General features: G+C 39.1%; 2 protein-coding genes across 3 annotated transcripts; one reads left to right on the forward strand and one right to left on the reverse strand.

Moving 5' to 3' along the window:
* The first annotated feature begins 9,441 nt into the window (after positions 1-9,441).
* Positions 9,442-19,108, forward strand: ARG1 (arginase 1). Its single transcript, XM_053459254.1, has 8 exons — positions 9,442-9,594; positions 12,367-12,439; positions 13,031-13,205; positions 15,417-15,576; positions 16,180-16,274; positions 17,147-17,251; positions 17,707-17,843; positions 18,675-19,108. The coding sequence occupies exons 1-8, from the start codon at positions 9,535-9,537 to the stop codon at positions 18,851-18,853; spliced, it is 984 nt and encodes a 327-aa protein (XP_053315229.1). The 5' UTR covers positions 9,442-9,534; the 3' UTR covers positions 18,854-19,108.
* A 4,820-nt stretch (positions 19,109-23,928) lies between these two features.
* MED23 (mediator complex subunit 23) lies at positions 23,929-57,788 on the reverse strand. 2 transcript variants are annotated; one of them, XM_053459256.1, is made up of 30 exons: positions 57,582-57,788; positions 56,344-56,375; positions 56,156-56,243; positions 55,815-55,939; positions 55,280-55,391; positions 50,897-50,995; positions 50,600-50,701; positions 49,920-49,989; positions 49,465-49,577; positions 47,775-47,870; positions 47,220-47,237; positions 42,383-42,583; positions 41,902-42,045; positions 40,858-41,003; positions 40,284-40,529; positions 39,613-39,755; positions 38,975-39,149; positions 38,108-38,271; positions 32,656-32,780; positions 31,904-32,109; positions 30,607-30,787; positions 29,636-29,806; positions 28,530-28,746; positions 28,021-28,257; positions 27,683-27,848; positions 27,289-27,361; positions 26,803-27,017; positions 26,554-26,674; positions 24,981-25,112; positions 23,929-24,621 (listed from the first exon to the last, which is right to left on the reverse strand). In XM_053459256.1, the coding sequence occupies exons 1-30, from the start codon at positions 57,618-57,620 to the stop codon at positions 24,448-24,450; spliced, it is 4,131 nt and encodes a 1,376-aa protein (XP_053315231.1). In that variant the 5' UTR covers positions 57,621-57,788; the 3' UTR covers positions 23,929-24,447. The 2 variants fall into 2 exon arrangements, with proteins under 2 accessions (XP_053315231.1, XP_053315232.1); XM_053459257.1 differs by lacking the exon at positions 47,220-47,237.
* Between the last annotated feature and the right edge of the window lie 876 nt (positions 57,789-58,664).

The raw sequence follows: 58,664 nt of genomic DNA on the forward strand, positions 1-58,664 counted from the left end.
TGTGAGGTAGTCTAGCAGGGGTGTGAACACTTGCCTTAAGCCAAAATAGCTTATAGATGACAGGTCATTTCAATATAGCCAGCAGGATGCACGAAATGTTCTGCTCAATTTTTTTTCTTGCCTTTATTGCATGTGTTTGCATTGGGTATTTACATATATTTCTTATCTTAAATTGCAGATTTTCTGCTTATTTTTTTTCCAATAGTGTTTTTCTTAATGTACTGATTTAAAAAAAATATATTTCTTAAGATGACTGCATAGCATAATTTGTTTTGCATGTATGACCAATTCTATGGAACGCTAATGATTTGTCAGAATGTAGATTAGAGGTGATCCCAATGGTGAGGCCAGAAGTAGCTCTAGAAATTACATCTAAAAAAAGCAAAGGATCAGGCAGCAGGCAGTTAAATTATGAAACCAAGGTCAGGGCAGGTGGCAAACACACCAGAAAACAGAGACATCAATCCGATAATAGATGCCAAACCTTCATGAAGAACACAAACAACTAAGATGTCCACTAGCGTTGGGTTTTAACAGAAAAAGCTTGGTGCCCAAACTAGATTCATCACCTGGGTACACTTTTGGCTAATGTGCAATTGCTACATGTCATGGTGGCATGGTTGTGCAGCATATCGTGCAGCATATCGTGTCTTGTCAAAATGATGGAGGCTCTCCTGATAGTAATAAAAAGGCAAGGACAAAACTAAGGGGGCAAACTGTACTTTACTATCATATTAAGTGTTTCCCATTGCTAGTTATTATTCCAGTCCAGCATAGCCTAAAACTTGGGAAGTTTAAAGCATAAAATGCTTAGCCTTTAATTTCCTTGTTTCTAATAAACATTTCAGGGAAAAATGATGAATCAGAAAGGGACACAGTTGGTAAAATTTGGTTTACAGGAGGTATAGCTGGTCCACAGTGCCCCAAAAATCATCCACTTTAGACACATTTTGAGACATGGTTAGAATTTAAATACAAAAGATATGTTGTTAAAGCTAATAATACAATTTTAACAATCTGTTCACTAAGAAAAGTCAATTAACAGTACAATATATATTGGCCCCAAACAAGGTCGAGCCCTCATGTACCACAAACTACCATAGACTGCATTAATTGATTTGGTATAATATCACATCAATTAATGTAATCAATCAAATAATCACTGGTTTCCAGGGCCTAGGTAGCCACCTGCTTAGCCTATATTACAGAGCTGGGTCTGGTAGAAACAAAAATTGTTAAACTCATTTCAATCTTCAGTGTCTGGCTTTCGTGTCTAGAACATAATAATTTCCAGGGTTTACCTGGTGGACTCTTCCTAGCCGTTCATTTTACATAATTTTAAACGGTTATGTAGCTGGCGACACAATGAAAGGGATTTAAACTAGAGTATCCTATAAATGTCTGTTCAAATACGAGCATTTATGTTGCTAATTTTATTGGTTATTCTTATCAAGGTGCGATTGGGAGAAAAACAAGAATTCAGCACTTTTATCATTCCATTAATACTTCCAATAAATGCTTTACTTAAAAAAGGAAAATTCCACTCTGTGGGTGTATAAGTGTCTGTCCAATGGTAACGCGTCTGTGTGTGTGACACGCAAACATCTGCTTTCGTACTAGCACCTGACGAAACATAGTGAACTTTGTAACGTGCTAATCATTCAGTAGTTTTATTTGTCCGCACAGAAAATGTGGAAATGTTTTTACATAATTTAAAATAGATTGTTACAGCTTCAATCATTTAATAATTATGATATAACTGATCATAATTTAATATATTATCCAGAGCTGTTTAAAAAGATTAGATATTTCATGAAAATATGTCTTGTGCACCAAACATGTTTTAGATAAATTCTTTGTGGTGGTTTGATATATTTTTTATTTGTTTCAGTCAAAAGAAGCACATGAGTTAATCTAACAAAGAATTAATTTTATATCCCATGATAGGTCCCTTCACAATAGATTACCCAGGACTGCCTGGGGTGCCTAGACAAGGGAGACACAATAGACTTTATAGCACAAGCCCCGAATGTGTAGAAGTCAGAAGGATCTATGTCTACAATGGAATTCTAAATGTGTAATAAAGATGCACATTGACAAAGAGGTGTCTTGCATGGGGTGCTAGTTTTGGGAAACAATTTTCTGTTGATGATTGATATTTTCCCAAAACAAAATTAAATATACAGTTTTGCATATATTTGTTAACTTTCCTCAATATCCCAAATTCTGACATCACAGTACAGTTGTATAACATTGTTAATTGGGACACACTGCTTAGTTTTTAGATGTGGCTGGAGTTTAGTTGCTTTTAGCGAGACTCTTGAGAACCTTTATCAATTAACCCCGGTAGTGACCTCAAACATCAACTTTTTAAACTTAAAATACTAAATGTCACATGTCTGAATGTGAATGTCCAAAAACTGATTGCAAAATATGTGTACGTGTTTTAGAAAGATTTGATAAGGGCACCAAAAAGGGAGAACAAAATGAGCCGGACATGGTAAACAGATTACATTATCAGCTGCAGAAAAATATTTTAGATTGTATCTTTCCTGAATGTACACTTCTGTATATAAATAGTATTACTTGTCACATTTTTGTACCACATAGAAGGGATGGTTTTGTTTATGTATATGCTTATATATGGGCTTGTGCTATCCTATATAGGTGACCCCTGCCAACTTATGATCATTCTGACCAAATGGGGCAGTCAACCAACAGGGCTGCTGTCTCTGGGCCAGCCACTGCTGAGACTAGTTGGCCAAGGTTGGCTGTCCAGAAACATATTATTAAGTTGTATATTATGCGCATATTAATCATTATTATGTTAGAAGCATTTAAGAATTGCAATTAAGTCAGCAGTGGTAGGCGTTGCACAACATCCTAACAATATCAACTAGAGTTATAAATCCATTTTAACATAGCAAGCCTTAGTTGTAAATAGTCATAATTTGGTTGTTCCAGTCCCACTTAGTAATAGAGGTTGAAGGTAGGTGGTGGGGTTGAGGGGGTATATTTTTATTTTATATCTTTTTTTGTATATATGTTTTTGTTTAGGGGAGGTAAATTGACTCGCCTAATTTGCAACTCACAAGCAACTCACATCAATGGATCTACATTCTTACTATTTTTAGGTCGCATCCACTCACCTGCCCTGCAGGCAAGTGAATGGGAATGGACAGTGACTTTTTGCAAGTGCTTACATGAGGTAGCTCAGTGAATTTGTAAGTTAGATTTTTGTCTGACTTGTTTGAGTTTGCCATTGCATTTTTTTTCCAACTCGCAAGTACTTGCAGTGTAGTGAATAGACCCCACTGTGTATAGAAAAAGCAGAAAATGTGTTAATATCTGTAAGTAAAATGCATCATTGTTCAAAGAATGCCTTTGTTTGTTTAGTATAAAAAGAAACAAAACATTTTTTTTAAATCATATGCACACTCACACTAATACATTATATATATATATATATATACACACACACACAAAAGTACTTATTAGTGCAGTAGTATATCTAAATCTGTATAAAACATACTGTGCTCAGATCCATCTTAACAGATATTTATTTAGAAACAAAACACAACAACATACACATAAGTTCACAGTCCATCTAACAACGCAGCATAACCCAAAACTAACCCGGCTCCCTCATGTTCATCTCAAAGTTATGAAACAGCTTCACTGTTCTGCATACTCTGCCATGGTCAGCAAAGCAGAAAAAAAGATGTATGTAAAGAATGTCCTGTGCTGCCATGTGAGGTCACTAAAGATGTACCTGTTTAGTGAGGTCTAAGTTTAACTGTTCTGTGAGGTCACTAAAGTTTTACCTATTCATTTACAAATTAGCATATCAAACCATATACTGTAACCAGCCAACTGACGCAGACACAGTTGCTACCTGTATTGTCAAACTTTCTTTCTTTTTTTTTGCTATTTAAGATTATTTCTCTCCTCATGCATACAGCCCAGTGGGAGTAAACAACTTTTTAGGGAAAAACACAACCCAGTGTCCCTCCAGATAGTCCAGTCAGTGACACCAATTCTTCTGCAATCTCCGCCCAAGGCTGTGCCTTAAGAATGTTTACATATTTATATTACATGTTCAATAAAAACAGTAACCAACAGTGATATGTTCATGTGAAGTGAGGTTAAATTTGGCATAGAACCTGGACATGACTAACCCAAAGAGATGTGAATACCAGTCTGTCACACTACATGCTGTTGTATTTGTCCTATTTATTAATAAATTTGAAGGTTGTGATTCCAATATCAAAGGCCTGATCTTTGAAGTAGGGTGACCACATTTTATTTCTGCCATTCAGGGACACACTATGGATCGCATGGGATTAATATTTGCCCCTGCTGCAGATATATTTCAGCACAGCGATCAAGCTAGAGGCCTTGCTGAAAACTTATTCTTAAGTGACTGCTTGGCGCCCCTCTCTCTCCACCGCATCAAAAAAAAAAGACTGATTTTCAATTCCGGGACATGTGGTCACCCTGCTTTGAAGCTGACAGCTATCGTATTTGGAGTGTAGATGAAGCTACTTTTTCTTGTGTTTGTGTGTGCACATTGTGGTCTTACTTCAAAGGCGTGCTTTGTTTTGTATGACTTTAGTGCTCCATAGTGTATCTGACACCAAGAAGCTGCACAATCCTAACCCTAACAATCTGCTAGCCAAGGGCCCCATACCATACATAAGAATTCTGCCCATTCTTGTTAATTCAGGCCGGAGTTCCAGCTCTTCCTTCTCCTCTGTGTGAAATTATTAAAATTATTTGTTGGCAAAGATTCCTATAATTTGTAGAAATTATGCTTTTTATGGCACGGTGTTTTTCATGCATTAAACATTTCTGATAAAATTACTGTTGCTTGTGGGGCAACATTTATAAGCCTTGCAGTCAGGGCCGGCCGAAGACTTAACGCCGCCTGGGGCGAAGTTTAAAATGCCGCCCCCCTCCCCCGGTACTTACCTTTAAACAGTCCTGCGGCGAGTCTCCCTGCTCTGCCACGGTGCCGGCTTGTAATGCTGAGCGCCGGAAATTTACGTCACTTCCGGCGCTTTGCATTACAAGCCGGCACCGAGACCGAACAGGGAGACTCGCCGCAGAGGAGAGAGAGAGAGAGGGGCGCCGAGCGGGTAAGCGAAAACCACTCGGTGCCCCTCTCTCTCTCCTCCGCTTCAAAAAAAAAAAAAAAAAAAAAGCGCTTGGGGCTGCAAAGTGCCGCCCCTTCTAAAGTGCCGCCCCTTCTAAAGTGCCGCCTAGGGCAATTGCCCCAGTAGGCTCCATTGTAGGGCCGGCCCTGCTTGCAGTAGCGCACTGTGGAACATTTTCCATTTTCTCAATTTGCAATACTTGTTCTGTTTTTTCAGACATAAACAAATCTAAATTACAATGTTGTTGTCTCGAACAGCAAGGTTGGAGACGCACAGGATCAAAGAATAACAAGCGGAGGTCAGGATACTGGAGAAACAACGTAAACGAGGAAACAAGCCGAGGTCCAATACGAAAGGACTGCAGAGGATAACAAGCACTAAGGAAGCACTATAAACATAGGCGACCATCAGAAGGCAAGGATCATTTGAGACTGGAAGGTTTAAATAGGAACAGGAAGAGGGGCGTGGAATTCAGTTTGGCGCCCAAATTAGTGAAACATCACTTACTGTGTCAAGATCTTGTGTGTAGTGTAATCTCCCATTAAAAAGTCCAGTAGTTTCGGGGGTGACCACTAGAAGGCCCATGCGCACAGAATCTTCTGTTGCAGGACCTTACTGCAGCAAGGAGGAAGGTCTCCCTCTCCTGCATGGTGTCCTGGTAGAGGTCGCTGAGAGGTGGAGGGAGCTCTGCTGGAGCGGTTGCTAGGTGGAGGCATTCACATGGAATACTAATGAATGTGACCAAACTTAGACCAAAATAAGAGCAATTCTAAACTTTCAAGATTAAAATAACGAAAACCTAACCAAGGTTCTTACCAACTTAGTATGGCACTCTTCTATTAGTTATTTGTATCTTAAAATGGTCTTTGATATTAAAACACAGAATTTACAAGTATCACTAAAGGCTAACCAATAACTAGGTGGATCAGACAGCCACAGGTTCCAGTACAATTTACAAATCATTTAGAATGCAAACTACAATTCAACCAAAAATCCACGTTTCAATGCAATTTACTCTTCAAACCAAAATTCAGAATGCACATTACAATACACATATTACAATTGTAAATACAATTGGGGGAATGGAGCTAGGGATAGATAGCGTGTATATTGCACTAACAATTTAAGAAAGAAGGGGAAAACCTGGAATTTTTGATACAATCTGCAAATTGAAGACAATTATAATATAACTTTGAAGCTTTACCTGATAATGAATGGTCTTGGCGGTTAATCACCTTGCACCCCTCCTACTAGAAATATACATTAAAAATGTTATTGCTCCTAATCCAAAATCCAAAAATTAGAAAAAATTGTATATAATGTAAGGAGACATTTTACTCCCTTATACTATTAAAAAAATCTATGAATGTGAGTATTATTCAACTCATGGTATGTTGTAGAATATAAATAGGGTTTTTTATCAGTGTGACATAGTTTGTATAAAATATAATTGCACATATTAGTTATAATAATTGACAAACTATACAAAAAATTGTATTAAGAGAAATCCATTTCTGTCCTCGGAACAACAGTATATAAATTGTGTGAGTACGCTAAACATGGAAAATTGGAATCATTGTTCAACAATGATATGCTAAAAATGTCAAAAAAGCTCCATTCAGTTACGGGGGTAACCCCTCTGTCACAAAGGGGTTAAATTTCAAACACAATTCTAAATGCAAAACACTCCTTTTCCAAAAGAAAATCTGCCTCAATATGCTATAAAATGAGCAAATCCAACTCCACTCTGAGTCATTAGAGAGCATTACATTTGAGTTAATTTGTGCATCTAAATGCAGTCATTGTGTCATGAATATCTGTTGTAGAAGTCGACAAATCCGTGGTCGTCAAATGTAGTAGTATTTCTATATCTGTTTAAATCATTCTGCGCTGCGGTCCACATTTTTTAACAGCTATTTATCTAGAAACAAAACACAAAATACAAATAAGTTCACAGCCCAATTATGCAAAACTAATAACAATTTTTATACTGGATTCCTCTGAGGCTTGTTAGAGTAGATTCTCTGCAAGAGTTGAAAAGCTGTATATATGCCCACAACACTATTTTTGCTATAATGTATGTGTGATATCTAATTTACTGACCTTAGCATTACTATTTATTAATCATAAATCAAAATCAACTATAGATGAGAAATAGCATACACATTAAAGTCTTCTCTAAAAAGGACTGGATTTTTTATTTACACGATTGGCCCTATGTTTACTTCTCTGTGAGATGTTAATTTTTTCCTTCATCATAACTAATATTCCTTAGGCGACAATCATCACTATATGATACCACAGGTCTTCATGTTTTACCTTTTTGTGTGCTGTAGGGCCACATTGATCACCAGTCTTAATCTGCTGGGGTTGAACACAGGGAATGTACCCCCCCATCCCCCGCCTTCTATATCCCCCTCTGAAGAAGGACACTAATATATATATATATATATATATATATATATATATATATATATATATATATGGAAATACTACCTATTTAACTGCATTTTTAGCTGAAATAAAATATTTCATCTATTGTTTTCACGTTTTATGCCTTGTTTTTAGTTTAAATGTTTTTTTCTCTTTTGCTTCTCAGTGTTTTTGTCTTCATTATTCTGGCCTCTCAGGTGAACTTCCATAAAAGGGCAGAGCCTCTGGGCACACTCTTCCCCATTCCTCCAGTCGGGGGTGAGAATGTAACCGGAAGTATTTTGCGAAAATAGATAGGTCAGAATAATGAAGACAGATTCGCTGAGAATTCCACTATTTTAACCCTTTTAATGCGAGAATCAAGAAGATATAGCGCTAATTTTAGGACTTGCTCATAATAGACTTTATATTAATATTATTTTTACTTATTACCATTTTTTTATTTTTGTAACTATTTTTTATCTTATTTATTTAATTCTCATTGTGATTAGAAAGCTGGGTTCCATTGACTTGCATGGTTGAATGCAGTACCTGTATTCAACCTGCAAGGGAAGCCAGAGCTCTCAGGAGGAGTGGCAAAATCTCTCGCAGTGGCGGTTGTGAACGTTCTCCGGAACGGTCACAGTGTGTCCTGGGGTGGGTGTTCGGTGTCGCTGAATACCTCATTATATATTATTGCACTTGTTTGCACTTGCACATAAATCATCTTTAATTAAAACTAGTTGTTTGTTACAAGATTTTTTTCCTTTTTTGTTTGGGGGAGCGCCAGAGGAGTAGTCTGCACAGGGCACCTGAACACCTATGGATGGCCCTGATTGAAAGAACTAATTAAATTCAGACAAAATTCTGAGCTTTTCGCTTTGTTTTTGTTTGTTTGTTGGGGGGTCCCTCCTTGTTTTCAGAGATTTGTACGAATTGACGAAATTTGCAAATTTTTCTAAAATTTAAACTCATGAATCAAAATGCGCAAGTCTACTGATTACACAACATACGGCTAAATAAAGTGTTGGAATCCTCAATATTTATAGCTGAGGTAGGTGCTTTTACGTAGTTTTTCTCAAACATGAAATTTTTAAAAGTGTGTTTGTAGGTAGGCAAGCTCTACCACAAATACCCACACCTGTGCTTAGTTTAACAAACTGTATTAAGATACTGTTGCAATAATTGGCTATAAGATTTAATTAATACTTCTTTGATGTAAGTTCTTACCCTCCAGTTGCGGTTTGTTGACAAAATGCATACCTACCATGTGATATTTCTTTAGTAAATACTGCCCAGAAATGAACTTTGAGACTTTAAACCCTAAATTACATACAGAAATGGTACAATGATGACATTATTACAGTAATTAGTTTGAATGGTTCTTGACAATGGGAGGTGTTTCCTAAATAACTTTCTGTTTACCGCCTTTCATTAAAATATATCCATAGATGATACAATTTGTATACAATTGATACAATTTGTTATTTGACCTTTTAATACATACCAAGAATCCACGTATTAGTCATGATGTTATCTAATCAAGTTAAGAATAGCATTGCTACTATTCAGGGGAATAAAAAATCCATAATTCCAATACTAAATAATACAATGTTAATATATATATATATAGAAAAAGCCACCAAAAATAAGCAAACGTATGTGCATGAAATCTATTTTAATTATAAAATTAGATATGAATTGAAATCGGAAAAACAAAAATAAAAAAAGATTTGGTTTGTTTCAGCAGTTTTTTCTTTTTTAAGTTTTTTTTAAAATTGTTGTTAACTGTGTCAACATGAACAAACAAAGGTCTGAGGCAGCTGATGCTTTTCAGAAAACTTGCTCAATTCCAGTCTATGGGAGGGGATGTGACACCTCTTTGTCTCATCTTAGCTCACAGTATCACAGTATTTAAAGAGCAACTGAGCAGTAAAAGACTTGCGTTTAAGAGGAACCTGTCACAATGAGTGCAAAGACTAAAAAATCAGTGGGAGTCATTGGAGCGCCCTTCTCAAAGGGACAGGTGAGAATTATCTTGTGCTTATATCTGTTAGCATTTGCACTTTTTCACTTTTAGTAGTTATAATCTAAACTTATTTTCTTTGGCCATGTTAGCCCCTTGGAAAAATATATTTTAAATAATCAAAGTCAATAAGAGAATATTATTATCAAAACATTTGTGTTTGTAACACCATATATACTTTAGAAATTGATGCACTCATAATTTAATAACTGAACTGGTTGATTACTATATTGATATATATGAATTAGGAATAATATATGAATTCGGAATAACATATCAAGTAACATCAAATTAGCATAATCAAGGCATACATAACATCAGCTTTTTTTTCTTTTCATTTTTTTCATTTTTTTTGTACACTGTCATTGAGACACACACACACGTGTTATAGCACATCCACCAGTGATATAAGAGTACGAACGCTTAACTTTTTCCAGATTCAATGGGTTACCTCTGGGCTTACTTTAGTCACTTTACATCTTATCATATTTTGTCACATGCTTGCATTTTAGTAGGATATATTTCTTATGGTTTACTGTATTTGTCTAGTGTTATATTTGTTTTGTTGGAGGGGGTTGTGGAATTTTGCATATTTTTTTTCTCCTTTCAACATGTGAGGCTTAAAGGAAAGTGCTGTAATTTCAATAATGCTTTTTCATTAAGTAGCTCAGAGCCCCAGGCCATGAGCCTCTGACCCACTTAATGGCTCAAACACTACGGCTTGTCAGTGACCATTCATGGACATACCAAAGCATCATGAATAAACTGAAAAGGTGATTTTGTTAATTAAGGAATACAAGCAAACAATGTGGGGAAAAAACCTGCTGTTTTTCTAGATATTCTTGAAACTCTTCTTCTGAATAGAATGCAAAACATTTCCAACACATAACAACTGAATGGTAACATTTTCAGAGGAAAATAACCCTTGGGGGAATTTTATTTGACCCTAGCTTTTAAGAGCATTTTAAACTTCTAGACAAATTGTTTGATCACACATACTGAAGGTGACTTTCACATTCTGTTTGACCAGCACTACCTATTGTTTGGTCACAGCTATACCTCTGTTTAAAGCTCTCTTGAATGCAGGTGACTTATTCAAAATATCTGTACCATGCCTGGCAAGTAATGGTTTTCAAAAGCACTGTTATTAGAACCATTTAAATGTCTTCATGAAGATGCTTGCGTTCAGCTGTAAAATTCTCTCCAGAGCTTACTTACCTAGTGGAATGTGTTGTTAAAATATTTTCAATTAACTATTGTAAATGTATTTAAAAACCCCAATGTGAAGCAATGTTAATGTTGGGAAAGTTTCCTGCTTTCAACATTAAATTTAAAGATGAGTCATAATGAGTTACTGTCTCGTCAAAGAAGTCTATTAGTGCCAGTGTACACAGAACCTGTGGTACTTGCATAAAACATATTATTCATATTGTTTTACAATTGCACAGTTGTAAATAATTTTTAGTCACAGAGGCTAAAAACACAATACATACGGTAATTTTGCAACTTCCTTCTTAGGCTGGCAGTGAGATTATAGATGTCGTGTGTGTACCGTGAGCCTGGACAGAAGCAGAGTAGGTTCCTAATTGCAGGGATAAAACAGAGAATTTCAGGTGAAGTTCCTGAAGGGCTAAGGCAAAGTCAAGTCACAAATCAGAAGTCGAAGCAGGCTGCAAGGATCACAGTTCACTAGATAACCAAAGGGTCTGGTATATGGGAAGTCCAAATAGCTAGAAGCACCTAGGTATAGAGAGGAGTACCAGCTGATACCTGAGCAACTAGAATAGGGAAGTAAGGGTTTAAATATGTTTGAATTTGATGCCTCTTTGTGTTGCCATGATGGCGGACATGTCATCATGGCAACCCTGGACTGCATCTCTCTCATTAAAGGCATCAGCCAAGATGGAGGAGGATGCATTGTCATGGCAACCCTGCACACTTCTGTGTTTGTGAGCAGGGGAGCAGAGTAAGTGCCGCCATTCTGGGCACGGCGGTTATGACAATAGTGCAGTATTCACCGAAAGATAGGCGGTAAAATAAAACACAGAAGTATTGAATGCAACTGCAGTTAATAACCATTCAGTCTATCTAGTACAGGCATGTCCAAACTTTTTTCGAAGAGTGCCAGATTTGATGAAGTGAACATGTGCGAGGGCCGACCATTTTGCCTGACATTCTTTGAACCACTAAAATTAAATGCAAATTAACTATTTTATGCAAAGTTTATTGAAAACGGCATACTTTTCATTTTGTGACTTGGATGACAAATCTAAACAGGTGTTAAATCACTCTGCCTTTAATATCAAAAAACAGATCTATATTTGGGCAACTTATCTGTGGGGCCTTATCAGTCCGGAACGCGGGCCGCAATTGGTCCTCGGGCAGGACTTTGGACATGCCTGATCTAGTGTGACCGTTTTTTTTCAGTTGTAAAAATGTAAAAAATGTTTTTGGTCCTTGGTCTTATGTTCCGGATATTTTTCTTCTGCCTATCTGATACATTGTAAAATTCTCTCACATGCATGAAATGGCTGGGCAGTTCTTTTGTTTGGATAGCAGAGCTAAATAACTTAATAACTGTAATCTTAATAAAAATAACAGAAGCATGTATGATTTTTTTTTCCAGTGCTGCATTAAATTATTATTATTATTTCATGTTTCTTTCACAGTTTTTTAAAACAAGCTTTTCGGTCAGTTTTTCATTGATTTGATGTATGTATTCAGTAGGTGTGAAACATGTATACTATGTCTGGTTTACCTTTTCTTCCACAGCCAAGGGGTGGTGTAGAACACGGACCGCGACACTTAAAAGCAGCTGGATTAATTGAGAAACTAGAAAATCTAGGTAAGAATTCTCACACAGGGACTCGGTAGATGATGATACGATGATAGGCAGACGTTACTGACAAGCTTTTTAGAGATAATTACACAGTTATCAGGGGAAATGATGTGTACATTGTCCTAGCCTTCAGCCTTCATCAATTTCCCTAGATTACATACTATAGATGTGCAAATCTAGTTTGCTCCGTACTGTGCAAGTTCTTGCAAATATGTTCACACATACATGAATCAGCAAATTAACTTGTTCATTTCAAGAATAACTAGTATGTTTATCCATCTACCATTCATCTAACGCCAACCATGTATCTAAATATGTTGGGAATTGCAATGGTCATTTAAAAACGTCAGAAGAGCTTGTTTGACTTATTCTTATTATTTATTGTTTTATATAGCACCATCAAATTCTCTATTATATAACACCACAGATACAATGCTCACACCAACAGCATTTATTGCTACATTAAATATTTCTGCATATCTCCTGACTTGGGGCTTGTGTTATAAATAAGGGGTTTAGCTCTTTTAGCATTGCATCTGTGTGGGTTTATGTATTTGGTGTATAATGATTCACTGTGTATTTTAATTTTCTGCGTAGATTTCGATGTTAAAGATTATGGTGATCTGCAGTTCTCAGATGTTCCAAACGATGACCCATATCAAAATGTTAAAAACCCTCGCACTGTTGGGCAAGCCACAGAAAAACTTGCGAATGCAGTAGCAGAAGTAAAGAAGAGTGGCAGGGTATGTCTAGTCCTCGGTGGAGATCACAGGTAAGAAAGAACTGATGGAGGTACTTTAACTATTATGAAGCAGTTTCAATAAAAAATAATGTAGATCTATGGCCAACTCTGTTATAAGTCAAGAATACTCTTATTTCTCATTTCATTAAATTTATTTAAAAAGTGTCACTAGATTCTGTAGCACTGTTGTAATAGGGAAACAGTGAAAACCAACTGGCAGCATTAAAATTGACAAAAAAACAATTTGAGAATAACATAAGCACACATGAATAAATACTGGTAAAGAAGGGGAAGGCAAAGTTTATACCCTACTGGAAGGTTTTGGAAAATGAAACGGTAGGAGAGAGACTGTTAGGGCGAGTGTAATTTGGATGTAGCAAGTATGATGTGGGTAAGTCAATGGCATGGAAATCTTCAAGATGAGGAGGACAGATGGTTTCTTCAGGGTACAGGTTAAGGGTTTTTAGAAGACAGCTGTTAGGTGGCTTTACAGTTTAGTGAGCATTTACATTTATAGTAGGTAGGAGAGAGACTGAAAAAACGAGGTAGGGAATTAACTTGGATAAAGGTGACTTGGAACTCCTTCACAAACGTTACCTAACACTGACCTACTAACCAACAGGTGGTATTTAAATTTACACTTAAAGTAACTGTAAGGTATAGTAGATAACAATATAATGGGGAAAGAGTTTTCTGTAGCACAGATAGTGGTGCAGCTTCTCCCTGTAGCTGTGGTTCCAGTTCAGTGTCCTACTCCTGCAACTCCCTTGCAGATGATAGACCTGAAAGCTGCACTGACATGTGTAGTAGAAATAAGGGGAATGACACAGATCATATATATTTATAGGCTATCATTTTCCTAACCTATAATACAGAATAAAGAGAACACAGGCAGGTTAGAAACATGAAGGGATTAAAGTATTAATTGGAAAGAGAGTAAAGAATGTAGGGATTTTTGGGAACACTAATGGGTTAGGGTGATCTCTGGGTATGGTGTATAATGGATGGTTGGTCAGAACTATTTTTCAGTCTGTGTTCAATGCTTCTTAATTGAAAGGGGCCCATTAATTGTTATCTAACACTTGACAGTAAAGTTGGAGGTATTTGTGAATATCTATCACATTGACACCTTGAAAAAAGATTCAAGAGGCATATTTGGGAGACACATTAGAATCCTCAAATTATCATCTTAACCAGATATTTTGTTACATAATTATCTGTTTCTTAGCAATTGATAATTTCAAGTCCGTCAAATACAGGAAGGAACATTACGTAGTATTACCTGAGATATTAACTTATTATTTTCATTTTTTTCTTCCAAAAAATAATCTCCCAAACTACCCAATATCCCCTTCAGGTTCCATTCTGATATGAATGGTTTCATCTTAGAATAAATTGTTGAAATCCCATTACATAACTCTTGGACACTTCAGAAGAAAAACAAATCACAGAATATTGCTTTTGGCTTTATTATACGGAGATAAAAAAAATACTTCCGAAGAGCAGGTTTTTTTTTTTTACTGATCGAAAATAATATACTTTATGAGCTTCCATGCCATAAAGGCATAAAATAGTAACTCCTAGTTCACCATGATATTGCTAGAGACTAACTTGATATTTCTGCTTTGGTCTAAAAGCAGTCAAAATGGAACCCTGGTTGTTTAATGTAAAAAAGCCCATGAACCACAGTACTCTGTTTCTTTATTCAATTATTGTATTTGTTCAATGCATCCTCTGTCACAAGCTAGTCATACATGTGTAAAACCAAGAATGAAACAATAAGTGGAATTCAGTTACTTCTGTAAATAGTGTTAATGTTGAGTGTTGACCAAACCAGGCATTAGAAACCAATCTCATTAGATTTCTTGGTGTGGCTCAAATCAGGTCACCTTGGATAGTAGTAAATTAACCATATGTCTGGACTGTTTTCACCAGTCCAAAGGACATTATTTAATAAGAAGGCAAACAAATGAGTGAAACAAAAATAAATTGAATGTATATCAGTTAGAATGTCAATAACTGAAATTGGGGTCTGGTGAGAAAGGCTAGAGAGTCATAGTAAGGTAACTGCAAACAAACCTGTTGTTTGGTCAAAAAGTAGTTTTTGTTAAATAAAAAAACATCTAAGAGGATTCATGTGCTTTTTCTTTTTTTTCTTCTTGAAATTGATGATTTTTCTTTAATCCATGTGTTGTGAAATACTCTGTGTTTACATAAATGTTGCTTGTTGTACTGAAACAGCTTGGCAGTTGGAACAATTGCAGGTCACGCAAAGATTCACCCTGATCTTTGTGTAGTTTGGGTAGATGCCCATGCAGATATCAACACTCCACTTACATCACCCAGTGGCAACCTACATGGACAACCGGTCTCTTTCCTGATAAAGGAACTTGGCAACCAGGTAAAAGATCTTGAAAATGTGTAGGGTTTTATTCACATTTGCAGTGCGAGTTGTCAGGAGAGTTCCAACTCTCTATTTAGTATTCATTATAAAGGGCCAAATTCTGCAGATTTTCCCAACCACAAGGCCTGCATAATTCAATGGATGAGGATACTGATACACTGATTTAATACTATACATTATACATTATACATGGCCATTCAAGCTCTTTCTTCAGAAGTTCACTGGGGTGGTCCTTTATAAGGTATAGAAAGGCCAAAGAGTTCCAACATGTTCCTCAGTAAATAAACTCTCTAGTATTAACCATTGTTGTTAACCAAGAATTCCTGCTCAATAGGCAGAGTTTCTGATCAGCTACATGCACACCACATCCATTGTGGTGATGCACTAACCTCATTTATCCTGAGTCCATTATTTCTGCTCCATCCTTGTTACATGCCTCTTGTTCCTCACCTGATTAGAAACAATCCATCAATGTGTGCTGATTAGAAACATATAGTTACATAGTGGAGCAATGGGTATCTTATGTCAGCTGTGGAAATGTATGACACTTATACATATAATTGTTGAGCGGCACATATCCATCCCCCTCTCTATCCCCAGATGCCAGATGTTCCAGGATTCTCTTGGGTGAAGCCATGTCTATCTGCAAAGGACATAGTATATATTGGACTGAGAGATGTAGACCCCGGTGAACAGTAAGTTTCTTTTTTAATTCCATAAATATTGCTAGGTTTTATTGTACGACCCTTATTACAATTAACTAGCCCTCTGCATATGTGGATGGAGATTCTTTTTTTGGGCTCATTTAATAAATATAATATATAGATATAGATATATATATCTATATCTATATCTATATATATATATAGATATAGATATCTATATATATATATATATATAAATATATATATATAATCTCTGAACTAGGAACCGGACCCTGGATTTTCTGAGAAAATCAGCAGTCTTGAGTAGTTAACTATTTGTTAGCCCAGAGATGCTTAACAATCCTCAAAATGGGTATGGTTTTGGTTCCTCGCTGCTGAAATGCAGTTTCAGTTTTTGTCTTTACTGAAAAATTAAACAGCACAAAGACTACTAAAATATTCTAAAATATGCAGTGTAAGGTAATGCCATGACCTCTCTACCTGGAGACACATTTAGAGAAGCATTCTCCATTACAGCAACACATTCACTGTAGCCATTGTCATCTACTGTACAATTCTCATATGCTTTTATGCTTAAAGTGTAAATTGCTGTAGTATTGCTGAGGTAAGAACATTCAACTATGTTGTGCTGTTGTGTGTTCATGTAAATTGTGGATCAGTATTTCATCTATTAGATGAATTATCTCTGATCACACATGGTGGTCGTGGTCAGCGATAATATTGTTAATTGACTGATTCTTTATGAGGTACTAAACATATTGGATAATGGCATCAGTGACTTGTTTGAAGACAAATTAAGTAGAAGATCTTTCTTTACATTATTTTTTTATTAAATAATTTTAATTTAATAATAGCTTTAATTGTGTTTTAATATTAATAGTGTTTAATATGTGTCTGTCTAGTTATATATTGAAGAATCTTGGAATAAAATACTACTCAATGAGCGAGGTGGATAAACTTACAATTGGCAAAGTGATGGAAGAAACGATTCAATATTTAGTTGGAAAGTAAGTAAATTAATGTGAATGAATTCTATAAATGTCTAAATTAATAAAGTCTTCCACATCTAACCAAGCACTTGGGAATAACTATGAGCCATACCCATGGGCATAGGAACTCCTAAAAATATGGGGGGGGGGTAGCATTTTCCCCATCAGATACCACTTTCCTCACTATCCCCTACCCCACTTTCTCCCCATCTCTTTTTTTTGCAAACTCGTACAATAATATATAACTTGAAACACTGGTAAAAATAATGTACGTTTAATACATTAAATATAGGTAAAAAAACCAGCTAATCTTTGTAACAAAAACGTTTCCTTGGCCTTGACGCCATGTCTGAAAAAAGCAAGTGTAACCGGTTGACACAGAAAATTTAGGTAGAGCTCTATATACAGATCCATCTATATACTAAATATGTTTCCACATGTTTAATATTGTGTTTTGTTGTACTTGATAAAAGGGAGAAGAGACCCATCCATTTAAGCTTTGACATTGACGGTCTAGACCCATGTGTGGCACCAGCCACTGGAACACCTGTCACTGGTGGGTTAACTTACAGAGAAGGCATGTGCATCACAGAAGAATTGTACAAAACAGGTAACAGTGGAAGCTGCTGAGGTGATATGAAAGGATATATGAAGCTTTTAGTTCTTCAAGACACATGGAAGTGAATACATGCCAGTACCTAAAAATTCTACATAAACATGTCTATGGTACCAGACATAAATGTGGTCAACTTCTTTGGGATATGATTGGATTTAGTCTTAGCAAAAATCAGTGGTGTTTGACCACCATAATGTATAGTTAATTTGGTGTGATGATGTTTAGTATGTAAGCAGTAGTCTTCTCTAGTCTTCTCTTTAAATTAGTGAACATGCATCACTTTGGCTATAGCCAATATACCTAAACCTTATTATACAACTTACAAAATGTTTACAAAGCCAATCGGTAAAATAGGTAAAATGAATCAATATAGTGCAATATAGTAAAAATTTAAGGTAAAACACATATGAAGAATAGCATTCTGGATTGCATACACATAATGTAAAGAAAAAATATTCTGAATAAGACTGTCTGAGTAGGAGCTTTGCCTTGAGAACTTGGTCTACTAACTCAATCTGCACATTCTTTGAGACCCAATAACCGAATAGGATTCGCTAATCCTTATATATATATATATATATATATATATATATATATATATATATATATATATATATATATATATATATATATATATATATATATATATATATATATATATATATATATATATATATATATATATATATATATATATATATATATATATATATATATGGGCAAGTAGACTAGTGGAGATGTACAACCCTGTATATTTTTATTGCCTTAAAATAAAAGCAATTACCATTAGGTTGCATACAATAAATACATATTTGGATGTTTTAGGATTGCTGTCAGCTGTGGATATGATGGAAGTTAACCCAGCTCGTGCAAACACAGAGAGTGATGTTCAGTTAACAGTTGATACTGCAATCAACATGGTCTTGTCCAGTTTTGGAAATGCACGGGAAGGAGTTTTTTCATCAAGGAGGTGTCCTCAAATTTCTACAACACAACAGATCTAATACTTCTTAATCTTTTTTGTCTTAATGAACTTGGAAAATGGCAGAGTAAAATATTTTCACATATAGATTCACCTTTCATATTATTGAAAATACCATGATTTCTTATAAAGATTTTATTACTTACCAAATTATCACTTCTAAGTTTAAATAAGTGATGCAATATATTGTAAGAAAATCCTACGGTATGGTTCATATTATATAAAAAGTTATTACAATAAAGATATTACTCACAGCCAACAATTAGCCTGCACCAAATGGGTTTTCTTTATTATTCTTGCAGAAATATTAAAATGTAAACATGAAATCTTGCATAAATTGACAACAAAATTAAAGTCTCGCATCCACCACATAGAGGATGGTAAATCAATTTATGCTAGGAATTTTAGGGATTGTACCTGTTAAGCTTCAGTATCATAAACAAAAAAAAAAAAAAAAAAAAAAAATTATATATATATATATGGTGAGTCATAAAATTTTTCCTTTTAGTTGTGGAGTTCTGCCCCTACATTCCATTACACAGGTTGTGTTCATTTTTTTACACTTAAAGTACATATCAGGAGACAGAAAATATCATAGGACACCACGGCATGATGAAAAATTAGAAGCATGGGTCACACCCTACTGCTTTAAAAAAATCCAAAAGTCTGTATACTACAGGCTCATTCCATATTTTAGTGGCACTATAGAGAACAGAAGAATGAAAGTAAAATGACTAGAGAGCAGAAGGTAAAAGGGAAAGGAAGGTGTTACGGCCTGCAGTGGTTCAATCCAACAGAGATTTGATTTCTTTAGATAAATAATTGTGTCATGCTGCCATAGAAACAGCTGTAAATGCTCTAGATCAGTGGTTCTCAACTCATGGGTCACGACCCTGACTTCAGTGGGCCAAGGAGGGTCTTCCTTCTGCAGCCCTCAGACAGCCTTTCCACTCCCTCATCTTTTCTGAGGTAAGTATATATATTTTTTTGTGTACTAATTATGTATTTATATTTATATATATATATATATATTATACTTTTTATTATTTTCAAAGATAAAAATACATATAACAGTAATAAGTTATATAAATACATTAAACACTGTATAGTAATTATTTCCTCCCTCCCAGCCCACAAAAAAACAACAACAAAAAAACCTAATGTTTACATTTTATAATCTCTATAGACTACTTCTGACCATTCTTTGATATTCGGGGGTGTCGGGGAAATCCAGCTCCTAATAATCATAAGACGACCACAGAACAGTAATCTATGAAGACTTTTGCTTTGAGCCTTTGTTAAATTTATTTCAGAGTCTTCCTCCAATATCCCAAGCAAAGGACAATACAACCCCTGTCCCCCCTACCACAGCCCCTATGCACCATCTCAGCCCATTACCCCACCACAGCCCCAGTTACCCTGACACCACAACCCCCTTCTCCCCACCACAGCCCCTTTCCCCCCCACTGCAGCTCTTATGCACCATCACCACAGCCTATATCCTACAATACTGCTCATATCCCCTCACCATAAATCTTATCCCCCATTAGAGCCCATCTACCCCACCACTGCCCTCACTACTTCCCCTATCCCCTCACTGTCACTGGAGACTTCCCATTACATTCAGGAATTTGAACGCTACGGAGAATACACCATCATCTCTGGTGGAGTAAATTGGATATCCTTCAGTGGAACCTTACAGGATTTTATCTAAGTTTGCTGAAGTACACCAAAAGCAGCGCCCCTCAGTCAACATGGCCTCAAAACGTAAATATGATACATATTACCGTATTTGCTCGATTATAAGACGACCCTGATTATAAGACGACCCCCCAAAATCTGAATATTAACTTAGGAAAAAAGAAAAAGCCTGAATATAAGACGACCCCAAAGGAAAAAAGTTTTACCAGTAAATGTTAATTCATGTAAACTATTTTTTTAATAAAAGCTATGATTGAGAAAAATATTTTTTTTGTTTTTATTTCCTTGTATTTTCCAACCTGCCCCCCAGTTACGCACATCTGCCCCCAGGCTTGCCACACCAATATGGCACTGTGGCCCATGATATGCCTTTTAACCCTCTATATGCCACTGTGCCCCATGGTATGCCTTTTGACCCCCTATGTGCCACTCTGCCTCCAGAGATGCCTTATACCCCTATATCCCATTCTGGCATTTAAGGGGTTAAAATGCATATTATGGGGCAGAGTGTCATATAGGGAGGTATAAGGCATTCCAGGAGGCAGAGTGGCATTAAGGGAGTTAAAAGGCATTGTATAGAGCACTCTGCCTCCAGAAATGCCTTATACCCCTATATGCCACTCTGGCATTTAGGGGGTTAAAAGGCATATTATGGGGCAGAGTGGCATATAGGGAGGTATAAGGCATTTCAGGAGGCAGAGTGCTCTATTAAATGCCCCCTTAACGCCACTCCAGAAATGCCCTATACCCCCATTTAACTAACACACACACACACACCCTATACCCCCATTTAACTCTCTCTCTCTCTCTCTCTCTCTCTCTCTCTCTCATACCGGTGCTTCCAGCCGGGGCAGCAGGTTGACGTCGCCTTCAGCTGCAACCGGAAGGAGGTGGAGTTGGCAGCGGGGGTTTGTATGCGTCCGTCGCGTATGCTTTCCCCGGATGTCAAAGATCAGAATTCTGATCTCCGACAATCGGGAAAGGTCTACGCGACGGACGCAGACAACCCCCGCTGCTAGCCACACCTCCTTCCAGCTGCAGCGGACGTTGTGTACGCGGATCGCGTAGACGTCAAACCGCTGCCCCGGCAATACATCAGAAAGCACCGGTAAGTGTGTGTATGATGGGGGGGGGGTGAGACAGGAGGATCCAGGTCCCCTGCAGCGGTGCGGGGGATCTGGATCTTAGTCTCCTAATCAGACCTCTATTTGAGGTCTGATTAGAAGACGACCCCGATTAGAAGACGAGGGGTATTTTTCAGAGCATTTGCTCTGAAAAAAACCTTGTCTTATAATCGAGCAAATACGGTATATTAAATTTGGCTTTTCATATATTGAAGATAGACATGATGGACAATAACCACAGTGTGTTTTGTGTAGCAGAAAAGCTAAATCGCCATTTAGACACAAAACACCTGGCCTTTGCAGAAAAACCTGCTGAGGGCATCACAAAAGTGCCTGGCATCTTCTTGTTCAAAGCAAGAGCAGGCACTCCGAGCATCTTACCACGTAGCCCATCGTATTGCAAAATGCAAGAAAGCCCACACTATTGCAGAAGACCTTATCTTACCTGCCACCATTAATATGGCCAGAGAGGCCCTGGATCAATCTGCTGCAGATAAATTGAAGACAATTCCACTATGCAATGACACGATACGCAGGCAGATTCAAGAAATGTCAGGTGACATAAAACAGACCACAGCTGGCATCAACACAAACAAATACTATTCATTACAATTGGATGAATCCACTGATGTTGTGAACCATGCCATTTTACTGGTTTATGTGAGGCATGTATGGGAAGGAGACTTTCAGGAGCAGTTTCGCTGCAGTAGAGAGCTTACCACCACTACTACTGCAAAGGGCATTTTCAGTACTTTGGATTCATACTTGGGTTCGGTGTGACTGATATGGGATATGTGTGTCGGAATCACAACCGATGGTGCAGCCTGCATGACTGGAAAACACTCAGGAGTGGTGACGAGAATTCTTGAAAAGGCACCAAATGTGTTTTGGAACCATTGTTTTTTGCACAGGGAGGCATTGGCAGCCAAGGATATGGTGGCAGTGCTTCACGAAACTTTGAAAGATGCTGTCAAAGTGGTGAACTACATTAAACGGAGTGCCAAGCATGCCAGGTGTTTTCAGAAACTGTGCATAGACCTGGGCAGTGAACATGTACAGGTGCTGGATCACGCGGAGGTGCGCTGGCTTTCCAGGGGCAAAGTTCTCTCACGTTTATACAAACTGAGAACGGAAATTGTAGCCTTCCTCTCAGAGTGCAGCTCGACTCTTGCCGATCTGGTTAACAGTGACATGTGGCTTGCCCAAGTTGCTTATCTTGCAGCTGTGTTTGAGCAGCTTAACGCATTAAATGTGTCTATGCAAGGGAAGGGACACAATATTTTTGCACAGACTGAAAAAATCGAGGCGTTCAAAAAGAAAATGGCATTGTGGACAAGACCTGTTTCCAAAGAGAGATTTGATATGTTCCCCAATGCTAGTCACGAGCTTACACGCCTGGATTCCACAGGCAGAGATGAACTGAAGAACACTATAGTAGCACATCTCACAAAGATGCAGGAACATTTTAAAGACTACTTCCCAGAGCAGCACAGAGATGACGGCTGGATACGCGATCCCTTTGGAATTGATTTGGAAAGCGTCATGTTGCCAAGCAACGAAGAGAGTCAGCTCGGAAATTAAATTATTTTTGGGTCACAACTTAATGACCAAAGACAAATGTGGGTCCTGAGGATACACGGGTTGAGAACCACTGTTCTAGCACCTTTTTCTCATGGTATACCTTTTAGGAGTCACCTTGTTTATATATCATTGCTGTGAAAGCTCCGATTCCCTTACATTGGGGTGATCCAACCAGCCCCCACAATTCGTGAGTGGATCCGAAGGATGGAGCAGAAAAGAGTCCTTGAGGAGCTCATATACTTTGCAACCGATAGGTCTGAGAAACACCATAGCATGTGGTTCCACTGGATACAAGTCTTTGTACCAGGAAATTGAAAAGGTCATGTGAAGAAGAAGAAAAAAGTCAGAAGGGCACCAATTTGTCAGTAAGAGTCTGGACATGAGTGGATGGCACTCCAAAAAGGAATCATGAGGGCAGGACCACCAAAGGTGCAATAGAGAACATGGCGACGCTCCACGCCTCCAACATTAATCTGTCACGTTAGGGTTATATAGAGCTGTATCCCGTCCAACCCCTCCGCGGCCACCTCGGGAAATAGGTCCAGCCCCGTACCTGGAGTAAAGATGATTATATTGTAAAGAGAAAAATGTCAATGGACAACAGGAGTTGTTTTCATCATTGTGAAATTAATCCCATGAGGGTTAAGGGAACTAAAGAATTTTCAAACTAAATTAGACGCACACATATCTATTGCAAATTTTAAATCTCACATTTTTGTTTTTATTAAAAAAAAAAAAGATATCTTATCCGTTTTAAAGGCCTTCTAAAACAATCAAATGAAAAAAATAGGAAAATATGTACACATTTCTGAATAATCTTCTCAGAGAATGCAGAAAAGACGCAAAGATTACATATAAAACCCCGCTGCACAACATGTGTTGTAATTTAGGGTACATGTACAGGTTGTTTGGTTTTTTTGTAGACAAATTTCCAGTTTGGCGGGTTTTTTTTACTTGGACTAATTCTTTTTCAGGAAGCATTCTACATTTTTTTGTAAAGCATAATTTAGGGCTGTATAATAACACGGCAGCGATGTAGAAGAGAACGTTTAGTTAACATGCCAAAAATCTTTGGGGTAGGTTTAGATACATTTTTGAAAAGCGTATTTCATGTTTGCAGTCCATTTGTTGTGAGGTTAATTGTAACATTCCCCTTTTTCAGTCTCTGCAGCAGTTTACTGGAAATCATCATAAGCCAGTTGACAGGCTTTTACTGAGTTACTGGTAAGGTAACATTGACAGGCACCTGACTGGCCTGTGGGGCTGGGGAACCACTGTTAACAGGAGGTGGAGGAGCAGCAACCGGCTCTTGCTTGCTGATGTGGGTTATGAATCGCAGGCGTAGCTGTAAAGCAGGCCTCAGGTTACAAATGATTTTCTCTACCTGAAATGCAAATAAATACGTATTACAACTTGATAAAGTACCACAAGTAAAGAACATTGTGTTATGCAGTATGCAACACAACTGGTGCATTGAAAACATCTTCCAACAAAGACATTTATTGGTTATGAAATGACATTCCAAGTCCTCAGTAAAAAATAGTAATTAAGAACTAAGAATGAAATTCATCATTCCAAGGAACTGGTGGCTGCAGAGAAACCTGGAATACAGCATTATCTGTTTTTTTTTATCATTATTTTTTTTTTTTAGTCCGCAAAATCCAGAAAGAGCCAGCAGCTAACAAGGCCAGAACCTTACAAAAGCTTGAGTGTTACAGGTGATAAAAATAATTGTTCACTTGCCTGGTCTTTCACACTGTCTCCAGTAAACATATACTTCATGTGATACAGGAAGTCACAGATGGGGTCCATGAAGTTTAAATGGGTACTGCACTGATCCACGTTTAAAAGCATTTCATAAAATGCCACACCAATCTAAAATACACACACACACAGCATCGACAGTAAATAAAAAACCCAGGGTTTTCGTTAGAATTTAAATTGTAAATCAGTAAAATGCTTCAGCCATACTCATTGCTAACAAGAACATAGGTATGTCATCTATAGTACTACTGAAGAGCTTTAAATGCGGCACTGTCATAGGTATAACCATTTCCCGCAAGTCGCCTGGAGTACCAGCAGCTCAGCCACGACAAGGTAGGCCACACATACTCAGAGCAGGACCGCTGCAGTGCGTCAAATCGGGTGTCCTCTTCTCACTAGCATCCCTCACTACAGAATTCCAAACCGCCCCTAAGACCACCATCATCACAAACAATGTACACTAGGGGCTTTAATAAATGGGTTTTCATTGCTGAGCAGCTAGTGTACCTACCAAGGCAAAGATCACTATGCTCACTATAAAGCTATTATTACCTACCAGAATGCAAACTATAAAGTTTGGTGAAGGAGGGATAATGGTGTGGGCTGCTGTTCATTTTAAGCCCCTTAGTTCCACTGAAGGATATTGACAAAGCCATTATAGACAACTGTATGCATCCAACTTTGTGGCCCCAGGTTGGTGAAGGCCCTTTCCTGTTTCTGTATGACTTGTGTGCAAAGGAAAGTGCACGTAGACATTGCTTGACAAGTTTGGTGTGGAGGAACTCAAGTGGGCTGCACAGAGGCCTGACATTAACCCCACTGGGGCCTTGAGATCAGTTGGAATGCTGATTGAGAGCCAGGCCTTCTTGTCCAACATAATCTCCTGACCTGACAAAACATATTTTGCTTAAATGGGCACAAGTTCCCACAGGCACACCGAAAATCTTGTAGAAAGTCTTCCCAGAAAAGTGGTTGCAAAGAAGGCACAGCCACATAAATGCCTGTGGTCGAGTGTGATGGAGTCCACATACTTTTGGTCATATAGCATAGCTATACAGGGTTAATGGGAGGTTGGTAGAAGGAAATTATCCAGGGTCCATGATTCTTTATGGTTTATCCATAAAACAGTCTATAATTAAAAGGGGTTGAATTCTGTTCTGTTGGATGGATCTTGTCTGAGTTATAATACAAAAAAGCTTGGTGAATATCAGCTTTATTCTTACTGAGGTTAGCATTCTGGATAAGTTAAGTCGCAACTGATGTCTAGTATTGGCAGAGCTGTTCACCATTTTGCTGATTTTAAAACAAACCTGCTAAACTTTCCATATGTATCACAATATACAGAAATATATGTGTCTGGCTTCTGACACATATATAAAACATATATTAGTGACAAGTTTTTCTCAAATCAATCCAAGTAAGGTCTGGCACACTCAACATGCATAAATCATACACTATATCGCAACACACAAATAGAAAGAATCACTTGCTCTCCCTTTAAAATGTATTTGTTTTGTTTTTTTAACAATTCATAATTGATGAATTTGTTTACCTCTATCATGCACCTGGTCCGTTCTTGCTGGAACCTTTGAAGGAAAGGTCCTACCAGATGGTATACATAAAGCAACTGGTACTCTGTTTTTACAATTGGTATAAGGACCTCAGGAAGGAACCTATAAAGTGAACAATATCATATTGTTGAAAAATATCTCCAGAAGCAAAGATTTGTCTTAATAAAACTGTTTACACTTAGCATCAATTCAAATTATAATAAAGAAAATTAGAGGAGTAAAAAACTTACTTTGGAATGAGGGACAACTGGCCGATGCTTGAATGGTGCCAGACAGCATGTGCCAAAGCCAGAGTGTAGCTGCAGTTCATCTCAGAGTACGCTTTATGACAAGCTGTAAAATCAAAGAGTTGGAAGGGGTAGCCAACCCATTCAGTCTCTGATGTTAGGCTCGGACTGTTGAGAACACTAACAATCCGATCATGCAGAACTATCCAATATGGTTCCTGGAAAACATTAAAATAATAAAAAAACTTTTAAATATGTTTTTTAAGTATAAACAAGTAGAAGTAGAATAAAGTTAAAGAAAATGACAATACCATTTGGGAGTATTCCCCTGATAAAATGGCAACTGAGCATATGCCAAATAAATATTATGAGAGAAAAACAGGTAAAATAGAGATAAAGTGAGCATACACGACATTTTTTTTTTTTTTTTTTTTTTAAGGTTAATCCATCTTTCTACTAGCCTATGCCAATTAAATTGGTCTAACTCACAGGTAAAGCTGTAATGATTAGTCCAATAGCATTCATCCATGCAGTGATATTCTCCCTTGGCACCAGCGGCTGACTGTAAAAAATAAAATAAAAAGTATAATGATATTAGGATGTGTACAATATGGCTGTGGCATCGACAAATTACGTAACAACACGACAACAACAAGTAACACGAACATGCAAGCCAATATCTCATTGATCAGACTATACTACAAAGCCAGCTGTCAATACACACAAAAAGGTTGAGTAGTTTAGCGCTGCGCAGTTGTACTTTTGTGGTGCTCTTTATTTTCCACATTTCTAGTTGCTTCCACTAAACTCAAGCTTCTTCTTGACCCCGCCATAGAGAGGTGAGTCTGTTAAGAGGGCACACATTAAACAGACACATACTTACCTTTTTAGCACCACATTTAGCAGCGCATTTCCAACTTCTTTACCCGGCACAGTTAACGCCATCAGTTCAACACAGGTGACATGTAGCGCATGAGCGGCTGGATTAGGAAATTCATTGAACCTCCAGTCACAGTTTGGAAACGGCCCAGGGGATTTTCCAGCCATCGGTAAAAAAATGAGTTAAGGGACTACTTAATAGCAACAAATAGTTTTTAATGCAATGGCTATAATATTATACTAGCCCTTATACATCCATGTTTCCTATATGATTATATAAGCTTTAACTACTGATCATCGCCAAGAAAAACACTAAACACCAATGCAACAGGCAAAGGATATTGTCAACCAGTCGGCCAATCAGCTTGCAATAATAAGTGTCATCGGGGATCCAAGGGTTATCTTCTCGGGCATTCATCCCACACTTCAGGTATGTCTCACTCAAGCACCATCCTTGAGGCCTGTTGTCTTTCAGAGATCCAATTATTGAGTGCACAAGCTTGCGTTTCAAATATGTCCGATCCCGAAGTTGCATCTCATAGTAGTGGAGTGTGTTGTACAGATAGGTGACGGGACGATCTAAAAGAGCATGGAAATAGTTACTCTAACATATTTTTTATATTGAACTAATTGAGCAATGTATGTGGTTGTTTTAGTAATAGGATTACCATGACTTCTAAAATATAAGACATAAGACAGGGGAGTGGATGAATGGGTAGGCTAGAAGACTGGTGCTTCTACACAAAATACAGAATCTAAGTAAAGGTTCAAGATAATTTAGCCACATGCTAGGTGCATTATAAAGGACTCCTTGACCCTAATAGTTCTAACAATGCAGAGTTGATACACACCATGAAACTTGTATAACCCTCCGAGATGATCAAGCAAAGTTTCAAGAGACTTTGAAACCGGATGAAGCTCTAGAAACCTGTGAATGACGATATCAAACACTGGCAAGAAGCGAAGGCACACGTTTCCAAAATAGATGGGCAGGTACTGGGGCTGGATCTGCACAGGAGGGTTCACTTGCTCAGCCAGGCCTTCAAAGTACAGTTTTTCTGGATATTTCTGGAAGAACAAGAGACATTTGTGTGTGTATTCAACTGTATATTTGGTATTTCCTTGAACAATGCAAATATTAATAAAACAAGAAAAAAAAGAAAATGAAATCAACAGTTCAAAAGGAGGCATATCACACAACACCTGTTTCACATGCTGTCTTTCAACAAATCTTTTTCGCTGCGGCCATTATAGCAACCAATGCACTGTGTGAGGATACCCAGTAAAAGACTGTGTGGCTACACTCAATGCGCATGCTGTCCTTGGTTGTTCCTTTCAAGACATTCAAATCATTAGCACCAGAATGCTCATAAAGACCATTCCCTCCACTCTCCTCTCCTAATGGGTATGACATGATTGTTGCTCAGGAGGAGCCACCTGCCATTCTTTCCATTTCTCCCATTGGTTCTCCCTATCTCCAGCTCTCTTCTCCTTAGTACGTACCGTATCCAATCCTTATGAGCTTTAGATTGCAAATCAGATGTCCCCACCGTTTTTGCTTACTATTAATCCTTTTTTTAAATTCAATAAACCCACTTAGTTCTTTGCTTCAATATAACATTTATGTTTGCAAAAAACTACAGTCACTGTTAACACTATTGGGTTGCAAACACCCATCTCATCTGAAAGCAGAGGTCGGAAATGCCTGCAACTACTGCCAGGGAGCCTGGTGAAGTTTTAGATACCCAAAGCTGCGTGTTTTCTGTTTTGCCGTGGCATGAGCCGGGTGGCACTTTAATTAGCACAGGCCCTTAAGGCAGACACTAAATAATGCTCATCTCTGGAGAACATGCCCTTTTAGTGGCACCTGGAAAATGACACAGAGATGCTTCACACAGTAACAAAAAAACCTTTATGTTCGGATGCACACTTCCATCCCTGCTGTTGGATACAGTACCTTGTGGTAACTCATGTGCTTGGTATGCCAGTCATTCTGCAGCCAGTGCTCTGGAGAATTCTCTTTCACAAAATCACTCACTCGGTTTCTGAAGTCATTCGGTTTCAGCAGAAGCAACTGAATTATGAAGTAGCACACCTGGGCTTCATTCCCTTCATGGCTGCGCATGGCCTATAGGAAGAACATTTCATACACAGCAGGTCTGATGTTAGCACTGTTCCATTAAAGGAGTTTGCATACCATACCATACGTGATGTTATTAAGCTAGGTCTTAAAAGCAATACATTATGTGCACATTTTCTCTGTAAAGCACATTCAAATAGTGAATGTGTGCTTTAAACAAATACATACACTGTATACGCATCATATACAAGTGTGCATTATATTCAATATTTATAGTATTGATTTACAATGAGATGGACATTTCTGCTACCTGCACACGTGTCACATCACTGGCATTTGGATAATGTCAGCAGATGTTTAGTATTTTGTGCAATCGAAATGCATTACCCAATTGTGCCAACTGGCTCAAAACAAACGAGTTAATTAATGCAGTAGCAGTTGATGCCAGTTATTGTTGTCAGCAATGTGAACATTTGGTTAGTTTACTCTATAAATATTTTGGTAGCCAATGATCAAAGTCCATCATAAGGAAACACTGGTGACCAGATAGCTTGCTGAACCTCAGAATTCAGCAGGTCAATTGGAATAGCGGATATGTAAAAACACATAGCTATGAATTGTAATGGTGAATAAAATGAGGAAGAAAAAAAACTAACAATACGCTACTGGAAATTGCTGTAATGGTAAACTGCACTGTCCTTATATATGGGGTTATATATAGCCCATATTCAAACAATACAGAAAAGTATGTAGAAGCTGCTAATGTTCATTGTATGTTGAAAGGGTATGGTTTGCAATTATTTTTAGCAATGGGTACAGAGAAAGAAAATACAAAGTAAAATTTTTACCAAGCACAAGATCAGTCTGTCCAGAGTTACGATGTTATACTTCCACACCATGTCATTGAGCATCTCAATGCACTTATTGAGCTGTTGGCCTCCAGCGGAGGTGGAGAATTCATACACAAGAAAATCAGCAAATGTTCTGACATGAGCAACCAGTGCTCTGGCCCCAATTCTCTCTAGAACTCTAGAACCGTTGAGAAAGAGAAATAATGTCAGTTTCAAATGGACTCACACAGCATTGTATACAGAAAACAAATACCCGACCTATGCAAATAATTGAAAACCTCAAACGGAATTAAAAACCAAACGAAAACAGCTTCCAGATATGTATAATGTGTTTGGACACCTACATATTTGTCATGTGAACGTGTTGTACTTGTTTTTCTAGCCCAGTATACTCGAGCATCCGGACTCCTTATCATACTGCGCTGTGGTAAACAATGGCACATCTGAATCATCTAGAGGGACCCTTTAACTCATGAAAGACTATAAAGGATTTTCATTATATGACCAGGGGTTCATTAACATCGCCATAAAGAATCGGCTGAGAGTGGTGCATGAGGAGGAAAAGGCACCCTTCACATAACATACTATGATGGCAACCTCCACATCCATGAAGTGGTCAAAGAAATACATGATTTTTCCCTTTTTTTATTTTTTATTCCAGCTCTATTCTATATATTGGAATCCATTTCGCAAACATCTCCAGTGTAGGCATTCTTTAGTTGGCATGAGAAAATAAATTTCATTTAACCACCCCAGCTGCCTGAAAGCAGGGAACATAACTCTATATACTTCTTGCACATGCTCAGTAGAACCCCCTTTCTAGTGGATGGGAGTGGAAATGAACCAGTGGAGTCAAACCAGCCAATCAGATGCATGCTATAGACTGCTACTTCAGTGACATTGATGGTACTGCTGATGGTATTGAGGTCTAACTCCAGTAACTAAAGAATGTTAAATGTAAAATGCTTTGGAGTTACTTTAAAATGGACTCCAACATGCATTAAAAATACAAAAATACTTAAAAATGGCAACACATGACAAACTCTTGTACAATCCAGAATACATACTTTTTTGTCAAAACAGTGTGAATGCAATTTGAAGCAATGATCTAAGAGTGGAACAATTAAACAAAATACTTCTATATTTTTTTACATCTTCATATATGAAATTATAAGAACACTGCTACTGGATTAAGAACCATTATAAACATGTGGTTAAAACGCTCTTAACGTATAAATGTTTTTGGTGAGAAACTAAATAAAGGAACTGGGAATAAAAATTTATATATATTCACCTGTAGCCAATCTGGTTGATTTGGTCAGTTTCCAAGAGCATTTTCCAGAGAAGGCAGAGAAAGAGTGGGGGTGATCCTTGTAGGGAAAAGTGTGTAATGATGTCATTTTCATTGGTCATGGACTTCCACTTCCTGTATTCCTCTTCTACATTCTTCTTTAGGTTGAAGCGACTTTCTTGAGGGACGTTGTTCTGTTTGAAGAATGCCTGCGCAACACAGTAACGCATATTTAGTGTATACAGTTGGATAAGTGGATAATCTCTTGAGCGGCAGCTATGTAGTTGGCAAAGTGGGCTTAGATGGCCAGCTATGTATTCCTGAGCATCGTGCTAATGGCGTTAGGTAATCACTCAGATTTCTTTCATGCAATGTAGAAGGGCTGCCCATCGGCATAGAAGCATTCTCCCACCTACCGGGTGGAAAAATATCACCATATGAAAGACAATTCAGGAAAATGTTGTATACGTACACACACACACACACAGTGTCCCTCCTGAATTGTTTTTTATATGGTGACATATATAATAATATAAATCTTGGGGTAGCGATCAATACAATTCTTAGAATGAATCCTTAAGCCACTTTGTTGTCCCCAAACTACGTGTATGTGTCATATGTTATATATGCATGCAGACACTACAGCAAAAAAATGGACATCAAAAAAGCAGGGTTTTGACAAAAAAAAAAAAAAAAAAAAAAACAGTTTACAGGTTCCCTCTAGTGGCTGAACACTGCACTATAAATACAATTACCTGCAGCGGCGCCGGGAAGCAGCTTAATGTGTGCAAGGCCCAGTTATGAGGTGTGAAGTTAATGATGGTTTGCAGAATGTCTTTGCACCATGTGCCCTGGATGGAATCCGAGCCTGTGAAGAAATCTAACACAAAAACAGTAATTTTACTCACCGTAAATTCTCTTTTCCCAAGTATAGTGGCAGTACCAGAGGGTTTGCTCTTTCGCCGGGAGAAACACTAAAAGAAAACAAAGGGTTAAACTCCGCCCCCCCCTTACCCTATAACCGCCCGTACCGGCATGGAGAAGCAGTTAACTAACAAGAGGACCAAAGGATGGAAAACAATTATCTGTATTAATACCAAATTGGGAGGGAGATCTGTACTGCCACTATACTTGGGAAAAGAGAATTTACGGTGAGTAAAATTACTGTTTTTCCCGGCGTATAGTGGCAGTACCAGAGGGATGTAGCAAGATCCCCCTCAAAAAAAAAGGGGAGGGAGTTAGAGCTTGACTGCGTGAAGGACCTGACGTCCAAACTCAGCCGCTGAAGCAGAGGAAATGTCCAGTCTATAATGTTTGATAAAAATATTCCATGAGGACCATGTTGCTGCTTTACAAATGTCCTCCGGAGAGACTGAAGACCTGGAGGCCCAGGAGACTGAGACGGCTCTTGTAGAGTGAGCCGTAATCTGAGGAGGAACTGTGGCCCCACAGGAGTCGTATGCCAGACGGATTGTATCTGTGAGCCATCTAGATAACGTAGATTTTGACACTGCTTGCCCTGCAGATCTTCCCTGGAATTGTAGAAACAGGTGGTCAGAGGAACGAAAAGAAGAGGTACGTTCCAAATATATGGTAAGAGCTCTTTTAACATCCAACGAGTGCCATTCATTTTCTTCTGGTGTCGTAGGATCCGGATAAAAAGTAGGCAGGACAATAGGCTGGTTAATATTGACCTGGGACAATACTTTAGGCAGAAATGACGGTCTTGGATACATGACCACTTTATCTTGATGAAAAACTAGAAATTCCTTAGAGGCTGAGAGCGCCTGGAGTTCCCCAATGCGCCGTGCCGACGTGATAGCCATTAAAAATGCTGTCTTTAGGGAGAGGAATTTTAGTGACACTGTCTGGAGAGGTTCAAACGGAGATAAACACAGAGCTTTGAGAACCAAGGTAAGATCCCAGGGTGGAAAAAATGATTTAACCGGAGGTCTTTTAATAGTGATGGCCTTAAAAAATCTCCGAATTAAGCGATCTGACGCCAGATCGAGTAGCAGGAAATGACTGAGAGCAGACACTTGACCTTTAAGAGTAGAGACTTTGAGGCCTGCTGTAAATCCCATATGCAAGAAGCGCAAAATGACCGGAATGGACGGAGGAGAAGACTGCAGATCTAGAGACTGACACCATTCCAAAAATTTTCTCCATGTTCTCAGATAAATTCTTGATGTAGACCGTCTTACTGAATTCAAGAGGAGATCAGTCATAATAGGTTCTATACCTTGATTTTTTAGGATTAGCCTTGCAGCAGCCAGGCCGTCAGTCTGTACATTCGAAGGATGTGAAGGGGAATTCCTTTCGTTTCCAAAACTACTGAGGACAACGGAAGCTCCCAATAAGCTACTGCTAGCTGGCACAGGTCCGAAAACCAGCTCCGATTCGGCCAAAACGGGAGAACTGCTAGTACTCTTGCCTTGTCCATCTTGACTTTGAGCAAGACTCTGGGAATCATCGCCACCGGAGGAAAGATGTAGGCTAGGTTGAATTGCCACTTGATCCCCAATCCATCCAGAAAGGGCGGGTAATCCATACTGTACAGGGAAGCAAAAAGAGGGACCTTTCGGTTCAGTCGTGTTGCCATAAGATCCACTTCCGGCAAGCCCACTAATGCCACCAATTTTTGAAATATAGTCGGATGAAGAGACCATTCTGCTTGAGAGCATCTGTTTCTGCTGAGGTCGTCTGCTAGGGCATTGTACTGCCCTCTGATGTGAACCGCCGAGATAGCTTCCAGATGCTTTTGTGCCCATCTCATGATGTCGGTGCATAACGATTGAAGACTGGCTACTCTCGTACCCCCTTGTCTGTTTATATAAGACACTGTTGTGGCGTTGTCTGATTGAATCTTTACTGATCTGCCTACTATCCATGGCTTGAAGGATACTAGGGCCCTGAAGACAGCCTGTAGTTCCCGGAAGTTTGAAGATTGACGAGCTTCCTGCGTTGACCACTCTCCTTGTGCCGAGTGAGATTGGAAATGAGCTCCCCAACCAGTCTGGGCTGCATCTGTGGTAACTATCAGCCACTGTTTGGGCTGGAATGACAGGCCGCTTGTCAAATTTTTCTTGATCTTCCACCACTCTAGTTGCCGCAACACTTCTTGAGATATCAAAATCTCTTTGTCCAGGTCCTCGTCTTTTCTGGACCAGTGGGACAGGATGTGCCATTGAAGAGGCCTCATTCTTGCCTGCGCCCAGGCTACTGCCGGTATGGTGGAAGTCATAAGTCCCAAAATGCTCATAACCTTTCTGATGGAGCATATGGGATATGCCTGGAGATCCGTGACTCTTAGCCGAATGTGTGTGGCTTTGTCTTTCGGAAGAACAAGACGAAGAGACTTTGAGTTTACATGAAAACCCAGAAACTTGATCTCTGTTGTTGGAATTAAGTTTGATTTGGCCACATTCAGAAGCCAACCATGTTTTTTTAGCAGTTTGAGTGTCACTTGAAGATCTATTAAAAGTTGTGCAGCTGATGAGGCTTTTATCAACCAGTCGTCCAGGTAAGGGACCACCGATATCCCCTGTAATCTTAATTCCGCCGCCAAAGGGGTGAGAATCTTGGTAAAGACTCTTGGCGCAGTGGAAAGGCCGAAGGGTAGCGCTTTGAATTGAAAGTGGAGGAGACCTCGGCTTGTGTTCACTGCAAATCTTAAAAATCTTCTTGACTTTACGGCTATAGGCACATGAAGGTAAGCATCCTGAAGGTCTAGGGAGGCCATATAATCCCCTCTCTGAATCAGCTGGGTAACTGAAGAGATGGTCTCCATACGGAAGAGTTGGTAAGGAATGTGTTGGTTGACGAACTTCAAATCCAACACTGGACGAAAGGTGCCACCTGGTTTCGGGACTAGGAACAACCGGGAATAAACCCCCTGAAAAAACTGAGATTTTGGAACCTTTTCTATAACTCCCTGACTGAGGAGTTTTAACGCTGCCATAATTAATGCTGTGTTCTTGGTTACTGACGGGTAAGAGGAGACTAGAAAAACATTGTGAGGAGGTCTGCAAAACATTATGGTGTAGCCTTCTGAAATGATCCGACGGATCCAAGGGTTGCTGGTAGTCTGGAACCATGTATCCCGAAACATCCGAAGGCGTCCTCCTACTTTGTCAGAACCGTCTTGCCCTATCTTGTCTGGCTCCTTTAGGGCGAAATCTGGTGTCTTTATTTTGTTTCCGAAAGGAAGACTTATCCGATGGTCTGGAATATCTCTGTCTATTAAAGGGATACCTGCGGTTCCATTTGGGCTTAATATCTTGAGGCAGTGCCTTCTTGGTGTCTGACATTTGTCTCAACAGCTCTTCAAGAGGAGACCCAAAAAGCTTTTTTCTCTCAAACGGTAAATCACACAGTGAAGATTTAGATGCTGAATCAGCGTTCCAGGATCTAAGCCAGACTGCTCTCCTGGCAACCGTAGACAGACCCATATTACGGGCGGATAGCTTGACTAATTCTTCTACCGTATCAATCAAAAAATCATTAGAGAGTTTCAAATTTTTAAGGAGTTGAGAAAGATCCTTATCAGCATCCTCCAGAACGTGGTTTTCTAATTTCTGGAGCCATAAGCCTTGAGCTCTCGCTACTGCTGCTCCAGCTGATGCTGCTTTACTTTGAAGTCCTGCTGCTTGGAAGATTCTTCTATTAGCAGTCTCTGCTCTCTTGTCCATAGTGTCTTTTAGGCCGGAAACTTCTCCAATTGGCAATGTAGTCTTTTTTGACAGCTGCGCGACCTGGACATCAACTTTAGGAAGCTCTTCCCATATGCTGTCATCCTGAAGCTTAAACAGTTGTTTGAAGTGCTTAGAAACAAAAGCTCGCTTACTAGGATGCTTCCATTCACGTTGTACAAACTCCATAAGATGAGGCAAAACAGGAAAACCCTTTTTCTTAGTGTCTGGACTCAGTAAAACCTGATTTACTTCTTTAATGAATTTTCCCAGCTCTTGAGGGGGAAAACCGGATTCTGATTCAGATTCTTCCGAACTGGATACATCCCTGGATGAACGCGAACATTCCCCAGATGACAATTCCGAAGTAGATGGACTATCTCTCCTGCGTTTCTTACTTGGCTTGTCATATACTGTTGGCTTGGCCGCCTCCTTAAATGCTTGGAATGTTTGGGACAAATTATCCTGGAACCAGGATAGAAAAGACTGCATATCCTTCTGTTTTTCTTTAGCCAGGATATCTGCTAAACACTGCTGACACGTCTTCCTCTTGTAGCCGTCTGGGAGAGGAGTATTACATTCAAGGCATGCCAAATGTTTAGACTTACATGAAGCCTTTTTAGGAGGAGCAGAAGGCATTTTGTCCTTCTCTGGAGATGAAGGGGTTAACATAATTTTTGGTGTATCAAAATCAAGATCACCAAAAAACCGTGTGGGGGTCAAACAACACGGCCAAAACCTGTCCTGACACACACTCTTGTGGTCAGACAGGTTTGCACAGCTTTTATAGGCAGCCAAATTTTGAATTTGGCGCCAAATCCGGATGATCCGAACCGCGCATGCGTTGTAGCACGGCCGGATCATCAGTGGAACGCATAGCCACCCGGGCGTGCGTTCCACTGAACTGCGCATGCTCCTCCCCTGGACGTTTGTAAAAACTCCGCTACAGAACCCGTCTGTAACGCGGAGTAGCTGAGCGACAGCCGAGCTCCCACCCGGGGAGCGAACGGACTGCCCGACCCCCTTGGCCGGCACAACCCGTGTGCCGGTTGAAATCTTCAACCGGAGAAGCCGGAGCCCAAGTGTTCGTCCCTGCGGGACAAAAAAGAACTGCTTCTCCATGCCGGTACGGGCGGTTATAGGGTAAGGGGGGGGCGGAGTTTAACCCTTTGTTTTCTTTTAGTGTTTGTCCCGGCGAAAGAGCAAACCCTCTGGTACTGCCACTATACGCCGGGAAAATAAGGTTTAACAGCTACGTATAAATTCCCTGACTTGCTGCAATAGTAAAACAATAGATCAAAAACAAGACCAATGTAAACTAAATGTCTTGCCTACTGAACCGAGACGTTTTCCAAACAATTTTACATTTACATGAACAATGATCTTATAAGCATACATACTACATGCATACCCATTGTACAGCGCTCCGGAATTTGATGGCGCTATATAAAACAATAAATAATAATAATAGTAAAATCGTATAGCATAAGATATTTTTCGCTGGATCGATCAATACCTGTGACATGTGTGGCTCTTGCGATCGTTAATATCAAAGCCCTATTAAGCTCCTCAGACTCCGCTGACAAAACGGTTTTTGGATCGTTCAAGAAGCGAGTAAACTGTGGCTGCACCTCTGAACTACCAAGGGCTGTGATCAGTCTCAGGGCTGTGCTCTCAACACTGTAGAAGAGAAAAATAAGAATCACATTAGTTCTGGACAGCAAGATCACAATATTCTGTGATGATGACTAAGGTACACGAAAACTGTTATTCGGGGGGGTGTCTGGTAGTCATTCTGGGGTGATTCAAATGTCAGCTTTTGTATATAGAGCTGTTCTCAAAATAAAACAATAGCAAAGGCAACTACAACATAAAAATCCACACAGCCCAACTATATGCGACTATAAAATCAGGTTTTTCATATACATTAGAATACACCAGAATAAAGTGTAATACAGAGTAAGAATACATCTGCATAAACAGCCATTTCAAAAACCTTATGTCTTTCCATTAGGCGAAACACAAGTCCTCAAGTCTGTAATCTAGTCCTTCTGAATCACCTTTATTACAAGCAACCCACAAAACTCTAGCAGTGATGATGAGATTAAATGACTTGCTCCTGTGTCCCACTGAACGGTACCAAAAGAAAGGCCGTTTTGTGTTCGCATTTAATTGTATTTACTGGTGAAACTCAAAATTCATCTTACCAAAGGCACATTCTTTCATATTAAAGAAGACAAGAATTTTGCATATTACAAATAACCAATGTCTTGTAGGATGAACCCATGTTTGGAGCAGTTTGTTTTGTTCCATAGTAAGGGTGAAAACCTGCATCAGGTTCAGTGTTTCTGCGGGGAGACATTTTCGCTATCTACATACTGACCAGAGATGGAGCTGGTTTTGGTTTGTTTGCGGTACCCCTGCCAGCGAATGAAGGTGGCTCAGGAGCTGCACTCGATAGTGAGGCTGTATATGGTGCATTCGGTAGCTGAACATTTCCAGCAGGGTGTGAAGGATTCCCCAGGCATGAGACTTAAAGACAGTAGGTAAGAGTTGACCTGGGAATAAAGAAATAATATTTATCATTTTGGTTCACTAACTTGCCTGTGTAACATGTTTTAAACAATGTGTAATTATATGTGTAAATATTTGAAACAATAACCAGTCTTTATGTGACTACTTAGAGAGAGGAGTGAGTTCAGAGACAGGCAGACATCTGGCAGTCAGCAGCTGCAGCGCCCCCGCGATCACCACGATTGTGGCGACGTGGGGGCATTTTTTTTGGATGACGTACCAGGTACGTCCCGGTCCGCAGGTACCATATGACCGTCCCGGTTGCGAAGGGGTTAAACATGTATGGGAGATCACATCAGTGAAAAATGGGCTCAAGTGCTATTATCTGCTGTCAAATTCTTTGTTTGTTTCTATGTTAAGCTTGGCCCTTGAAAGGCCGAACTCCAGCAAGATGCAATGTCGTTCAGAACGGCTGGATAAATAACCAAAGTAAGATGGCTTTCTTACTGATGAATCCCTTGATGCCAAGCGATTCTATTTCCATATAAACCAACAAGCGGCTGTAGGTTTCAACTAGGGCCGGAGCCAAGGCAAGGCTGGATTTGGCATGAGCCAGTTTGATTACTCTGGTAGCAATGCTGTGAATAAGGCTGAAAGAAAGAAAAATAGCATGTAAAAACAAATAATTTATCAGGTATTAAATCATATATATTGCATAGGTTTTTTTTTTTTTTATAAACCAAACTGTGTAAACATTAAAAGCTGAAGATCCCAACACGTTTTTTCTGTAGAATCATTTTAGTTTTGCATTAATTGTAGATTGAAAAGTACATAGTTTGCGGTGTGAAAGTATAAAAAAAAAATGTTTTATTTAAAACTCATGCTTAAATAAAGTGTTTTTTTGTTGTTGTTTTTTTAAACATATGTGGCTCCTGTATAAATAATGCATTAGTTATTAACAGGAGAATTAAATGGTGCAACCTTGTGTGTTTGCACAAAATTTATCTTCAAAGCTAATGGACCCAGAGAACATAATATTTTATGTAACCTTCACATAAAGGACATTTCTCCTGAATCTAATGCTATCCCAGAATATCACTGCCTAACCAGGAATCAATTAAGCACAGTACAGCGTAGGTTATTATTGAAAGCATTTTTTTGCGCGTTTTGGAATGTACCTCATTTTTGCATGAACTGTTAGTGAATCCAAGAGGTTCATTGGTAGTGGGGTAATGGATCCTGAAGCCATACAATTTGTTCCTGGCAGCGATATTCTCATGCTTCCATTGCCATAAATTGTTTCCACAAGAACTCCCATTGGCAACGTAAAGCATTCTGAGTTTGTGGAATAAGCATTGCACAGCAAAGCTATTTTGTAATCGTTCATCTGCAAACTCTTATTCCGCAAGCTCTGCTGCAAGAACCTGTGAGGGAGCAAAACATATTAAAACATAAAGTAGCAAATAATCATCTGCTACCAAAAACACAAAAACAAATCAGGTTAGTCTTGTAATTGTCACCCCAGTGAGATCAACGGCTGCTGTTATAGATTAAAGGAACTGATCATTATAAGGGGGGCTATAGGTTGTCCCGTGCTCTATGAAATGCTCTGAAGGGGAATATATCTTTTTTTTGCAAAACGAAAAGCATCTGAAGCAGGATTTAACGGATTAAAAAGGTTGCCCAGGACTGTACATTAAACTATTTGAATAGTCTGAAATAGTGCAAGTTATTAGGTATCAGGACTCATACTCATGATGTAACTTTAGTGAATGAGGAATTGGTATCTGTAGCTTGGAGTTGTCGTTCTGTGCTTTTCTATTTAGGTGGATCCAGATACAGGTCATTGCAAAAGAGTGTGTGGACTGTGGTTTGGTGATGTCAGGTACTGGAATACACTGGGGGGAGAGAAAAAAAAAAGTAATTAGAAGGAAATACTGTGGTAATTAATCAAACGACACCAATAAGAATGAGGCACACTAACAGAATTTCTCTGGTGATCAGATTTCTCCTTGGATCAACGAGCACTAAATAAATATTAATTCCTATACTATCATACATAGCCCTCTTTGTTCTGCTTCATTAGAAACGTATCCAGGCCCCTTTTAAAAGGCATCTAATGTATTTGCTAGCAGCACCACTTCAGGCAGTGAATTCCATACTTTTATTGTCCTTCCTGTAAAAAATCCCCTCCGCTCTCGTAGACTAAATCTCCTTTCTTCACGTCTTAGCGGGTGACCTCTTGTCCTTTGTAATGTTCTATTAACGAACAGGTCTTTAATGAGCCCTTTACATATTTATGTAACATTATCATATCCACTCTAAGACACAGTTTCTATTCTGTACTATTGTGTACAATTACTCCCAAGTCTTTTTTGTTAGTAGATTTCCCCAAGGAAACATTTGCGTTTTTATTACCATTCCCAAAATGCATAACTTTACATTTGCTTACATTAAATCTCATTTGCCATTTATCAGCCCAGTTACCCAGTTTATCCAAATCCTCTTGCAGTGAAGACACATCTAGTTTAGCCTTTATTACTCTACTTCATTTTGTGCTTTTACATATTTATACCTACATTTTCATATTAGATGCAGGCTACAGCCTAAAACAAAATCTGTCACTGGACTACTGTTAGACCAGATTTTAAACCTTGAAATGATTCCCCAATCTGGGATTCCTCACCTACTGTTAAAGGTAGGTGTTGGCAACAGCTACAAAAAAAGGGCAAACTTCTGCAAATTCTTAAACTGCATGTACACTGTAGGTAAAACTTTGAGAGAACTAGAACTTACTTCTTTTTCTGGGTACAGGAGATCGAAGAGCTTCATAACGGGGAGGAAGTCTGCCAAAGCATTCTTCTGTATGCTTCCAGAAATGAACTGCAGCAGCACCCACATTAGGTGGTCCCTGCCTTTAATGAGGCCCCGGCCTGCCAACTGCAATAAATACATGTAAATTGTAGAACATAACACTACAAAAAAAAACAACCTAGAAAACTCTAAAATCCAACTATGCGGCCTATAACAACTGAAAGGTGTAAAAAACTACTATCAATCTGAGCGAGAGAGGTTTTGACAGTTGCCAACTCTCCATAAAAATTGTATATAATTTACAGCAGTCACTGCTGCCCTACACAACACATCAATCATACCCATGTGTACATATAAAGAAGGACTTTCCTTAACCACACTTAGAGATGTAAACTATTGCTTTTAATTATCCCAGGAAACCTACCAAGCAAAAGGATTTGGGGCTGGTTTGTAGGGTAAATACCTTTTGATGAAGAGACAAAACCATGTGTGGAAAACTGGCAAACTGAAAGAGCACAAAGAAAATGAGCTGGCTGGAGAGGTGCTGCCACAGCAGCTGGCTGGTCCCACCATCGTCAAACTTCTCCTCTGTCTCGGAGCGCTCCATGGCATACACCACAAGATCGACCAACTGGTCCTCCAGCACAGGGCAGCGTTGCTTGTGCTGAAAGGTAAAAATCACACACACAGTATTCCAACAGTACCGCAGGCAACAAAGAAAGCATACAGCAGAGGAGGCCAGCTGAGGCCATGAAGCATGTAATGGTGGGACAAATGGAGCATCATCGTCATCAAAGTTGCACTGAAAGTAGCAGGGGCACATTTTATTTTTTCCTCAAAGGAATTTGTTGATCTTACTTATTCAATGCATACATTTTATTGGCTATAAAAGCAACAATGTATATTTGAATATTCAGGACATCGTATGTGCAACATTCCAGTGACAATCTTTTTTATTCATGGGTAAAATGTACTTTTGTAGAAAGTAAATTTTACACAGAATTAAACAATGTTTTGGGTAAACATTATTATTCTGATTGCATTTTTCAGGAGGGATTAAAAGAAAGAAAAATAAAACAAATTTACATACAGCTATGAAATTTGGTAACAGCGAAAATGTGCAACTGTTACTAAAATGCAGCTTCCATTAAAACCTTTACACAAAAGAAAGAGGTGAAAAAAAGCAGCTTGATGCCAAAACATGTCCCTTTCCGCAGGCAAAGTTAAGAGTATATATTTTCACTCAAAACGATATACACAACACTAAAAAGAAAACCTTTAACATTTAACCAAATTCAGAGAGAACAAAAAAAATGAATATTAAACTCAGTTCTTTTGCTGGACTGCATATGTGTCATCTTTTACCGTTAAAAGTAGATTTTACAAAAATTTTCATTTTAAATGTGTGGTATTGACAAACATTTGTCATGCTCTGCCAGCGGAAAAACAAAACTGAAAAATGCAATGCTAACAGCGTTTTAGTATGTCATGCCACGACAAAGAATAATGGGTAGCTTTCACGGACTAACTGAAATGCAGCCATCAAGTCAGGCCAAAAAATAGCAATATGGACACAACATTCAGTCATACTCAATCTGTGGTACTCAAGCCACTGGCAGTTCTTTAACAGTTTCTACGTGGCTCCTAGAATCCTTAGTGTACGTTATAATTTAGCCCTATTTCTCAAGCAGGTCGGAATGCATCTAACAAAGTCTGCGGCAGGTACTGCGAATAGAAAGATAAAATCATACTTGAGTACATCCGCCGTTTCTGTTTGAAATTGGATTCGACACCTTAAATGCAAGTTCCATTTGTCATAAACATTAAATCTCAATTTTAAAAAAAAAAAGAAAAAAAACAGAAAAAAATAATTATATCCTTGTCTAAAGTTTTCCTTACTCCTGGTGATTTTGCAAGTGTGCAAAATATTTTTTCTGTGATGCATGTACTTTAGAACATCATCATTAAAGTTAAATATTTTACACTTAAAAATGGCGTGTAGCTTTGATCTTGGGTATGGCATTAGTCTTATACCCCTTTGGCCCTTCCAAAAAGTGAGGGGAAGTATTCTTTTTACTGCTGGGATCACTGTGTTGGTAACTACCGCAACACAACACTCATTTTATACATAATCCTTTGCATAATTGTTTGAGTATAACTTCCACTCACTGCTTACAAGGATCTGAGTTCCTTAAGTTAAAGTTTTGTGAACTAGATGCAGTTTAATTTGGTAGAGGCAATCCAAAACGCAGGCAGTCGCAGATCACTAAAGGCATCTGTAAGCCTTCAAAAGTAGAAAGTACAATACAGTAACTAAACTGATGCCATAGAGGAAAAAGAAAAATCAAGCCTAAATTGAGCATTGGAAGCTGCTTGTGACTGTGAAATTGACAAAGTTTGAGTAAAACTGGCACAACACACTAATAATTCAAGACACAACACAAACATTTGAGAAAAAAAAAAACCACACACACACACACCTCACAACTGCTATCTAGCGTGCAAAAACTAGCATGTACAGGGCTTGAAATTCACTAGTCCTGCACATCCAGAAAGAGGGAAGGGGGAGTATGGGTGTAACACAAGCTGCTATCAAATATTCTGTACATTAAAACAAATTTAGCACAAAAACAGAAGAGGTTTTGGCATTTTTCTTATTAAATCCAATTCTATATTCTTTACGTGTCATATGGTACAGAGATCACGTATGCTAACAAACCTACTACACTCAAAAAATAATAACCATTAACAGAAATATAAAAGAAACAGTTCAAAATATTAGAAATAGTAGAAAATTATTAAAAAAATAGTATATGTCAATAAAGACTAAATAGCAGTTTCCTGAAACACAAATTTTAACTACTGCAGATTCCGCCATAAGCAGAATCTGGAAGTCTGAGCGGAGAACTGGAAGAAGTCCCTACCCATTTTCTCTGCATTTGTAAGAACTGGTGCTCTAGGTAAACGGCACATCTTATGGGAATAAAATGGGAGATAGATCAGGAGTATGGAGAATATAAATAGCCTTCTAAAAATAAAAATATCTTTGAACAAATTTGAGCTACATATTAATGGTATTCTTAAGGCCTACTTAAAGTATGAATGTACCAGCGAACATAAGAACAGGACAGCAATAGCAGCGATGGTTTTCTTGGACCAATATTGCAAATGGTGAAAAGTCATCGAAGTCAAGAATAAATAAAAACTAGTTACAACAAAAAAGAAAAACATAAATAAGCTAAAATACTACTATTTCCAATGTTCACTTGTTAAGACAATATTTGGTTATATCAGTTATATCAGAAGGCTGTGGACAAATTGGGAATTGCCAGATATAAAAAAGAAAAAAGGTGAATCCTTCCCGGAGAAAAAAATCTCAAGAAAAAAAAATCTAGGAAGCAAGGGATGGAAAGCTGTTTATTAATCAATTAGTTTGGTCTTAGTCACTATTAGCATATACAATGTAAGCTTGCGAGAGTATGTTGTCCAACCTCTAAAGATTTATGCCTGATAAATGAAGAGCTGGAGAACTACTGTGAACGTGTTCTTGATATGGACCATGTTTTGGGAAGGCCTCAGCTCAATTAAACATAAATGCAATCTCTCACGTTTTTGACAAAAAGCTCCAGAAATCAGAACCAATTACCAAGACCCAGGTAAGGATTTTATCGAGGGAGAAAGGGTGAAGTGGTGTTTGGTCCTGCTCACTCCCTGATCCTCTCAAGTCTATATTTGGATACCTTCATTACATAACACTACTATGACTCTTACCAACCTCCCATAATGCCCATGAGAGGGTGAATCTGGGCAGTTTGTGATTACTGAGATCATGGGGCATTCAGTCCAGTTTGGGAACAAAATGCTCCAGAAGGTGTCCTTTACGTTGAAGAAGAACATTTTAAAGTTAACGCAAAATGGAGTACCAGCAACTGTGACTTTTAATATGTGGTTGGTACATGGCCTGACAGCTCTTCCTGTTAAAATAGACATCCCACCATGGTAACAAACGTAAAAAAAACAAAATGAAAAAAAAAACTGTGCTGTATTTAAGTGTTTCCCTATCACACATTTGTATTAAGTTTAAATAACTAATACACAGCAACAATTTTTGGCTTACTACTATTCTGCTTTAACAGGTTTTAAAAGTTCAGTGCTTTAACAGGTTTTCAAAGTTCAGTGGTGCCTGATGCAGAAAGCAGAGTAGGGATTTGTCCATCTGCTCTATTGAACCCATTGCTTATTGTTAACAGTTTTAATGTTGTGCGTACTTGTTAGTAATCTTACACAATGTATCCTGTTTAGGAGTAATGCATACCTCCCAACTCAAACTGTCAAAGGTTAGTTATTTTAAGGTATGTGGCTATGACTCTGGCTTTACTGAGACATATGTAATCTATTGATAATTATTTATTTACACAATTTAATATTTAAACACATTTTCTGATGCACATTAGTGTAACTTTTAGGGCAGTAAAACACAGTGATACACTCATAACCACTACACATCCTGTGCTCACAGAAAAAAAGTAGTGGAAGGAAGAAAACAGAGAGGTTGAGGTCTAAAGAGGGACTGCTTCTTCTAAAAGGGAACACTTGGGGAGAAGGGTAATGAGATGCTGGAAAGATAACCCTTGCCTTGGACGTATCTCCTACAAGAAGTGGGAGACTGGTTTTACATTTTACATAGATTACTGCAATCTATTTCTGTCTATCCCTCTCTACGGTCTATATATGTATATATATATGTTAAGGATTTACGATACATAAGAAACGTACTCACTTGAACATGAGTTGAATGTGAGGCAACAAAGTCAAAAAAGTACCTCTCTCATAAGAGAAACCCTGTGGGGCTTATCCTTCATAATGTGTAATGCATTTCCTTCATGGTTGGTGGGATGTGACATCTTAAATCCTTAAGATTTTTTTGAAAACAAGCAAGGAAAACATCCAATAAAATGCTTCACCATCAAGAATACAGAAAAGCTTGAGTCAGCCACCTCGAAATTAGAAAAGCCACCACATAGGGCGAAAGGAAAGTAGGACGGAGGGGTAGATAGTTGCACGGTTTAGGCTTTGTGCTTAAAAGGATTAATGGATTAAAGAGAAAATGTTTTTTTATTTATTTTTACAGGGCTCTTAAGATGATTTTTTTTCTTACCTAAAAAGGTGTTGTTGGTATGTTGCGGTCCTATCAATTTCAAGCCCCGACCATGAGTATATACTCAATAACTGGGATCAGCGGCTACCAAACAGCCAGCAGCACGGTTAGTCACAATACAAGAAGAAGGTCGTGAACATACCTGAGCAATGTTCAAGGTCTAGAGCATTTGGAGGATGGGCAGGACAAGACAGAACAAAAATAAAGGAAGAAAAAAAAGAAAAGACAAAACAGTGACTATGAGGCCTGCCTCAAGACGCCCAAGGTCAGAGAATGCCCATCAATGGTGCTTAAGAAGGGAGGGGTGGGGTGGCTGTTAGTTTTAGTAGGCAATCGTTGGATGGAAGCCACAGGATACATTTTTGCAAGCCTAGGGCACGGTATGTTATGGAGTGCAGTAAGCTGGCAATGGGCACACTTGAGACTGGCCTTATAGGAGGGAGGGAAAAAAAGCAATGCAAAACAAAAATTAAACTTTTCCAATAACTACTTGATTCTAACATCTTCAAGGCAGTGCACACTGAACAAGGAGAAGAACAGTATTGTTTTAACATTGTAATGTAAAGGTCCTTTATGATACATTAAAATAAATGGGGGGGGGGCTATCCATACTGTTTTGTTCAGTTTGTTAGCAAAGAAAAAAGGTGGGAAAATAGAGCAGTATTTTCAGAGGAAGTGCTCTGGGGCACCGTAATACCTGCTTGTTTAGTCCCAGCATGTTGCACACCATGTCGCGAGAGTACGGCTGTTCCAGCACATATCTCAGGAGAGCCGTCTGTGGCTCAAATAAATCCTACAGGAAAAGGAAATAAAAAAAAAAGTGGGATTGAAGGTGCACTAATGTTTTTTGTCAAATTCAGCATCTCCATTGTAGTTTTTTTTATTATTATTACTAGTATCACTTAAAAACAGCCCATTAAAAAAATGATTTTCAATGTTTCTCTGCGAATACTTTAATTTTGAACATGCTTGTGCTAATGCCCCAGTGGTGTGACTCTGCAGTAGTAGGGAGGCAGGAAGACAGTGCTTATGTACCATAAAATCTCAGGTATAATATGCAGGCATAACTTTACACTCCACTTTGTAGTAAAAATTGTACTTGTGTATAATACGAACCCACCAGTTTAGGTCACTGCCTCATTGATCAGCAAATTATTACAAGATCATTTGTAAATCGACACGTTTAGGCCTCTGACATTGGTCAGTGAATCCGATCAAATGCATTACAAAAAGGGTTTGGAACAAAGGGTCCAAGAGAGGTGGGATACACAGGGGGTCAGACAACTGAAGCCGATGTATTTTAACATAGCTGTGCCTATTTTTGCATAGACTATCTGTCTCCTTCATAACTGGGTCATACAGGAAATCTCTGGAAAGAGGGGTTGGGTGAACCACTTTCTGGGAGGTACAAGGAATTCTGGGATGACTAGTTAGGGGCTGCAATAGAAAGAACAGTCTGAGAAAGAAGAGCACTGCGAACAGAAGCGCTGGGTCAGGAGACTCAGAACAAAGCTGTGCAAGATGGCGTTCGGGAGAATGTGCTTGAGTATCCCTTTTGTTTTGGATTATTATCAAATGTTTTCTGTATGTTATATGTTGTATTAACCTGTAACAGTGACCTAATGTAATATAAAGACCCATTTTCTATACGCTTGTATTTGTGCTTTATTCGTCACACATTCCCTAAAAGAATAAACCTGTAAGGGGTTCATAATTTCTTACATGTATTTAAGTGCAAGTTTCAGCATAGGATGTTAGAGTGCCAGGGGTGAGACTAAGGTTAGTGCAAGGGAGACGAGGGAGCCAGTACTGGAACTTACTGGCGGTAAGTATATCACATGCATGGAAATGTCCTTCACAGCATTTAGGTGGGGAAAGGGGGCAAATGCACATGGGGGATTCTGCAAAATCCTCCATGCATTTGCAAAAGGAACCACGATGCTATCATATGCATTAGTGTAAATGATGGCTGAAGTGACCCCCTTAAAACATATCCTGCATGCAGTCAGTTTTGAAAGATAAGTTTGCACATGTGTAAGCAATAACCATGGTGGCCAATTATGTGAACTGAAACTTACAACATGATTGATTATAAAAAGTTCTCAGTTATACATTTAAATATGGGGAATAACATCCATGAGCTCTAATTCGCCTAGAGTGCAAACACTCCACTGCTGTCAATATACAGAATGAAGGCAATGTTTTAAGACTCCAGAGGGGAGTCAATCAAATAGTTTAATTATTGTTTAAAAAGCCCTTTAGTTCTAACACAGTACACACAGAATAAAAGATATACGGTAATATCTCAAATTGCCCTTACTGTTTCAGGGGATAAAACTAGTACAACACATATTTCCAATGGTGCACAGCTGTTGGTGTAGTCTCACCTTGTCATAGGGCAAGAGTCCTTTCAGTGGAAAGCGCAAAGTAAGGGGGTCCAGTTTCCATGAATTACAGATGGCGCCAGAGTTGTTCACCACAGGCAAGAGACTGCAACGTCCTGCAAAAGTTGATCAGTTGACTGATTACCAAAAAAATGCCTGGTCAATGTACTTTCAATACCATTGGAAACAAGGTCAATTAATGAGACGTAAGGGTTTGTTAACTAAACTGTTAGTTGAGCTCAGATAAGCTGAAATGTCTGATATTAACTATATGCGGTCACCTTGACCCTTCTTGGCGAAGAAAGCCTAGGACAATAAACCGAATAATCATGACTTAGTAACTACTGCCTTTAAAATAATTGTATGTGAACATCCTTTACCCTATGTAAATGCCATTTATTTCACAACTTTTAAATGAACTAGTGTGTTTTTTGCCGGCTATAGGTTCATGTTCTTACCACAGATTGAATTGATCCGTGCTGTAGGTCGAAAGCTATCCACAAAGTCGGACACCAGATTACCCAGTAACTGGAAAAAGAAAGGATGGGGGGGACAAAGCTGAGCAAACCGCATTTGGTTCTTTGATGTTGATTTCTTTACCTAAAGCAGTGGTTTTGCTGCTTATACTCTCCACCTGTATTGAATGCATTTACCTTGGGTGGTGGCACCGCTGCTCTGCCATCTCCCCTACAACTGCTGTCCTCAATGTTGACCTTCACTAAACAAAGTCATACCCAAGCACTCTGAGACTTAAAAGTGTGCAGTCAAGCCCTCTATAGTGTAAATGGGCCGACTGGGGTCATTCAGGATCTCTCTTGTAACTGGCCCACTGAGCCGAGGCATACCAGGGGGCCTGGTTGCCCAGCAGTCAGGCCACAATACATTGCTGACCTCCTGCATTGGAGCACACACATTCTCTCCTAGCAGCTGGGATCAGGAGTAAACTGTGTCATGACACATCGATGTCATTTATTTTACTCCAAGAGGTATAATTAAGACGCTGTGGTCTCCAAGGATTCTTGAGACATTTGCAAAAAATGGAGTGCTCCAACAGAATCAAATCTGTACAGTTTATACTTAGGGTTTCCTCTCGTGATACACGAAAAAACAACTGTTATCTGACAGGATTAATGCTTACCCAGTGAGGGAGTTTCCCTTCCGGGTAAAGCTTGCGGATTTCGGTCACCGCAAAGTAGGCAGGGAGTAGACAGGCATTTCTCTCCAGGATGTAGGCTACAACCTGAAAGCACAAAAACATTTCTCAAAGCACAACGCTGAAAGTGCTGGAGTATAATAAAATGGAGAAAGTACATTGATGCCCTCCTAAAGAGATCTTATTATTTCTGTGTATATTTAAATACTTCTTTACTTTAAATGTTATTCGACACAAAAAAAAAGCATCATTACACTCATTACACGTAGATGTCATCTTTACCTCTCTTGCTGCTAGAAGCTGCTGTACAACAGCAGAACTGACAGTATTTGGAACAGTTTGGATTTTTTCCAGTATGACCTTTAACAGATCTCGCACACCCTGAGAAACAAAGAAAAACAAGCCAATCAACATACTCCATCTGTTGGTGTTCCAGCCATTGCCTCATTAAGCCCCACCGAGCGGGATGTTTTTCTGTTTTTTTGTGGTGATGTGGGGTTCAAATACCCAACAGGAAACACCAACAAGAAACCATGCAAACTGAATGTGTTAAGGCTATGTTTCTAGCTGATGCATAGTTTGCTGTCTCTGATACTACCATGTAACTCCCTGCACCTGGACCACTGCAATACGATGTCAATTTGATAAGAAGCAACACAAATATTTTCAGTACACTAATCAAATAAATTCACAGATCAAACGGCCAGAAGAACAGGACGTAAAGTTGGGTAAACAGGATCAAGTACAAGCGCTGGTTGTCTCACTGGAGACAAAGCGTTTAACAGATACCTAAAACTGTTTACCCTGTTGAATTGTATACATTTTCGCTTGTTTGACAGCACAATATTCTAGAGATCACTGTATACAATCAATGTAATAAAAATGGAGCTATTGTGATGGTTAACTGAACCATAAGTCATAACAATGGTCATTTTGACCATCTAATAATGTTAAGCACATTCACTCTTGTAGTCTTTTTCCAGTGACATAAGTAAATCAAAATAACATCCAAAAACTGTAACAAGTCTGCTATCCCATTATTCAATTTTTGTTTTCATAGAGAGAAAAACAATACAATAAACAAGTCGTATGTAGAAATTTTCCATTCAGAAACCTCACAGACTTATGTAATTCATATCTTATCAACACTTGCATGACACAGACATTATTCACGTTACATGTACTCCATGAACACAAGTACACTGTGGATGACACGCAACACTGATAGCAGGCAATTCTGTTTTGAAAAGTTTATGGTTAGTGTTTTAAGGCTATTTACATTTGTCAATATAACAATAAATTTGTATTATATTATTAAAAAACCTATATAGATCATGAAAAATGGAGCCCTTTAATCAGGCCCGGACTGGCCATCGGGCACACCGGGCATTTGCCCGGTGGGCCGGGCCGGGCCGGGGCTGCGGCCGGGCCAGCCAGGGCCGGATTGACTTAGGGGCTAATGGAGCTGCAGCTCCAGGCCCCTACCTTAAAATACGCCCAGTCAGGACCGGACTGACTGGGCCTATGCGGTCGTCCTTAACACAGGGCAAAAGGGGCACCTGCCCCTTAAGCCTGCAGCAACTACGACCGGGCCCGCTACTTACTGGCAGACGCGCACGAGCAGCGTCCCTTCCACGGCCAGGGGGACGCAGGAATCCAACAGAGCCATGTGACGTACGTGACGTACGTCACATGACCCTGCTGTGCGTCTGCTTCCCCTGTGCAGATCCGCGGAAGTCTGCGAGCGGCGTGTGCATCATCGGTTCAGGTAAGGGGGTGAGGGAGGCTGTATGGTGTATGTGAGATTGAATGAAAGAGTGAATTAATGAGTATCTGTGAAGGAGTGAGTGAATGAATGTTTGTGAATGAGTATATGTAAATCAGTATCTGAATGAGGGAATTAATGAGTATCAATGTATGAATGAATATCTGTGAATTAGTGAATAAATATTTGTGAACAAGTGAATGAATATGTGTGTGTGATAGCATGGATGTGTAAGGGGGGGCAAAGTTGCCACAGGCAGGCTGTTTTGGTGGCAAAGTTGCCACAGGCAGGCTGTTTTGGTGGCAAAGTTGCCACAGGCAGGCTGTTTTGGTGGCAAAGTTGCCACAGGCAGGCTGTTTTGGTGGCAAAGTTGCCACAGGTAGGCTGTTATGGGGGCAAAGATGCCACAGGCAGGCTGAGTGAAACCGTCTGTGGAAACCCTCCGGATGCGGGTGTCAGTGTGGCAAAGCCTGTCCTGGTGTTTGTGATTGAGTGTCAGTGTGGCAGAGCCTGTCCTGGTGTGTGTGTGTTTGGGTGTCGGTGTGGCAGAGCCTGTCCTGGTGTGTGTGTATGTGTGTGGGTGTCAGTGTGGCAGAGCCTGTCCTGGTGTGTGTTTGTGTATGGGTGTTGGTGTGACAGAGCCTGTCCTGTTGTGTGTGTGTGTTTGGGTGTCGGTGTGACAGAGCCTGTCCTGTTGTGTGTGTGTTTGGGTGTCGGTGTGACAGAGCCTGTCCTGTTGTGTGTGTGTGTGTTTGGGTGTCGGTGTGCCTGTCCAGAGCCTGTCCTGGTGTGTGTCTGGGTGTCAGTGTGGCAGAGCCTGTCCTTACGTGTGTGTCTGGGTGTCAGTGTGGCAGAGCCTGTCCTGATGTGTGTGTTCGGGTGTCAGTGTGGCAGAGCCTGTCCTAGTGTGTGTGTGTGTGTTTGGGTGTTGGTGTGGCAGAGCCTGTCCTGGTGTGTGTGTACGAACACAGAAAAGAACCCCAGCACTCCAATCAGCTTCCAATCCTTAGGTGTGGGAAAAGCCTGTCCTGGTGTGTGTGTTTGGTTATCTGTTTCCTTAATTTACAGTGGGAACTATTTCATTTTAACTTATCCAGAGATAAAATGCCCTCCTGAATTTGTAGTGACTTCAGGGGACAAAACATTCAAGGCCCTGAAATCACCCTGAAATAGTGGAAAAGATAAGGTATTGTGTTATTTACTGTGGCTTCAGGCTTCCCATGTTGAATGATGTATATGTATGTACATATATGTTTTTTCATAAAAATGGGCTGCTCAGTCTGAAATGCCCGGGCTTATTTTTTGTCCCAGTCCAGGCCTGCCTTTAATCATCTTAAAGAAAGCCGCCCCCCCCCCATTAATGGTTTGCTTAGGTGCCTTTACAATCTAACACTGCCCTTGATCATGTAACTTGGTTGGATACCCAATTTTCTAAAACAATGAAAAGACAATAAAAACCGTTATCAAAGGAAATGAGCTAAAGAGCTGTGCTGTAATAGGTAATCAGAAACTTGAGTTAGATTTACTTATAGTTCTTTAAATATATCCTACTCGTCAGTTAAATTGAGTGCCATTTGAGAACAAGATGCCTTATTTCTACAGATTCTCTAGGTTATCAAAGAGCAAGAAAGCATTGAGAAAATGCTGTACAGTAAAACGTGTGATCAGTATATCTAAATGTGCAAGGTACATCTTCATGTGTAATGTGGCTCAGTGACTCATTTATGGTGTTGGTTTACTTTATAAACAACCACTGTGTGCTGGTTTTTCATAGCTGTATGCACTAACATGGACAATATTTTAGCTTCTTAACATCCTGATGTTTGAATTTTACATGTAAGTCCCAGGAAATGATGTCTAAATGAAAATTGGATTCTTCCAGAGGGTTACTAACATGCACTTTCCCGGTAGACACTACTGAATAAGCTTATGCGGAGTATTAACCTGTAAAAACTTTGTTTGTTATCACTATATAGATTAATAGAAACATAGAATTTGACTGCAGCTAAGAGCCAGCCTATCTAGTCTTGCTGGTCTTCCTAATGTAAACACTCAAAAGAATCGATCCAAATTATGAATATGTTTCTTGCATTTACAATGCAGAATATAAAATAGATGCGGTAGTGACCTTTGCCCTAATGCACACACTATAAGGACAAAAACATAGGGACACGTGACTATTACACCAACGGACTTGGTATGATATTACATTCTAAATACATAGAAATATCTAGTTGGTCCTCACCTTTACAGCTACAATAGCTCCCATTATTCTGGGAAGGCTTTCCATAAGATTTTGGAGAGTTTCTGTGGGGATTTTTGCCTGTTTATTAAGTAGAGCATTTGTGAGGTCAGGCACTGATATTGGACGAGAAGGTCTGACTCGCAATCTCTGCTCCAGTTCATCCCAAAGGTGTTCAATGGGGTTGAGGTCAGGGCGGCTCTCAGACAAGTTCTCCCACACCAAGCTCAATCAACTCCTTATGGACCTGGCTTTGTGCACTAGGGCACACTGGAAAAGGGCCTTCCTCAAACTGTTCCCACAAAGTTGGAAGCATAGTATTGTCCTGGTATGTTGCCTCCACCATACCACAAACCTCAAAAAGGCTCTACTGGATGAATGGGCAAAATTTCCCACAGAAACACTTGAAAAATCTTGTATTAAGAATGTCATGTCAAAAAAGTCTGTGTTGGTGTAATGATCAGGTGTCCCAATACTTTTGTTCATTTAGTGTACATGAGCTGTTCAGTTCTTAACTAATAAGCTATAGAGATGGATGTGACAGACATAATCAATGTGTTGCTGATGGGACAAGTAATACAATCAGAGCAAAATGTGTTTTCTATTTATCAAAAAAACAACAAAAAATGTAATTTTGGTCAGTTATACTAGTATATACCTTGTAATCGACTCCACCGATAATTTTCCGGACCAGTTTAAACGTTAATACCCAGAGTTGAGTCCTTTCCCATTCCAGCGTGTCAGAGTTAACCAGCGACTCACAGACCAATCTATAAAATGATTAAGAAGTGAAAGCATTTCAGGTTCTAATTCACAATAGGTACCAGCAGTATCCAAACTATTTGAGGACAATGTGATTTAAACAGACATCCGCCATGCACAGGGGTTGTCATAGGTTGTCAGAGAGAGAGAGAGAGAGAGAGAAAGAAAGAACATGTGCGCAAAAAAAATATATCTTTCCCTATTTTCTACAAATAGGTTTCCAAAGGCCATTACTGGTATGAATGAGGCAACTTAAAATAAGTAAAATTACTGTTTGCTGAAAAAAATTATCCGAACACCTCTTCTATTCCATAGTTTCACAATGGATTTACGGAGGTACCATGGAGACATAATTTAGTTAACTGCCTGCTACATACTTGTATTTTGTTTTATTCTCCATATTTTTATTACACTGCACACAGTGAACATACCTGGGAGGAAGTAGTCCGGTTTCTACAGCCATTGCTAGACAGTCGTAAAGGAAGGAAATTCTTTTTGGGCTGTGCTGTCCATGAATAAAGCGTACAATCCACTGGACACATTGTTCATGGGAATCCTAAGTACAAAAAAAACAAAATAACATTTAAAAAAAAATATATCAAATGTGAATAAATGTACAGAAGTATATTTCTGCTTATTTAGCACCAATAGATTAGTGCTAATTGTGATTAGTGCTTTATAGTGCAATACAACCCAAGTACATTCATATAAGAAGTATTGTAACGGTGTAAATTTTTTTATGGAAATTTAACAGCATATGTTCGTTTCATACCTGAGGGAGGACACTCCAAAACTGTCTAAAGCCACCAAGGCAACTTATTAGTTTTGTTCTCTCATCTTCATTTGAGTCCATAAACATACTGTGACAAAAAGAAAAGAAAAATAGCACATATTTATAAGCACAGCTAAACAAAACAAAAACAAACAGACTTTAAAGAAAATAATGCACAGATGACTTACCCAGCAAAGGCCTCCTCAATGGCTTCTGTTTTCTGTGAAACACAAAAAAAGCACATTTGGATAACCGAATTTGAAACAACACATGATTTCAATTACGCTACATTCATTTTTAGGCATCTTATTTATCATTTTTGTAAGATGCTTTCGTAAACCACATCTGTATCACTTGTTTAAAAAAAAAAAAAAAAATCATACCTTCCAACATTTGCTATAGTTAGAGAGGTACACTTGTGAAAAGGAAACCATCACAAACAGTCTGCTTCACAAACATATATGCAAGTTGTGTGATAGCCATGCTAATCCTGGTAGAATACACCACACACCTAATCATCGGAAATGTCACATGGACTTAGGGTTGCCACCTGCTGCTGAGCCATTTCCTGGTCACTCCTTGAGAGGCTGTGCCAGGAGTTGTGGTTTGGCCATGGACATGGTTTTACCACTGACAGCTAGAATGATTGGTTTAGTAAAGGAAAATGAGATGAGGTGATAGAAGACATGAGAAGGTTAGCGATGAGACAATAGCATGGTGATAAAGAGACGCAGAAGAGAAAGATTAGGCAGGAAAAGTGGAAAAAGTAGGAGAGAACAAGGACAAAAGAGGAGAGATAAAGCAGAGAAAAGGACAGAAGAGAGAGAAAGGAGAGAGGATACTCATCATATGGTCACTCTTCTAGTACTTCATTGGTAAATCTGAGATTTGGCACTTTAGTCCATGTGACAATTTAAACATGAATTTAATTTTCTATGCTATAATACAGTTTCCCTATTTCATTCCCAAGCAAAGCAATTCACTAGCCCCACAAAAGGTGGAAAAACTAATTGCCAGAAACACTGGTTTAAAACATCTATGAAAGTCATCACAACCCCTATGTCCATAAATGACATGTACCGGTATAGAAATCCATTGTCTGACCAGCTAAGATAGACTGCAGTTTGCATATAAACACATCTGCTAACGTAAAGCAACATATCTTCACAGATTAATAAACTACACGCTGTTATATGTTCATCCATTACACAAGTTACCTAAATTCATGGGGGTTAAACATGTGCAACAGTGTATAATTTTCAAGCAGGGTAAGCAGTAAGTAAATAAGTGCGGGGTGCATTGCTTCCTCTGGCACCTGATGAGTAAACAAAACTGCAAAATACTACAGAGGCTACGGTATTCACAGATTATGTTTACACGAGCTCATTATAAATGGAACCGGAGTAATTAAATATGTGGGTCTTACCACTACCTCCTCGAAGATACTTTGCAGTTGGGTCTCCATGATGGTGGGTTGTGTAGGAACACAGTGTGTGTGTTCGCACAACAGACGCAAGTACAAGCGCTTCACACACTAGAGGTTGGTGCACATGGTGTCCGAATGAAAACTTTAAAATAGAATATGACTACATCATTATCTTAACATGTACAGAGAAAAGAGAGTCAATTGTCTCTTTTGCCTCCGGGTCAAACTGGTGCAGCAGATATTTCGTTCCCCAGAAACCAGTGACTTCCGTTACGATCACGGTACCTGGACCAGTACGCGTGCGCACTTGGAATGGTCGCGGTGCGATGCCGTCCTGTCGTGAGGAATAGAAAGTGAAACCTGTATGAGAGATCGGAGTGACGAGTGCTTTGCGTCGCAACATTCTATCTCGGTCGGGACAATTTCTGTCATGTTCTGGGGGCAAAAGTCGTGATCCAGAAAGCTTGAAAAGCAGCAACAAAAAAAGCGTGCTGAAATTAATAAAACATACCTTCCGAGTGTCCCTTAGCTCAAGTGAAACGTTAATGCCTTCGAAATTTGATAGGATTCTGTCCTCTGTTTCCTGGGTAAGACAGGAGAAAATGTACTTACAAACTGCACAGCAAAAGGGCACTTCATTCATTATATGCACTTTAATGCTGCCTTTTTTTGCGTCGTCCCCAGTGCCGTATTCTAGATATAGCTGACTAGGCCCTGGGCGGCAGGTCCAAGGGGGGACAGCAGCCATTCTGACCGATAGACCTATTATAGAAACTGCACTACTCAGTTGGCTTGTTAAAAGGCAGAACAACAGAGTTTGCTTCCGAGCTGCTCTTACTTTAAAAGTGGAGCCCTGCGATATGATGTCATATACTGAAACCCAGTAGAAAGGACAGAGTCGGCCCTGTCCTGTTTAGGTCCAGGGCAGCGCCAAACGTAAATATGCCACTGATTGTCCTTTTTTGCAAATGCATGAGGGTCTAAGCTTCTAGATTGTAAAATCATTTGAGCCGGGCCCAACTTACCTTTTTTATGGAAGTCAAGTCTTATGCACTGCTTGTCATGTCCTGCATAACCATTTTA

This window comes from Spea bombifrons, chromosome 3 (genome assembly GCF_027358695.1).
Source record: "Spea bombifrons isolate aSpeBom1 chromosome 3, aSpeBom1.2.pri, whole genome shotgun sequence".
NCBI lineage: Eukaryota > Metazoa > Chordata > Amphibia > Anura > Pelobatidae > Spea > Spea bombifrons.

Bases quoted from the DNA above. Each gene is read 5' to 3' on its own strand.
- MED23 (XM_053459256.1), bottom strand. From the start codon at position 57,620: ATGGAGACCCAACTGCAAAGTATCTTCGAGGAGGTAGTG. The intron at 55,392-55,814 runs GTATGTTCACTG...ATCATTTTATAG, and splicing joins ACCGGACTACTTCCTCCCAG to ATTGGTCTGTGAGTCGCTGG. The intron at 26,675-26,802 runs GTAAGTTTTTTA...TTCACTTTATAG, and splicing joins CAGTTGTCCCTCATTCCAAA to GTTCCTTCCTGAGGTCCTTA.
- ARG1 (XM_053459254.1), top strand. From the start codon at position 9,535: ATGAGTGCAAAGACTAAAAAATCAGTGGGAGTCATTGGAGCGCCCTTC. The intron at 16,275-17,146 runs GTAAGTTTCTTT...GTGTCTGTCTAG, and splicing joins GATGTAGACCCCGGTGAACA to TTATATATTGAAGAATCTTG. The intron at 17,844-18,674 runs GTAACAGTGGAA...TGGATGTTTTAG, and splicing joins AGAAGAATTGTACAAAACAG to GATTGCTGTCAGCTGTGGAT.